The 72,089-nt window shown below is 37.8% G+C and overlaps 1 protein-coding gene and 1 pseudogene across 1 annotated transcript; both read right to left on the bottom strand.

Moving 5' to 3' along the window:
* Positions 1-21,027: 21,027 nt before the first annotated feature.
* Positions 21,028-21,854, bottom strand: LOC122736865 (annotated as a pseudogene).
* Positions 21,855-53,531: 31,677 nt separating this feature from the next.
* ISCA1 (iron-sulfur cluster assembly 1) lies at positions 53,532-70,621 on the bottom strand. The gene is made up of 4 exons (XM_043976526.1): positions 70,441-70,621; positions 61,537-61,590; positions 56,944-57,049; positions 53,532-55,412 (listed from the first exon to the last, which is right to left on the bottom strand). Exons 1-4 carry the CDS (start codon positions 70,519-70,521, stop codon positions 55,264-55,266), a joined length of 390 nt encoding a protein of 129 aa, XP_043832461.1. The 5' UTR covers positions 70,522-70,621; the 3' UTR covers positions 53,532-55,263.
* Between the last annotated feature and the right edge of the window lie 1,468 nt (positions 70,622-72,089).

Below are 72,089 nucleotides of genomic sequence, written 5' to 3'. Positions count from 1 at the left end.
AAGTAAGTCAATAAGCATTGGTAAGCATTTACTGTGTGCTAGGCACTGTCCAATGCATGGGGAGTACAAAGAAAGGTAAAAACTGGGTCCCCGGCTTTAAGGTGCTCACATTCTGAAGAGGGAGTCAATATACAAATAACCATTGACATGCAAGATATATACAGTGGATGACTCTTCTCAGCAATACAATGGTCCAAGAGAGTTCCAAAGGACTCACAATGGAAAATTCTCTCTAGGGGGCAGCTAGGTGGTGCAGTGGATAGAACACTGGCCCTGGATTCAGGAGGACCTGAGTTCAAATTTGGCTTCAGACACTTGACACTAGCTATGTGACCCTGGGCAAATCACCTAACACTCATTGCTCTGCCACCCCCCATAAAGAAAAAAAAATAAAGACTTCTCAAAAAAAGAAAGAAAGAAAAAGAAAAAGGAAATGCTCTCCAAATCCAGAAAAACAGAACTATGGAATCTAGATTCAGATTGAACCATACTATTTCTATTTTTTTCTTTTTTGAGGTTTTTCCTTCTTGCTCTGATTCTTCTTACACAGAATGACTAATTGAAAAATATGTTTAATGTGATTGTACATAGATAACCTATATCAGATTGCTTGCTGTCTTGGGTAGGGAGGAGGGAGGAGAGGGAGGGTCAACAATTTGAAACTAGAAATCATAAAAAAAAATGTTGAAAACTATCTCTACACGTAACTGGAAAATAATAAAATACTATTATGAAAAAAGATATGTACAGTGTAGATGGAAAGTAATCTCAGAGGGAAGCCATTAGCCATTGGGGATTAGGGGATTTGAGCTGAATCTTTTTTTTTTCCATATAAATATTTTATTATTTTCCAGTTACAATTAGAGATAGTTTTCAACATTTGTTTTTATAAGATTTCTAGTTTCAAATTTTTCTCCCTCCATCCCCTCCCTGCCCCCTCCCCAAAACAGCAAGTAATCTGATATAGGTTATATATGTACAATCACATTAAACATATTTCTGCATTAGACATGTTATGAGAGAAGAATCAGAGCTAAAAGGAAAAACCAATTTGAGTTGAATCTTGAGAGAATCCAGGGAAGCCAACTGGTAGAGAGAATGCATTCCAGGCATGTAGGGAAGTCATGGGCACCACTTCTCCCCACCACCTCATCTGAGGAACTCCCTATGAAAGGAATCACCTTTTCCTTCCATTTTCACTATCTTGTCACTGGTTTCACCCTCCATAGCTTTTGTCTTGTCCCAACTTTCTTAGGAGCACAAGTATTATTACTAGTCTTTTTTATATCCTGATATTGTATACCAAGTCTGGTCTAGGAGTTCAGGCTTGGGATCATATTTAAAGAAACACTTGTCTACAGTTCATCACTTAACAAAAAAGTTTACTTAACAATAGCATGGGGGCAGCTAGATGGCACAGTGGATAGAGCACCGGCCCTGGAGTCAGGAGTACCTGAGTTCAAATCCAGCCTCAGACACTTAACACTTACTAGCTATGTGACCCTAGGCAAGTCACTTAACCCCAATTGCCTCACTAAAAAAAAAACCAACAAAAAACAAAAAACAATAGCATGGAGAGAATGTTTAATAAGAGTGCAGCATAAATTCAGATAGAAACAGCTACTCTTCATCTCCATGCAGAAATGTCAGTAGGGTATGTAGGGTTAGATGAGTATGATATCTGTCATGGCAGTGGGATGTCTGCCAATTCTAAGGGGCACTGGGTTCTGGTGGACTGTTTTGTTTTGTTTTGTTATTTGCCCTAGGCAACTGGGAAACAGATCAACCAAATCTCAGGGACAGCTTCCTTGCCATTTAGGAAAACAAATAAACTTCTTGGCTAAAACCCTTCTTGCCTTTAACAAAACTATAACATTGAGCAAAGCCTCAGTTGCCCCTGCTTGGTTACAATTCTGTCATTTAAAAAATTTCACTCAACTATTAAGAAAATATGTTCTTGGTATATTTTGTTTTTATATCAGTCATTTTCAGATATACCTCCCTCTCCCATTCATTATCCCACAAAAGAGTTCTCCTCCCTTAAAAGGCAGGGAGTAGGGGGGCAGCTAGGTAGTGCAGTGGATAAAGCACCAGCCCTGGATTCAGGAGTACCTGAGTTCAAATCCGTCCTCAGACACTTGACACTAGCTGTGTGCCCCACAAAAAAAAAAAAAAAGGCAGAGAGTAAAGCAAATCTAAGTGAGCCTATTGGATATTGTATTCAGCATTGTGCATTCATAGTCCACTTCTCTACCAAAAGGATGTGTTTCCTCATTTCTTCTCCAGGTTCACTGAGTCATTTTTCAGAACTCATATCTAGAAATGGATAGAAACTGATTCTTTACTTGCTGGAATATACTGTTTTTTCTCATATTCCAAATCTCCAAATCATCCTCCACTTCCATTTAGAAGCTCATTTCAGTTATGATTTTCTATTGGCTTTGTGGTTCTAAAAGAACAATAATATGTTTATGAATAAAAATATCCTAGGGAATGAGATAGCCATTATCTTCTCTATTTTTTTCTATCCTATTGATCTTTTCTTTTAAATGAGGAAAAAAGTAGGACAACTGATCAATACATTTACAGAAATCTAAAAATATGTGCAACATACAATACCTTTGGGCTTCTTGCCTCTACAAAGAGGTGGGTTGAGAGTATTCTCGTATCTCTTCTTTTAAGCTATGATTCTTTTAAATACTTTTATTATATATATATATTCACTTTTGATTTGTATATGTGTAGTTGTTTTTCCCCCATTTATATCATTATCATTTGTATTGTGTGTGTGTGTGGTTCTTTGGCTCTGTTTAGTTCATTTGGCATCAGTTCATATAGATCTTTTTATGCTTCCCTGTATTCATCACATTCATCATTTGTTACAGCACAATAATATTTTATTTCATTTATGTACCACAATTTGTTTAGCCATTCCCGAATAGAAGAGCATCTACTTTATTTCCAATTCTTTACTATCACAAAACGTGATGTTCTAAATATTTTAGTGTATATGGAGATATTCTTGGGGCAATGAAATCTGGGTCAAAGGCTATGGAAATTTTAGTCACTTTTTATTTGCATAATACCAAATTACTTTCCAAAATGGTTGTACCAATTCAGAGCTCCACCAAAAGTACATTAATGTATCTATCTCCCCACAACTCCTCCAATATTAACTATTGCTATCTTTGTGAATTTTCAGGATGTGAGGTAAAACCTTAGGGTTGTTTTGATTTTCATTGCTTTGATTATTAGTGATTTGAAAATTTTTTATGTGATTGATAAAACTTTGCAATTCTTTTTTTGAAAACTGTGTGTTTATATACTTTGACCATTTGTCTACTAGGGATTGGTTACTGGTATTAGATATGTATTGGTTAATTGTTCAAATATCTTGGATACCAAACACTAACAGAGAAATTGGAATCAAAGATCTTTTTACCATTCTGTGATTTTCCTTCTTTTCATAAGTCCATTAATAGTCTGTCCAAATTCTTCTCACCAATGCAATGGTACAGAAGAATTCCAGGGAACTCATGATAGAAGAGGATCTCCAAATCCAAGAAAAAAAAAACAACTGTGGAGTATAGATGCTGAATGAACCATACTATTTCTTTTGGTTTTGGTGCTGTTGTTTTTTCTATTTTGAGGTTTTTCATCATTGCTCTGATTTTTCTCTTATAACATGACTAATGCAGAAATAGGATTAATGTTATTATGTGTATATATATATAACCTATATCAGATTACCTGCTGTCTAGGGGAGGGGGGGAGGGAGGGAGAAAAATCTGAAATTGGAAAGCTCGTATAAACAAAAGTTGAGAACTATCTTTACATGTAACAGAAAAAAATAAAAAAATAAGTAAAAATGCAACCCCCCTCAAAAAAACAAACAAAACAACAACAACAAAACACTAAAAAAAATAGTCTGTCCAAAAGCTTTTCAATTTGATGGAATTAAAATGACCTATTTTGACTTTTGCAATTGTCTCTACCTCTTATTTGGTTAAGAAAACATTTTTGGGACAGCTATGTGACACAGTGGATAAAGCACCAGCCCTGGATTCAGGAGGACCTGAGTTCAAATCCAGCCTCAGACACTTGACATTTACTAGCTGTGTGACCCTGGGCAAGTCAACCCTCATTGCCCCGCAAAAAAAAAGAAAAAAAAAAGAAAACATTTCCTAAAGACTTACATGAACTGATGCAAAGTGAAGTGAGTGGAATCAGGAGAACATTGTACACAATTACAGCAAAGTTGTATGATGAACAATTATAAATGACTTAGCTTTCCTTAGCAATACAGTGATCCAAGACAATCCCAAAGGACTCATAATGAAAAAATACAGAGAAGGAACTTATGGTATCTGTATACAAACCAAAGCATACAATCACTTTTCCTTCCTTCCTTCCTTCCTTCCTTCCTTCCTTCCTTCCTTCCTTCCTTCCTTCCTTCCTCTTTTCCTTCCTTCCCTCCTTCCTTCCTTCTGTTTTTGTTCAAGTTTTCTTGTACAAAATGATTAATATGGAAATGATTTACAGGATAGCACATTTATAACCTATATCAGATTTCTTACCGTGTCAGGGATGGAAGAGAGGAGGTAGGGATAGAATTTGGAACTCAAAACTTTAAAAAGAAAGTTTAAAAATTACACATAATTGGGGGCAGCTAGATGGCGCAGTGGTTAAAACACTGGCCCTGGATTCAGGAGTACCTGAGTTCAAATCTGGCCTCAGACACTTGACACTTAATAGCTGTGTGACCCTGGGCAAGTCACTTAACCCCCATTGCCTAAAAAAAAAAATTACACATAATTGAGGAAAATAAAATATTAAATAAAAAATAAAAATAAGAATACATTTCCTACTCATAGCTGTGAGAAGTACATGATCTGCTCCTCTTCTAATTTTTTCCAATCTTAATATTTTATTTTTTCCAGTTACACGTAAAGATAGTTTTCGGCATTTATTTTTATAAGATTTTGAGCTCCAAATTTTTCTTTCCTCCCTTCCCTCCCCCTCCCCAAGACAGAAAGCAATCTGATATAGATTATATATGTACAATCACATTAAACATATTTCTGCATTAGTCAAGTTATAGAAGAGAATCAGAACAAAGGGAAAAACCTCAAAAAGGAAAAAAACCAAAAAAAGAGTAGAAATAGTATGGTTCAATCTGCATTCAGATTGTAATCTTTTTTCTGGATGTGTAGAGCATTTTCCATCTTGAGTCCTTTGGAATTGTCTTTGATCACTATATTCCTGAGAGGAGCTGAGTCTATTACAGCTGATCATCACACAATGTTGCTGTTACTGTGTACAATGTTCTCCTAGTTCTGCTCACTTCACTCAGCATGAGTCTACTTAATTCTTTCCAGGTTTTTCTCAAATCTGCATGCTCATCACTTCTTATAGCACAATAGTATTACATTATATTCTTATGCCACAATTTGTCCAGTCATTCCCCAATGGATGGGCATCTCCTCGATTTCCAATTCTTTGCCACCACAAAGAGAGCTGCTATAAATATTTTGGTACATGTGGGGCCTTTTCCCTTTTTTGTGATGTGTTTGGAATACAGACCTAGTATAATGGTATTACTGGGTCAAAGGGTATGCATAGACCCATAGCCCTTTGGGTATAGTTTCAAATTGCTCTAGAGAATAGCTGGATCAGTTCACAACTCTACCAGCAATGCATTAGTGTTCCAGTTTTTCCACAGCTTCTCCAACATTTATTATTTTCCTTTTTTGTCATATTAGCCAATCTGATAGGATTGAGGGGGTACCTCAGATTTGTTTTCATTTGTATTTCTCTAATCAATAGTGATTTAGAGGAGGCAGCTAGGTGGCACAGTAGATAAAGCACCAACCCTGGATTCAGGAGGATCTGAGTTCAAATCCGGTCTGAGACACTTGATACTTACTAGGTGTGTTACCCTGGGCAAGTCACTTAACACTCATTGCCCCACCAAAAAAAATAGTGATTTAGAGAATTTTTTCATATGGCAATAGATAGCTTTGATTTCTTCATCTGAAAACTGCCACTTCATGTCCTTTGACCATTTCTTAATTGGGGAGTGACTTGTATTCTTATAAATTTGATTTAGTTCCCTATATATTTTAGAAATGAGGCCTTTATCAGAAACACTGTCTATAAAAATTGTTTCCCAGCTTTCTGCTTTCCTTCTAATCTTGGCTACATTACTTCTTTTTGCACAAAACATTTTTAATTTAGTGTAATCAAAAGAATCCATTTTGCATTTCATAATATTCTCTAACTCTTGTTTAGTAATAAATTCTTCCCCTCTCCATAGATCAGAATGGTAAACTATTCCTTTCTCTCTAATTTGACTATGGTATCACCCTTAATGTTTAAATCATGTACCCATTTTGACCTTATTTTGGTATATGGCGTAAGTTGTTAGTCTATGTCTAGTTTCTGTCTTATTATCTTTCTATTTTTTTAATAGTATGGTCTTTAATATTAAAGTCATGTATGTATTTAGAATGTGTTGTGGAATATCATGTGAGATATTGTCTAAGTCAAGTTTCTGCCAGATTGCTTTCCAGTTTTCCAAGCAGCTTTTATCAAATAGGGAGTTCTTTCCTAAGTAATTTCTTTTCTATTTTATAGAACACTGGGTTATTTGTGATAACTTGTTTCTAATTCTCCCTTGTTCAATCCATTCCATGGATCTTCCTCTCTATTTTTTAATCAATATGAGATAGCTTTGATGGCTGCTGCTTAATAATATAATTTCAGGCCTGGAAGTGCTATTCCCTTTTCATTCCTATTTCTTTTCATAATTTCCATTGATATTCTAGATCTTTGTATTCCCACATGAATTTTGTTATTTTATTGAATCCTATAAAGTATTTCTTTGATAATTTGATTGCTATAGCATTAAAAGTGTAAATTAGCTTTGGTAGTCTTGTCATTTTTTTTTTTTGCAGGGCAATGAGGGTTAAGTGACTTGCCCAGGGTCACACAGCTAGTAAGTGTCAAGTGTCTGAGGCCAGATTTGAACTCAGGTCCTCCTGAATCCATGGCTGATGCTTTATCCACTGCACCACCTAGCTGTCTCTTATTATTTTTATCATATTGGCACAGCACAGCCATGAACACTGAATATTCCTTCAGCTAATAAAATTGTTTTTATTTTTTTAGGAAGCACTTTGTCTTGAATTTATATGTCTTTTGTGTGCTTTGGTAAATTGACCCCCAGATTCATTGTTCGCTTTTTATTCATTTGTAATGGGATTTCTCTTCTATCATTGCCTCTGGATTTTGTTATTTTTACATAGAAATGCTGTTTCAAGGTCTATTTTGTAGCCAGACACATCATTGAAATGATTGTCCTGATTAGTATATTCTCTGATTCCTTTGGATTTTCCAAGTATATCATCATATCATTAACAGATAGTGAATTGTTTTATCCCCTCTTTACCTATTTCTATGGCTTTAATTTCTTTCTCATTTTTTTATCGCTATTGCTAGCATTTCAAGAGCTATATAAAATAATAATGGGTATCCTTGCTTTACTCCCATATTTATTGGAAATGACTAGTGCATTCCCATTGTATATTATACTTGCTTTTAATTTTTAACAGATACTTGTTATGATATTAAAGAAGGTTCCTCTATGCTTATACTTTATAGTTTTTTTAAATAAAGTATTTTATTTATTTTTTCCCGTTACATGTAAAGATAGTTCTCAACTTTTGTTCATACAAGCTTTCCAATTTCAGATTTTTCTCCCTCCCTCCCCTCCCTCCCCCCTCCCCTAGACAGCAGGTAATCTGATATAGGTTTTATATACATATATATGTATATATATATATATAACATTAAATATATTTCTGCATTAGTCATGTTATAAGAGAAAAATCAGAGCAATGAGGAAAAACCTCAAAATAGAAAAAACAACAACAACAGCACCCAAAACAAAAGAAATAGTATGGTTCATTCAGCATCTATACTCCACAGTTTTTTTTTTCTGGATTTGAAGGTCCTCTTCCATCACGCGTTCCCTGGTATAGTTTTTTTAATAGCATAATTAAGTATTGTTCCTTGTTACAGAATTTTCCTGCATATATTGATATAATCACATGGCTTTGGGTATTTTTATTTTTAATGTGATTAACTATACTGATGATTTCCCTAGTGGTGAATCATCATTGCATCCATATTATATTATAAATCCAACTTGGTCATAATGAATGATTTCCTGGGTAATTTGCTGTAGTCTCTGTAATAGGATTTTATTTTTTAAATTCTTAAATATTTTATTTTTTCCAATTATATGTAAATTTTTAAACAGTCTTAAAAAAATGTTTGAGTTCCAAATTCCTTTCCTCCTTCCCACCTTGCTCCCCTCCTTAAGAAGGCAAGCAATTTGATATAGATTATACATGTGCAGTCATGCAAAACATCTTTCCATATTACTTATGTTGTGAAAGATAGTACAGATAAAAAGAAAGAAAAATTTCAAAAGATTATGCTTCAATCTGCATTTAGACTCCATCAGTTCTTTCTCAGGAGATAGATAGCATTTTTTTTTTTTGCAGGCAATGGGGGTTAAGTGACTTGCCCAGGGTCACACAGCTAGTAAGTGTCAGGTGTCTGAGGCCGGATTTGAACTCAGGTACTCCTGAATTCAGGGCCGGTGCTTTAACCACTGCGCCATCTAGCTTCCCCATAGATAGCATTTTTCACGATGAGTCCTTTGCAACTGGCTTAGATCATTATATTACTGAGAATAGCTAATTCATTTACAGTTGATCATACATTATTGTTTTTACTGTGTATGATATTCTCTTGGTTCTTTTCACTTCACTTTGCATCAGTTCATATAAGTTTTTCCAGGTTTTTCTAAAAGCATCCTGCTCATCATGTCTTACAGCCCAATAGTATTCCATCACAATTATATACCACAACTTATTCAGCTGTTTCCTAATTAATGGACTTCCTCTCTCAATTTCCAATTCTTTGCCACCACAAAATAAATATGTACAAAATAAACATTTTTGTACATATAGGTCTTTTTTCATGAAAAAAAATCTCTTTGGAATAGAGACCTAGTAGTGTGTTATTGCTATGTCACTGGGATGCATGATTTCATAGCCCTTTGACTATAGTTTTAAATTGCTCTCCAGAATGGTTGGATCAATGCACAACTCCACCAATAGAACATTAATGTTCCAAATTTCTCACATCCCTTCCAACATTTGTCATCTTCCTTTTATGTCATATTAGCGAATCTGAAAGGTGTGTGGTACCACCTCAGAGTCATTTTAATTTGCGTATCTCTAATCATTAGTGACTTAGGACATTTTTTTTTCATGGCTATTGACATCTTCTGAAAACTACTTGTTCATATCCTGTGACCATTTATCAATTGGGGCTTCACTCTTATTATTATAAAATTTGTTTGAATCTCTGCGTATTTGAGAAATAAGGCCTTTATCAGAGATGCTTGCTGTAAATTTTTTTTTCAGTTTTCTGCTTTCCTTCTAATCTTGGCTGAATTGGTTTTGTTTGTATAAAACCCTTTAAACTTATTATATTCAATATTATTTACTTTACATCTTGTAATACTCTCTATCTCTTGTTTGGTCACAGATTCTTCCCTTATCCCTAGATGTGACAGGTAAACTATTCCATGCTCCCCTCATTTGCCCATAATATCACCCATTATGTCTAAATCTTGTGCCCATTTTGAGTTTATCTTGGCATATGTTGTGAGATGGTGGTCTATATCTTGTTTCTGCCAAACTGATTTCCAGGTTTCCCATCAATTTTTGTCAAATAGTGAATTCTTGTTTCAAAAGCTTGTATCTTTGTGTTTATCAAACACTAGATTACTATGGTCATTTAATATTGTGTATTGTGTACCTAATCTATGACATTGATCTACCACTCTATTTCTTAGCCAGGACCAGATTGTTTTGATGATTACTGCTTTTTAATATGGTTTGAGATCTGGTATGAGTTTGATAGGATTTTATTTAAGATTTTTAAATAGATATTTATTAATGATATTGATCTATAGTTTTCCTTCATTGTTTAATCCTTATTTAGCTTTAATATTACAACTACATTTGTCTCATAAAAGGATTTTGATTGGGACTTTATCAATTTTTGAAAATAATTTGTATATTACGGTTACTAATGGTTCCTTAAAATTTTTATAGAATTCTCCTTTGAATTAGTACCAGTTTTTTTTCCTCAGCAGTTCCTTTTGTTTAAAAGCTGATCTCCTGTTCCCTTGCTGAGTTTTTATTTCTCAATAGGATTTTTTCAATTTAACCACTATATGTCTTGTAATTTTCAGTCTTGGTTTTCTTTTTTCTAGAGGCAATCTATGGATTCTTTAGATTGGTGCTTTCATTTTTTCTATGTTCAGAAGTTCTCAGTAGTTTTCTTGCATTTTTCTGCATTATGGTGGTCTTGTTTTTTTTAATCTGTTGTATTCTTCTATGAGACCTATAATGTTTAGATAGTCTCTACACATCGCATCTTCCAAATTATTATGTTTTGCTTGTATGGAGAGCATGCTTTCTTTTAATGTTCATGCTTTTTTGGTTCTCTTCTTCCATGTCATCCTTCACTTCTGTGTTTTTGCATTCCCAATCAGTTATTGTCTAGATTCAAGTTTCTCTACTCTACACATTATTTCTGCTTTGTAGGCCATAAATCATGCTTTCACAATTCTTATTTCTCTTTTAAAACATTCAGAGACATTTTCCTCTGTTTGTGAAATTCCTCTCTCCTGCCCTCCCTTCCCCATTCATTGAGAAGACAAGAAAAACCCACAACCATTACAAATATATATAGTTAAGAAACAAACTACTGCATTAGATATGGAAGGAAGTAAAGAACCAAGGACAAGAAGGAAGGAAAGAAGGAAAAATTTGTTTTAATCTGTTCTCTATCTGGAGGTTGATACCATGATTCATTACAAGTCCTTTGGGGGGCAGCTAGGTGGCACAGTGGATAAAGCACCAACCCTGGATTCAGGAGGGCCTGAGTTCAAATCTGGCCTCAGACACTTGACACTTACTAGCTGTGTGACCCTGGGCAAGCCACTTAACCCTCAATGCCCCACAAAAAACAAAAACAAAAAATAAGTCTTTTGGAATTGTGGTTAGTCAGAGTTTCTAAGTTTTTCAAAGTTGTTTATCTTTACAACATTGCTGTATGGTTTTGCAATATGGTTTTTAGTTATGGTTTTTCTGAAACCATCCCCTTTAAATCTTTTTTTTTAAATCTTTTTTTTTCAGCATAATTCTCCTCCTATTTTTAATATCTCCTTTTTGTGTTTTTTAAAGACTTATTTGTTGGCTTTCTGCTTTTAAAATATTTTTTTTTGCGGGGCAATGGGGGTTAAGTGACTTGCCCAGGGTCACACAGCTAGTAAGTGTTAAGTGTCTGAGGCTGGATTTGAACTCAGGTACTCCTGAATCCAGGGCCAGCACTTTAACCACTGCGCCATCCAGCTGCCCCCTTTCTAAATATTTTAAAAGTTCATTAATTATTTCTTTTCCTATTTTGTTAATGTAACATAATGTAAAAATATAATTTTCCCCCTGAGGATTGCTTTAGATATATCCTGAAATCTTGGGTAATTTCATATTTTTCCCCTTATTTTCTCTTATTGTTCATTTTTTGACTCCCTCCCCTCTGATGGTAGTTTTTTTGGGGGGCTGTGTTTCAAAGCATCTCAGCCTCTTCCAAAGATGAAAAATTCACCAGCTTAGATATGTGCCCCCAGTGACTTCTGTGGGGGACAGAACTGGCCTCAACTGAATTTAGGACTTCTTCCCTTGGGGATAGTAGAATTTCACACAAATAAACACATGTATCTTGCCTTGGTTCTCTCTGTTCCTCAATTCTCTTACTGATCTTTGTTGTAGCACAAAGCACTACCACGCTGTCATCCTAAAGCAAGCTTCTTCTGTCTTAGTTTTCTTCAGCACTGGGAAGAGAGAAGAATAGAATTAAGTTCTTTTGAAAGCCTGTGGGTCAGCTTGTGCTACCCTGCTATTGTAGCAGGGTAGATGATTTGGGAGGGGCTGTTGTATGAATCTGCTCAGGGTTAGGGATCATTAGCTTTTTCTGCTCTTAATTCATTGGATTTTTATCTTGCTTAGAGTTTTACTATCCTATAGAAACAGCTTGGAATCTTAGTATCCTATGGTGACAGCTGAAATTACTTTATCTTATGTGCATAATTTCTATTTTGGAGAGGTTTGATAAGTTGTGAGAATCAGAGAAAATGTCTACTCCTGCGTCTTGATGCTGACATGATTTAGAAGGCCAATACTTTTGATAATATGTTTGCTGTACTTTCTATAACCCTTTCTTATTCTGTGCTTAAGTATAGAGTTTTGCTTCTTAGAATTTTGAAATAGCAAATGCTATTTTTCCTCACTCTAAAGAAGGTATATTAATTACTACCTCTTATGGAATATGCATATACCCACACATACACACATACATTTCTACATAGCCATGTTAACAGAGAAGGATTCTTCTTTTTATTAGGATTGTTGTCTATGGGATGTTTATTCATCTTCTCCTATGGAAACTGTTAGCATATCACATGTAGAATCCCAAGGAAAAAACCAGACCTTTGATTCCTCACTTGAGAGAATCTCAAGGCCATTTTATTGGTATTTGTCAGATAATTCACATGTATCCTCTGAATGGAAATTGTGCCTTGCTTTTTGCTTTCATCTCTAAAAGCAAATAAATGGTCTTTTTCTCTTTTTTCAGTAACTTGCTAGATGATTATTTAACTTGAACCAGATATCCTTCTAGCTTTTGGGATCATAGATACGAACTTTCACCCCTAACTTTGTTACTTCACCTTGAGTAAATCAAAGAACATTCAAATTTTATACATTCATCCCCTTCAACCAAATGCTTTGCTAAAGGAGACCAAAGCATTGATCTGGAAGCAGAGGAAAAAGGAAGGCATCTTGCTCCATCAATTACCATACTCGAATCCTCCCAAAGTAAGGAGGATTTTGAACACATATTAGACATTAGATTTTTTTCCATAATTAGATCTTTCTACATAATCAGACTTTAGATATTTCCATAAAGAGGGGAAAAATATTAATTTATCTTTGGAACTAGCATAACACCACTCCAATTTGAATGTGGTTTTAGAGGAGTAAAGATTCCCCTTTTTTGCCCTAAAGACATCCCAGTTGTTTGTACAGAATATCCCTATCCCTTAATAAATATTTTTTCTTTTTGAATGTGAAATGCTTATGCCTGAGTTTCCTCTTTCTCTTCCTGGTGAGGACCCAGAGTTGCTACATAATGTATTTGTAGAGACATTTGAATTTTCAAATTCATTGAACTAAGGGATCCCTAATTCCAGTTGCTGCAGTGGGTGGTCCAAATTTAGATACTTCATAGAGAAGTCCATTTTCCTCACAGTCCAGTAAATCTCTAAAAGGGCACCAGAAAGATAATTAATCAAGAAGACCATAGAGAAACAGCAGTAATTTCCTCTATGAAAGTCTAGAATTGCAAAAAACACATCTTTAGAAATCTGTGGATACTTGGAGAGGGGTTAGGACAAGGTAGGCCAAAGATAAAGTGAGATCTAGCAAAAGTCCTAATGTCTATACGCACTCTGAGATTTTCCAGGGGGAGTTTGAACTCAATAACACAGAACATGGGGGCAGCTAGGTGGCACAGTGTTTTGATAAAGCACCAGCCCTGGATTCAGGAGGACCTGAGTTCAAATCTGCCCTCAGACACTTGACACTAGCTGTGTGATCCTGGGCAAGTCACTTAACCCTCAATGCCCCGCAAGAAAACAAAAATAAAATCACAGAACATGAATTATAATCATAAATAGGAATTAGCCAAGGGAAAATAAAGCCAAGATCAAAACTCTAGGGAGAAGGGGGTAAGGAAATACCAGTCCCTATAGGTCACTGCCTAGGAGACTGGTTGGTACAACACACACCTGAAAGCACTTAGAACCACAGAAAGAGACATGGCCAACTCAAATGTGTGTTCTCACTGCAGGGTCATTGGGGGAAGCTGAGACCAAGTACAATCTCAAACACCCAATGCTGAGGCTATATTAGGGGATCCAACCAACTCCTGGTTAGGGATACAAAGAAGGGCTAAAGTTAACACCTATATTAATCCAGCAAGTGAGAATGCAGAAGGCAGGAATATAGGTAAGGGCATGGCCTGATTCCTGCCATTCCAATCAGAACTTCAGTAATAGTGGCAACCAGGCTATGACGAAGACAGGACCTTACCATACCATCCAAGAGTGAAGAAGGATGGAGTGTGGCCCTAGCTCAAAGTCCCAAATCAAGAGTTGAAGCTGAAGATAAAAGAAAACAAAAGAAAGAATAAATACAATGACCAAATCATTTGGTTTAAGAGAAGCCCAAGAGAATAAAGCAGAAGAAAAGAGTAACTCCATAACAATTACAAGTAGAATTTCAGAGAAAAAAAATGGAGTGGCTAAAAGGACTCCAAGAGTGGCTAGGAGAAATGAAGAAAGATAAAATATGAAATTAATGAAATAAGAATTCTGATGGAAATAATATTAAGAGGAATAATTAATGCAGAAGAAAAATTTAAAAAACTTTAAGCAAGTAGCAGTCTCCTTGAAAATTAAAATTGAACAGAGTTCAATTATTATAGGAGACAAGAAGAAATATTAGAAGAAAACCAAAAGATTGAAGAGAAATGTAAGTTATAACTCCTATCAAAAACAACTGACCTGGAAAATAGGTTGAGAAGTAATTGAAGGATCATTGAACTCCCTGAAAACCATGATCAAACAAAGAACCTGGATACTATGTTTCAAGAAATAATTTTTAAAAGCAGTCAAAATTTATTAGAACAAGAAGGAATAATGAAAATAGAAAGAATCCACTGGTCCTTCACCCCCTGAATGAAATCTCAAATTGAAAACACCTAGATATTATAACCCAAATCTTGGAATATGCTATTTCAAAAGGAAAAAGATAAATTCTTTCAACCAAGAATAACTTACCTTGCAAGACAATTTAATCCTACAAGATGTACTAAAGAATATACCAAGACTTGATCAAAAATAGACTACTGGGGCAGCTAGGTGGCGCAGTGGATAGAGCACCGGCCCTGGAATCAGGAGTACCTGAGTTCAAATCCGGCTTCAGACACTTAACACTTACTAGTTGTGTGACCCTGGGCAAGTCACTTAACCCCAATTGCCTCACTAAAAAAAAAAATAGACTACTACTCACTTCTGATGATTCAAATGGGCATAAATGATACTGCAAGGAATCAAAAGTATTACCAGAGATTATGAAGGCTTAGACAAATAACTGATGGCCTTAGAGAGTCTGTTTTTTTCACTGCTTCTCACTCAAGGCAGAGAGTATGCATTGTTTGTATTTCTATCACAGCCAAGTGACTGCTATGTATGGTCCCACTGGATACTGATCTCACCATGCTATGGGCAACAAAGCCGCAATAGCCGAACTAACCCACAAATACGTGTATATATGTATTGAGAAGAATATATTTATTTCTCAGCATCACATGTAACTTTTACAAAAATCGATCATGTATTTGGGTATGGAGATGTTGCAAACAAATGTTTAAAAACAGAAATAGATTTTTTAATAAATAGAAATAGTAAATATTTACAGATCATAACACAATGAAAATAATCATTGGTTCAGAAAGACTTGAGAAGTTTCATTTATGCAATGAACAGCTATAATTTGATAGGATTACTGATGAAACATGCTACCCACTTCTTGACAGAGAAGTGACAGACTCAAGATGAAGAACAAAATGCACATTTTCAGGCATACCCAATTTGGGACTTTGTTATGCTTGACTATAGATATTTGTTTCAAGGGCTTTTGTTTTCTTTTCATTTTCTAATGGTGGAGGTGGAAAGGAAAGAGAGGAAAGTAATAGGGCAGCAAAAAAGAAAAAAGAAAAGAAAGAAAAGAGGACAGTTGAGTGCACTTTCTAAAAAGTGCTTGTGCATATACACACATATACATATGTATACATACATAAACTTTAAAACCAAGCTATATGGGGCAGCTAGGTGGCACAGTGGATAAAGCACTGGCCCTGGATTCAGGAGTACCTGAGTTCAAATCCGGCCTCAGACACTTGACACTTACTAGCTGTGTGACCCTGGGCAAGTCACTTAACTCCAATTGCCTTTCCAAAAAAAAAAAACAACCAACAACAAAACAAAACAAAAACCAAGCTATACATAAGAGTCATACTTCATATAAAATCCTCTTTTTTGTTGATATTTGTCAAGTTCATAATAAAATCAATTGAAAAGAAAGGAAGTTGGATTGTCAAAATATTAAGAGGTAATAATAGACTATAAAATATTTTAAAAGGTTTCTGAGAAATGAAGTAAAAACACACCCAAGCTTTTCAAAACAACAAGGCTGAAAATTTCAATCACTATGGAGAACAAGAGGAATTTTGTAGTAATTTTTATTGAGTGTGCATTGTTTGTATTTCTATCACAACCAAGTGACTGCTATCTATGTTACCATTGTAGGGTGGTTTCACTCTTAAGTGGGAAGGTGAAAAGAATGGAGAGATTTGACTTCCTATTCCAGGTTATGGGGGACAAAGAAGTGTTTCTTTTAAATAAGTTCATGGGAAACAAATCCAAGGAAAGATTCAACATCACCTACAGCCTCAAATGTCCATCCACAAACGCCTGCAATTTAAGGCAACAAACAGGAGGAACTAGGTTTTAACACAAGGAAACATGGCGTGTGTGCATGCGTGCGTGTGCGTGTGCGTGCGTGTGCGTGTGTGTGTGTGTGTGTGTGTGTGTGTGTGTGTTTAAAAGATCTGAAATGGAGGAGAGGAAATTTGACCCTCAATAGGAGATTGGAGTATGGAAGAATGTCACGCAGAAGCAGGAAAGGAAAAGGACAAGTGTACACTTAGAGCTATAAAAAGCCCAAAGACAAATCTGAAGTTCTTCCTGAATAGGAGTAAGCTGAATGCTCTGAGGGGCCAACAGCTGCTTGTCCTCTAAGCAATCATTCAATAAAGCCAAAGAAGCTGATGGCAGATGAGAGCTCTTTTAGTAAGGGTCAGAGGAAGCAAAAAGAACAGTGATGGCTGTTGATTCACTGCTCACAAGTACTAGGGTACCTGTATTGGTTGCCCTTAATACAACAATAGAGAAGTCTGTTATTTTCTCAGGGAATATATCCAAGACACACTAAAGAATATACCAAGATTTTATCAAAAAAAAAAATTCCACTTCTGGTGATTCATATCAGCATACATGATACTGGTAGAAGGAACATCAAAAGCATTGCCAAAGATTATGAAGATTTAGGCAAATAACCAATGACCTTAGAGGGACAGGCTACGTTTTTCTCACTGCTTCTCACTCAAGGCAGGGAATATAGAAGAGAAAATTTGATTTAGGAAAAGAACGTCTGGCTAAGAAGGCAATGTGTAAGAATGGTATTTGAATTTCCGCACTATAGATTAAAACAAAGGAATGAGAGACTCTTGGCCAGGGATAGAATAAATTTAACAGTGTTTGGTTAAGAGCATATTTACTGAGTATCTTGCAAATCTAAACAAAAGGGATTTAAATTAAAAAAGAAAGTGGAGGGGGCAGCTAGATGGTGCAGTGGATAGGGCACCGGCCCTGGACCTGAGTTCAGGTGCAGTCTCAGACACTTGACACTTAACTAAATGTGTGGCCCTGGGCAAGTCATTTAACCCTCATTGCCCCACCAAAAAAAAAGATAGTGGAATGAGAAACCTACCTGTGCAGGTTTCTAAATATACAAAGATGACTGGATTACTTGTAGCATTGTCAGATATCTGATCTGGGGTCTGGCCCACCCCTCTCCAAGGAAGACTGAGATTTCTGCCTTTGAGGTGAACAGGAAAGAGGATTGTGGGCTAAGCGCTTGCTCCTTTCCTTCTTCTTGCCAAGCTTGGGGGGCAGGGGTGGGGTGGTAATTGGGTTAGAATTATATTGATCTATCATATCTCAAACATCTATAATTCTTTTTTTTTTTTTGTGAGGCAATTGGGGTTAAGTGACTTGCCCAGGGTCACACAGCTAATAAGTGTCAAGTGTCTGAGGCCAGATTTGAACTCATGTCCTCCTGAATCCAGGGCCAGTACTCTATCCACTGCGCCACCTGGCTGCCCAACATCTATAATTCTAAGGAAATAATTCTTTTTTTTTTTTTTTTTGGTGGTGGCAGGGGAACAAGGATACACACCACTTTCCCTGATCTCTTTCAAGAAGAGAGAGATACCATGAAACTGGCTAATATGACAGATGAGGGAAATAACAAATGCTGAAGGGGATATGAAAAAATAGCTACACTATTTCACTGTTGTTGTTTAGCCATTCTGGAAAACAAATTGGAGCTATGTCTAAAGGGCTGTAAAACTGTGCATGCCCTTTGACTCAAAAATACTGCTACTGTACCCCAAAGAGAGTAAAGGAAGAGGATCTATATGTGTAAAAATATTTATAGCAGCATCAGCCCTGGATTCAGGAATACCTGAGTTTAAATCCGGCCTCAGACACTTGACACTTACTAGCTGTGTGACCCTGGGCAAGTCACTTAACCCCCATTGCCCTGCAAAAACAAAAATAAAAACAAAACAAAAACCAAAAATACTTACAGCAGCTCTTTTTGTGGCTGCAAAGAATTGGAAACTGAGGGGATGTCCATCAATTGAGGATGGCTGAATAAGTTATGGTATATAATTGTGATGGAATACTATCATGTGGGGATAGTTTCAGAAAAACCTGGGAAGAATTATTTGAGCTGATGCAAAGTGAAGTGAGCAGAACTTAGAGAACATTGTATATAGTAACAGCAACATTGTAAAGATAATCAACTGTGAAAGACTTAGCTACTCTCATCAATAAAATGATCCACAACAGTTCCAAAGGACTTGTGATAAAAAATGCTATCCACTTTCCAGAGAGAGAGAACTGACGAACTCTTAGTGAAGATCAAAACATATTTTTTTCACTTTATTTTTCCTGTTTTTACCCCAACATGGTGATTGTGGAAATATGCTTTATATGACTTCATGTGAATGATGGAAATGTCATTTTTTTCTTTTCTTTTCTTTTCTTTTGTGGGAAAAATTAGGGTTATATATCTTGCCCGGGGTCACACAGCTAGTAAGTGTCAAGTGTCAAGCAGAATTTGAACTCAGGTCCTCCTGAATCCAGGGCCGGTGCTTTATCCACTATGCCAACTACCTGCCCTTGTATTTTTCCCTTTTCAATGGGTGAGGGAGAGGGTGGAGAGAGGGGGAAAAACTGAAACTGAAAATAATGTTTTTTAAAAAGAAGAGCTAGAGATTTACTCCTACTTAGTTGCTTCCCATCAAATGCTGATGTAGCCCTAGTCCAAAGCCCATTAGTAGGAACTCTTTCCTCACTGGTGAAGATTAATGTCCTGCTCCAACATGAGGGGTGGAGTGGAATTGGCAAGAGGGGGAGAAAGGAGAACTCTTCAGTCATTTTCAAGTTCTCTTCAAGCTTTGAGTTGATCCAGGCATATTTGGCTTCTTGCTTTGAGAGAGAGGATGGACAATGCCAAACCCACTTCAGAATGCCAAAGGAAAAGATTCTGGGAAGACGTGAGAGAAACTGGCAACCTCCATCATGTCACTATGCCCAGCTTGTTGCTCTAGAGACTTCAAGGAACTTTCCCTTGTGTGAAATCTGGGATTCTCTTTCTCTTGGTTGAGCTGTTACCTTTCTCCCAAATGGAAGAGCTCCTTCATTCTTTATTATCTCATATATACTCTGCTGTGCATATTTTCTCTGATTTCTGTTTTGTTATCAAATTGGATAAGTGGGTTTCTTGGCTAATTGTTATGTATATTCGACGTGGAACTGGTATTTGGTGGGTATTTGGGTCAAACCTTGGCTATAGAGCTTGGAGTCCTGCTTCCCCCTAATAATGAAACAACCTGGGCTTTTAATCTCTTGAGCAATCATGTCTTGAGACCTAATTTTCATGGGGGTAGGGGTTAGGATATTATTACTAGCACAATATACCCTTTGATGAAAAGGTCCTTAGGGCATTCTAGAAGACCTTCCACCTAATTTAAATGGCTTTAGATGATCTATAGTTCTGTTACTGGTCAGTTCTGACCTTGGGGATTCAAGAAATCGTGATATAGGCAGTACCACAGTTGGAAAAGAAAACTAAAATTGAAACATAGTGAAAACAAAGCAAACAATGTAACAGCTCCCTGAAGGAGTGACTGAACATGAGAACTAAGACCATAAATCTCATGTTTTTGTTTCCCTCACCCCTCAACACACACACACCCCTTTGGAAGGGACAAGTCCTACATCTAAAGCATCATAGCCATATGGTGGGTTTGCAGTTCACTGTAAATCTCTTGTTGTAAAGAATCAACTATAAGCAGGAGCAGCTCTAGGAACATCAAGGCTACAGCAAAGATGATGACTCTTCCTGTACAACCACCAATTCTTATCTACTTATTTATTTGGTTTTTTGGTGAGGCAATTGGGGTTAAGTGACTTGCCCAGGGTCACACAGCTAGTAAGTGTCAAGTGTCCCAAATTTGAACTCGGATACCCCTGAATCCAGGGCCGGTGCTCCACCCACTGCGCCATCTAGCTGCCCCATCCAGCAATCCTTATCATGGGACAGGGAGAAATACTGTGTGTGTGTGTGTGTGTGTGTGTGTGTGTGTGTGTGTGTGTGTGTGTGTGTGTGTGAACAACCAAGGTCTCCGACCTTTTATTTCTGCCCCACAGCTCCAGGTGCGATGTCTGTAGGGCAGACTCTTGAGTACAATGCTGAGACCCACGCACACTCACGCCAACAGGACAAAGGGGAGCGGGGACTTACCTTCCGGGTACGACAGCCCCAAGCAGAGGAGCAGGGGGAGGGCCACCCTGGAAGGAAGGAAGAGAGGAAAGAGGGGAGCAGAGGGGAAGCAGCAGGGGCAGGGCTATTTCTTGGCGAAAGAGACTTTCATGGTGTTGTTCTGGGTGATCTTGAAGTCCTGCCCGGCAGCCCCGGCTTGCACCTCATTGTCAAACTCCACAAAAGCAATGTCATGGCGCCCGGGCACCAGACGCACCTCTTTGAAGCCAGGGAACTGATTGAAGAGCATAGATAGTATGAGCTCATTGGTCTCCTCCGGCAGGTTGGTGAGGAACAGGATATGGTTGGGGGGGGGGGGTTTCAGACACCGACTGAGCAGGCGGCATCTGTCCAGGCATCATCTGCTGCGGGGACATGGCACCAGGTAGGATCTGTCCAGGGGCCAGGCCAGGTGAGGAGGACCATCCCTAGGAGGGGCATATACGGTGGCTCCCCTGGAAGATGGTGCATGATGTGGGGGGCCTGGGTCATGGGCGGTATTCCCGGCACCGTCTGCACAGCGGCCACAACTGGGGCCGCTGCCCCGCCCAGAACAGGCTTCTTGACCGCTGGTGTTTCTTGGCCCTTGGGTTTTCTCTTCTCCCTCTTCCGGTCACGCTCCACATAGGTGTCCTTCATCTTGGCAATGATGTTCGAGTCTGACTTGGCATACTGGATTCTCATGGGCTTGTCGTAAAAGGGAAAGCCCTGCATGGATCGCAGAGCGTTGGTGGCGCTGCTGGTCTCCTTGAAGATGACAAAAGCCTGGCCCCTCATCTCTAGGCTCCTCGACACCAGGATGTCCAGGATCTAGCCGAACTGGGAGAAGATGGCGTAGAGGGACTTCTTCATCTTCTCACTGAGGTTATTGATGTAAATGGTGTGGTTGGGGCATGACTCCGGCAGTGCCATGGTGGAAAACTCTTGAGTTTGGCTAATGGCGTGCGTCAGCGAGTTCTGCTGGCGGCTCTCCTCAATTACTTCATTACACTTGTGTTTTAATGTTTCAAACAGTGGAAAGCTTGTCCCAGAGGGGAGATGTCAAGGAACAGATCCTGAGTACAAGGTCATGAGCCACTGAGGCCAGCACTTAGGTCCCAGCACTCCAGGCTTCCCTAGGAGACCTCTTGGGACAGGTGGGGTGGGGGTGGGGCGGGGCAGGGTGGGGACACACAATTTACATGGGATACAGCCTCTGGGTCAGATTAAGACACAGTATTCGTTTCTTGGTGGGGTAGTTTCTGGTTGGCAGCTGGAGAGGTTTTTCTGTTCTGGTCATTATCGTTTGGGGCCCCAAGGGAGAGTCCTCGGGGCTACCTGAGCCCCAAAGCTTGGGAAATCTTCAGAGCCTTCTCGCTGCTGCAGGCGGCCCAGGGGGCGTCCGTCACCACAAAGCCCTTGGACGACGCCTTGGCCTCTTCATGTGCAGGGGGCTTCATGTATGCCTGCAGAGCCTCAATGTGGGAGAAATACTCTTTACCACAATCTCCCAAGTAGACTCTCTTCTCTTTTCTCTCCTATGGATAAAAGTATCATTTATGCAGATGATTCTCAGACCTCTTTATCTAGCCCTTATCTTTCTTCTCACTTCCAGTCTTGTATCTCTGTCTTACTGGACATCTAGAACTGGATGTGCTTTTTTTTTTAATTTAAATTTTTTTTTAAATGAGGCAATTGGGGTTAAGTGACTTGCCCAGGGTCACACAGCTAGTAAGTGTTAAGTGTCTGAGGCCGGATTTGAACCCAGGTACTCCTGACTCCAGGGCCGGTGCTCTATCCACTGTGCCACCTAGCTGCCCCCTGGATGTGCTTTTGACATATTAAATTCAACACATCCAAAATCAAACTCTTTACCTCCTCTTCCCAAACATTGCCCTGTTCTGAAATTCCCTATTACTGTCAGTCAGTGAACAAGCATTTAAGGAGTGTCTACTATGCGCCCACACTGTGTCAAGTGCTGGGAAGGCACATACAAGCAGAAAGAAAGCCTTTCTCTGCTTTCAAGAAGTTTAAATTGTACATTACATAAAAGGTGGCCAAAAAAGTGAAAGTAGCTAGCACAAGGGCATGGCAGAGAAAGCCTAGAGTATATCCTAAGAGAAATGAAGACATGTCTCTCCTGAGCACTCTCCACAGATGGATGTTCTTGGAGAAACTATCCACAGTGGTGGAAGGCATTTCCAATGTGTGAATTCTAGGGTGGGGGTGAGCTTCTAGGATGAAGGGGTTTCTGAGGCTTGGTAGAGACATTCCAGAGTGGAGCCTAGAAAGGAAAGTGAAAGGCACCACCATCTTCCCCATCATTTGGTCTTGAAACCTTGCATTCTCACTCACTCCCTGTATCCAACCTAATGTCAAATCTTATTGCCCCCTTAATAGTTAGCTTACCATTATATAGCTTTAAAGTTTACAAAGTACTTTACAAATATTACCTAATTTTATCCTCACAGGGAGGTGCTATTGTTATCTCCACTTTATAGAAGAGGAAAATGAAGCAAACAGGTTAAGTTACTTGTGCAGGGTCAGATAGCTAGTAAGTGTCTGAGGCTGGACTTGAAATCATGTCTTCCTGATTTCATGTTTAATGCTCTATCCCTTTCTCTCTTCTGATATTGCCACCATGCTGGTAAATGCCCTCATTATCTCATACCTGGACTACTGAAATAGCCTTTGGGTTGGTTTCCTTGCCTCAAGTCTCTCCCGACTTCAGTTCATTTTCCACTCAGCTATCAAACTATTTTGTTTAAAGCATAGGTCCAATGTTAGTCACTACTCCACTACCCCACCTCCAAAACAGCTCAATAAAGTTCAATGACTCCCTATTACTTCTAGGACATGTCAAGAGCTCCAGGGGGCAGCTAGGTGGTGCAGTGGATAGAGCACAGACCCTGGAGTCAGGAGGACCTGAGTTCAAATCTGACCTTGAACACTTGACACTTACTAGCTGTGTGACTCTGGGCAAGTCACTTAACCCTAATTGCCTCACCCCCCCCCCTCAAAAAAAAAGAGCTCCTATACAACTTCCAAACTCAAGCTATTCACCAATTTTAGCCTCCTTAATGGCAAGGATTACAACATGTGCCACTGTACCCAGCTTATTATTACTTATTGTGTAATAATATACTCATAATTCCATAAACCATGAGTAGTTATTGATAAGGAGTTTGACTGAAAGAGAGCTACTCTTTCTCTCTGACCTCTCTCCTTTATGTGGGTAAAGTCATTCTTTCTCAGCTCCTTTCTACTGTCAACTCCATGACTTTTTCCTTAGTAAATCCCCTCTACTCTGTTTCTCAGGGAGGAAAAATAGGCCCTTTTGACCTACTTCTTTTTTTTTTTTTGTGGGGCAGTTGGGGTTAAGTGACTTGCCCAGGTTCACACAGCTAGTAAGTGTTAAGTGTCTGAAGTCGGATTTGAACTCAGGTCCTCCTGAATCCAGGGTCAGTGCTCTATCCAGTGTACCACCTAGCTGCCCCTTGACCTACTTCTAAAGAGAACAATAGGATGGGAAGTTGCCTGAGACTACTGTTTCTAAGGGAAGTAAGTCAGCTCCCTATTTACCAAGTCTTCTCCTCCCAGACTACTGCTGATTCAGTTGTGTCTAGGACTTTCCAGATTCATCTAATCTTTTCCCTGATTTGGGGAGCTTTAAAAATAAGTATCATTGAAAATTTCTGGTTTATCTTAAGCCCCAAGCTAATGAAAATTTTTAGCAAATTAGGAAACAAAATATCCCCTCTCCCCCTCCTTTACCTCTCCTCTCTTCTCCTTTCCTCTCCTCTCCTCTTTTCTCTTTTCTTCTCCTCTCCTCTCTTCTCCCCTATCTCTTTCTTCTCTCCTTCCTCTCCCTTTCTCCTCCTCTCCTTTGAGTCAGAAAGACCTGGGTTAAAATCCTGCCTCAGGTACTTACTAGTTGTGAACCCTAAGTAAGTCATACTCCATACCTCAGTTTCCTCATCTGTAAAATGAGGGGGTTGTAAAGGATGACATCATAAGCAAATTGAGAGCATAGAACAGTTTATCTGTCAAAAATATGGACAGGGGAAGAATTTAGAACCAAAGATGATATAGAGAGCATTACAATATGTAAAACAGATCATTTTGATTATATAGAATTAAAAAGCATTTGCACAAACAAAATCAATGCAATCAAAATTATAGGAAAGCAGAAAACGTGGAAAGAATTTTTGCAACAAGTATTTCTGATAAAGGCCTTGTTTCTTAAACATAAAGAGAACTGAGTCAAATTTATAAAAATGTTATTCTCTAATTGATAAATTGTTAAAGGATATGAATAGGCAGTTTTTAGACAAAGAAATCAAAGCCATCTGTAGTCACATAAAAATGCTCTAAATCACTATTGATCAGAGAAATATGAATTAAAACAACTCTGAGGTACCACCTCACACCCATCAGAGTGGTTAATATGACAAAAAAGGAACTTGATAAATGTTGGAAGGGATATGGGATAACTGGGACACCAATGCACTGCTGGTTGAGTTGTAAACTGTTCCAACCCTTCTGGAGAGCATCTTGGAACTATGAGCAAAGGTCCATAAAACTGTGCATACCCTTTGATCCAGCAATACCACTGCTAGATTTATATCCCAAGGATATTCAAAAAAGGGGGAAAGGACATATTTGTACAAAAACATTTATAGCAGTTCTTTTTGTGGTAGCTAAGAATTGGAAATCAAAGGAATGCCCATCAATTGGGGAATGGTTAGACAATCTGTGGTATATGATTGTAATGGGATATTATTGTGCTATAAGAAATGACAGGCAGGATGATTTCAGAAAAGTCTAGAAAGACTTACATGAATTGATAAAAGTAAAGTGAACAGAACCAGGGGAACATTGTACACAGTAACAGCAGTATTGTATGATGAAGAACTGTGAATGACTTAGCTGTTTTCAGCAATACAATGATCCAAGACAATCCCAAAGGACTAATGATGAAACATACTATCCATCTCCAGAGAAAAAACTAATATTGATTGAATACAGACTGAAACATGCTATTTTTTACTTTCTTTCTTTCATTTTTCTTCTATTTGAGTCTTCTTATACAAATGACTAATATTGAAATATTTTACATAATTGCACATGTATAACCCATGTCTGATTGCTTACCATCTCAGAGAGGGGGAGGAGAGGAATAGAATTTGGAACTCAAAACTTTAAATAAAATTGTTTATTTCTTCAAATGAGGGGGTTGGACTTGATTATCAGTAAGATCCCTTCTAGCTCTAAATCTATGATTCTATGAAATAAAACACATACAGATCAGTATTGATCATTGGGTTAACCAGTTTTGTCTTAATATACACTTTTAGAGACTATGTGGACAGAAATGAAACATAGACTTTAAAGAAATAGAAATAAGCTTTGGAAGTGATCAAAGTTCTCTTAGGAGGTAGAAGGAAGAAAGGAGAAAAGGAGTGTCACTTTTGTCATCCTCAGCAAATCAGGGCAGAAACAACAGCAATAACAATAGCTTTGCCCCTTTTCTATTCTCTCTTCCTTATGTGCCACGGAGAAATTTTCCATCCTTCAGAAGTTAAAGCTAATTGATCTGCAGGCCATTTCAGCATGGTTGAAACCTTTTGGGCAAGGAAGCAGTTGCAGAGGCCAGTGCAAGCTCTCATGCCCTCACATACCATCTGATCTTTTTCCTTCAGCCTCTGAAACCTTGACCATCCCCAAGTGTCTGTATACCTCTCACCTTTTATGAGATTTCAACTCTTCCCTTACTTAAGTTCAAAGGGAGAGGGGAACTGTCTTTTTCTGGAGAAGTCATTGCCCCTAGTAGTCTTTGGATTAGAATACACCAGTAATTTCTCTTTCATCCTATGAGTATCCGCCTCAGCCCTACTTTCATTCCTTATATAAAATGGGCCAGAGCCCAAGATGTTAACCTATTCCCCTATCAATGAGTATATAGTTTGCTCCCAGGTTATTTTTGTGGTTATGATTAAGTTTATTTTAAAAATCATTTGTGTATGCCAAAGTCCTTTTTACTCAGTTTAGAAATGTAAACTCCTACTGGGGAGGACACAAACAGAGCAATTCATTGACTGGAGATAACCGTGACTTTAGGTTATCTTTACTAGTGAGCTGAACCTTTACTTTTAGTTTTTGATGTCTAATCAAGCCTTTGATTTAATGAGACATTTTCTACATCTCTATAGTGGAATCATCATTAATAACCCACATGGAGCTATTATTAATTAAATAAGGATCCTTTGATCTCTAAATGTCAAAGAGATAAAAGAAGACTGTACTGAAGTATGATGCTCTGATCACATATTGTCATTTTAAAAATGATTATCGGGAGCAGCTAGATGGTGCAGTGGTAAAGCACAGGCCCTGGATTCAGGAGGACCTGAGTTCAAATCCGGCCTCAGACACTTGACACTAGCTGTGTGACCCTGGGCAAGTCATTTAACCCTCATTGCCCTGCAAAAACAAAAACAAAAACAAAATGATTATCTCCTTACTTTAAAAAAAGTTAACAGCTAAAAGGAAATAAAAATAGGGAAAGTAATGCTGAATGAGCCCTGTGATACTCAAAAGTAGTTGCTTACACAAATATAGATAAAATGTTGATATGCCTAGGTACACATGAGCTCAGACAAAAAAAAAATCAGAGTTGAGCTACAGCAGCAGAAAAGGAGAACCCACAGAGACATTCCAACAGACTACAGAAACAAAGAGTGAAGTCAAAACCCCATCTACTACTTTTTGTGAGGGGGGGGTGCAATAAGTTAAGTGACTTGCCCAAGGTCACACAGCTAGTAAGTGTCAAGTGTCTAAGGTCGGATTTGAACTCAGGTCCTCTTGAATCCAGGGCTGGTGCTTTATCCACTGCACCACCTAGCTGCCCCTCACCCCCCCCCCCCACTACTTTTAATCCTAGACTAGATCATTTGCCTGTTTCCTGGTGATCTCCCATATCCTTGGAACGAAAAGAATTATCTCTTTTCCCAAGCTCTCACTAATTCCGTTTCTCACACAGGCATGTAACTTTTTTCCACTAGTGAAGAGAGTCTTATACAAATGAACGAAATCAGAACTTTAGGCTATAACTGAATAAGAATATAAAGGAACATATAAATATACATTCACACACATATTTCTCTACTGAGTATGAAACTTTACAAAAATTAACCCTATGTTAGGGTATAAAAATTCAGAAAAGCAAAAATATTAAAAACATTTTTATTGACCAAAGAACAACAAAATTTAAAATCAATAATGAGCCTTTGAGAAAAGAATTCAAACTCAAATAGAGATTTAATAATTTAATACTAAAGAATATGTGGGTCAGAGAAAATAATCATAGGAACAAGAAGTAATTTCAACACAGAAAATGATAACAATGAGACAATGTATCAAAATTTTGGGGAGTCAGCTAGAACATTTCTTAGGGTAAAATTTATATCTATAAACACTTTCATTGCAAAAGAAGAATTCAAAAACAGATCAGTGAAGTGGACATGCAACTAAAAAAATGTAGGAAAACATCAGGTAAAAGAATTCCAGTGAAACACAATAATACAAATTCTGAAAAATCAAAGAAGAGATAAGAAAAACTGAAAGCAAAAAAAACCTCATTGAATTGATAAATAAAATTAGGAGGCATTTTAAAAAGGCAAACAGAATAGGCAAACTATTAGTTAATCTAATGAAAAGAGATAAACCAAATAGCCAACATTAGAAATATACAAGGAAATTTAAAAATAAATTAAGAGAAAATAAAATTATAACTGAAAAATATTTACAAAATTATAAAATATTCAGATTACCAGAATAAGAAATAGAAAATATGTGTAACCCAGTCTCTGAAAAGGAAATTGAATGATCCATAAAGGAACTAACTCTCAAAGAAAAAAATCCCAGGACCAAATGGATTTACACGTGGATTTTAATAAATATTCAAAGAGCAATTAATTATAATATTACACAATTTGTAAAAATAGGCAAAGAAGTGAACCTACAAAATTTATTCTAAAAGACAAATATCCTCCTAATAACTATAAAAATGTTTAATAGAATATTAGCAAAAAAGTTACAATAACATATTTAAAAGATTATATATTACTACCAACTTGAATTTAAACCATCAATGCAAGGTTGAGTCAATATTAAGAAAACTATAAACATAATAGGCTGGGTTAATAACAAAACAATAAAAATCATGATTATATTAATAGATCCAGAAAAAGGCTTTTGGTAAAAAAAAAAAAGCACTCCTTTTTGTTAAAAACCATTAAAAATCATAGATACAAATGCGCCTCTCCTCAATATGATAAATAAATATCATTTATCTAAAACAAAAAGCTAGCATTATCTCCACTGGAAAAATGATAGAGGCTTTTCAAAAAGGATCAGGGGTCAAGCAAAGATGTGCATTTGTGACCTTTATCATTTTATATAGTTCTAGGATCAATTTTGTTATTGTTTAGTTGTTTGGAATCTTCTTGGTAAAGATACTAGAGTGATTTGCCATTTCCTTATGTGACTCATTTTGCAGATGAGGAAAGTGAAGCAAACAGGGTTAAGTGACTTGTCTGAGGCAGGATTTGAAATCGAGTCTTCCTGACTCAGGACAGGTAGGTGACAAAATAGATAGTAGCCGAATCAGGAGTCAGGAAGACTCATCTGAGTTCAAATCTGGCCTCAGACATTTACTAGCTATGTGATCTTGGCAAATCACTTGACCCTCTTTGTTTCATTTTCTTCATCTGTAAAATGAGCCAGAAAAGGAAATGGTAAAAAACTCTAATATCTTTGCCAGGAAAACCCCCAAAAGGCATGACTAAAATGACTGAAAGCAACAACAGCAACAACTTCCTAACTTCAGGCCTGATACTCTATCCATGGTGCCACCTAGCTGCCCTAGTAATAAGAAATTAATTTGAGAAAATAAGCATTGACAAAAAGGAAACAAAATTATCACTTTTTATAGATGATAGATCTTTCTGGAACTCTAGTTAATTTAATTTCACTTAAATAATTAATAATTTTAGTAATTTTGTAGAACATAAAATTAATTCACAAACAACCATCAGCTTTTCTGTATTTTACTGACAAAACCCAGCAGGAAGATAAAGAAAAAAGAATTCCTTTCAAAATATCTATGTATAAAATATCTGGGAGTACATCTATGAAGATTCTCATAGGAATATAGATATGCAAGTACAGAACACCCTTTACAGAAAGACAAACTTTAAAAATTGGAGAGATTAAATGCTTATGGTTTGGCTCTGCCAATATAATAAAATTGACAATATCACTTAATTTTTTTCAGATTTAGTGTTATACTAATCATACTGCCAAAGGACTATTTTATGGGAAGAAACAAAATTATAATGAAATGTATCTAGAGGAACTAAAGGTCAAGAATCTCAAGGGAAATAATGTTAAAAAGTGGAAAGGAAAGGGACATAGCATTACGAGATCATAAATAATATTACAAAGCGGTAATCTTTAAAATGATTTGATACTGGTCAAAAAATGAAAAAGTCAAGCCACTAATAGTAACAGATTATGTACCAAGACCCAGAAACAATTCAGTATAGTACCATAAGTGTTAGAATAAACCAGAGGTCTCCATCTACTAGGGTAAGAATTTATTATTCAACAAAATGTTAGGGTAAATTGAAAAGAAATCTGTCAGCAATTATATTTAGATCAACATTTCACACCCTATACTATAATTAATTCCAAATAGATTTATGGCGTAGAAATAATAGCTCTCATTACATAAACAAATTTAAGAAACAGGAAAGATATATTTATTTTTTGAAAGATATATTTCTCATAAATATAGACAGGGACAGAGTTCTTAACCAAAAAAAAAGGGATAGAAAAGATTATAGGAGATAAAATGCATAATTTTGACTGCATAAAATTTTAAAGTTTTTTTCCCCCACAAACAAAAGCAATGCAGTTAGAATTACAGGAGAAAAAAATCTTTGCAGCAAATTTCTCTCATAAAGTCCTGATATCCAAGATATATTGGGAATTAAGACAAATATGTGAAAACAAGAGCCATTCCCCAATAGACAAGTCATCAAATGTTATGAACAACCAGTTCTCAAGAAAAGAAAAATTCTCAATAACCAAATGAAAAAAATTCTCCAAATAATAATAAACAAAATGCAAATTAAACAAATCTGAGGTTCTTCCTCATACAAAGCCAATGGTAAAAGATGAACAAAGGAAAATGACAGAATGTTGGAGATAGTAAAGGATAGGAAGATTGGCAAAATAATATTCTGCTTCTGGAGCTACAAATTGATCTGTGATAACGCTAACTCTCTAAGAGTTACCTTTCTTTAATGGAATTTGGTTTTAAAGTTTTAAAAAAATTATTATTCCATACCAAAGAAATAACAATCAACACAAGCATTTCCTTGTATAAAAACAAAAACATAGGTCTATTTCCCAAGTTGATCAGGGGAAAAGGAAAAGAACCTGTATTTTCTAAAATATTTATAGCAGTTCTCTTTGTGGTGGCAAAGAACTGGAAATTGAGGGGATGCCCATCAATTGGGGAATGGTTAATAGTACTGTGCTGTAAGAAACAATGAGCATGTTGATTTTAGAAAAAACATGGAAAGACTTGCATGAAATAATGAAGAGTGAAATAAACATAACCAAGTATACAGTAACAGGAATATTGATCAAAGAATAACTGTGAACTACTAAACTATTCTGAGTATTATAAAAATATTCAAATCAATTGCAAAGATCCTATGAAGGAAGAGGCTATCCACCTTCAGAGAAAAAACAGATAAATAGAAGTATGCAGAGTATAATTTTACACACACACACACACACACACACACACACATGAAATACATATGTGCATGTGAAATGGTGGTCTTCTATAGTATGGGAAGGAGAGGGAGACAGTTCAAAACTTAAAATGTAACCAAAAAATTTAATTAAAATTTTAAAATAGGAAAAGTTGATTACATAGAATTTTCAAATCTATTCTACATGTGATAGTGTGTAATAAAGGAAACATCTTAGTTTCAAAGCTGTCTTGTTTGTTTGTGTTCATCTTTGAATATCTCCTCTTTTTTTTTGCTTTACCACTTATTAGTTGCTCCTTTCTACCAATTCCTCAAAAACTATCCTACTAAAATAAAAAAAAATAATCCACCCCAATAAAATCCTCCCTTGTGTCAAGTAAACCCTATAATACACACAAAAGCCCACTTGTCAGCTAAAAATGTTTATCTTATTCTGCATCTCACATCTATCATCTCTGTCAGATATCGAGTAGCCCATCTCATTGCTGATCCTTTGTAATCAGTGATTGATCATTAAATTGATCAGATTTCTTTAGTCTTTCAAACTTGTTTTCTTTATAATATTGCTCTCACTAAATAAATTGTTCTAGCTCTGTTCATTTCACTCTGCATTATCAGCTCATACAAATATTCCAAATTTTTCTGAACCCTTTCTATGAAGTAATTATATCCATATGCCATAATTTGTTCATCCATTATCCAATTGAGAGGTACTACACCTTTTATTTCCTATTATTTTCTACCTCAAAAAGTAACACTATAGGGGAAACTAGGTGGTGCAGTGGATAGAGCACTGGCCCTGGAGTCAGGACTAATTGAGTTCAAATCTGGCCTCAGACACTTGACACTTACTAGCTGTGTGACCCTGGGCAAGTAACTTAACCCCAATTGCCTCACCAAAAGAACAAACAAAACAAAACAAAAGTAACACTATAAATATTTTTGGACAAATGAGATTTTATTCTTTGTCTTTTATTTCTCTGGGGTATAAACCTAGTAGTGGTACCACTGGGTCAAAGGGTATATGTGTTATAGTGAGTTTAGGGACATAATTCCAAATTGCTTTGCAGAATGGTTAGACCATTACACAGTGTGTTAGTATGTCTATCCTCCCCAGTATTTCAGATATTGTCATTTTTCCTTTTTTTTCTTCTTCATATTTGCCAATCTGATGAATATGAGGTAGAAGCCCAGAGTTGTTTCAATTTGCATTTATAATATTATTAATGATTTAGAACAATTTTCACATGGTTATTGATAGCTTGGAGTTCTTCCTTTGAGAATTTCTTATTAATTTTCTTTGATCATTATTTATTGGGGTATGATTCTTATTCTTAAATATTTTAATCAATTTCCTCTATATCTTGAATATGAGACTTCTTTTTTTGTTGTTTTGTTTTTGTTTTTGTTTTTTTGTTTTTGCGAGGCAATGAGGGTTAAGTGACTTGCCCAAGGTCACACAGCTAGTAAGTGGCAAGTGTCTGGGGCCAAATTTGAACTCAGGTCCTCCTGAATCCAGGGCCAGTGCTTTATCCACTACACCATCTAGCTGCCCCCGAATATGAGACTTCTATAAAGTAATTTGGAACTATGTTAAAAAGGGGTCACTAAGTTTTGTTTACTCTTTGACCCAAAGGTAATAGGCATATACCACAATGAAATATGTGGAAAAAGACCCCATACAAAAAAAAATACTTATAGCATCACTTTTTGTTACGGCAAAAAAAACCCCAAAACCCTATAAAGAAGGTGAGTGGCCATTATTATTTTGGGGGGGGTTGGGGCAATGAGGGTTATGTGACTTGCCCAGGGTCACACAGCTAGTAAGTGTCAAGTGTCTGAGGCCGGATTTGAACTCAGGTCCTCCTGAATCCAGGGCTGGGGCTTTATCCACCGCACCAACTAGCTGCCCCCTTGAGTGGCCATTATTGATGAATGGCAGAACAATTAGGGAATGGTATATGAATGAATGGAGTGGAAAATTATTGTACTGTTAAAAATGACAAAAAAGGGGCAGCTAGGTAGTGCAGTGGATAAAGCACCGGCCCTGGATTCAGGAGGACCTGAGTTCAAAAATGGCCTCAGACACTTAACACTTACTAGCTGTGTGACCCTGGGCAAGTCACTTAACCCCAATTGCCTCACCAAAAAAAAAAAAAATGACAAAAAGGACAGATTCAAAGAAACTTGAAAGGATTTACTTGAATCAGTGCAAAGTGAAGTCTGTAGAACCAGGAGAAAAATTTATACAATGACTATGCCATTGTAAATGAAAACAATTGTATAGTGATAGGGACTAGCTAGACTGTGATTTCACTGGTATTTAGAACCTCCTGGGTGAGGATAAACTCCTTCCACCAAGACAAGTGAGCACTTTCTCTGAAATTTATTGTCTTAGAGAGTTACCAATAATTATGAAAGCTTAAGTGTGACTTGGGATCACACAACCAGTACATTTTATTGTTTTTTGGGTTTTTTTTTTGCGGGGCAATGGGGGTTAAGTGACTTGCCCAGGGTCACACAGCTAGTAAGTGTCAAGTGTCTGAGGCCGGATTTGAACTCAGGTACTCCTGAATCCAGGGCCAGTGCTTAATCCACTGTGCCACCTAGCCGCCCCCACCAGTACATTTTAAAGGCAGTACTTGAAGCCAAGGCTTCCTCATTCTAAGTATGGCTCTCTCATTTATTGTGCTGTCTTTCTAAAACTTGTGAAAGACTTAAAAATTAATGAATGAAATGACCAATCAGTACTCCAGAGCCCTGATTTTCACTTCTTGTCAGAGAGGTCATGGTTATGACCAGTCATGACTGTCCTAGTGCATTGGCCTACCATGTGATTGTGAATGGCCTTTTTCCATTGGCTGGATAGCCAGTCTTTATCTTTAATACTTCCTGACTGCACACTATAGAGATTTTTCATGCATTCCCATATGAGGGGGAAGTAGTCCTTCACCCAGACCATGAGGTAAAAAGGTGGTAGCTTTAAGGCCACCTTCTTCTCCTCCTACCCCTCCCAATGAAGCTCCAAGAAATGGGATTGGTGTTTTGACCTTTTCCTTCATCTCTTTCCATTTTAGGTGTAGGTAGTGGAGATTCTGATCTGGGAGCTCAATTCACAGAGATTCAGGAGTCTAGGAAGGTAGGTCAATGTCACAGCCAGCCCAGGATCAAAGTCTCAAGGAAGGGAGTGTTGAGGGATGCTAGTTCATCATGGCTTTGGATTTTAATTTGGCGGAACCAATGCTATGCAGGACTTAAGCTAAACTGCAAACACAATCCCCTTACCCTCCCCTGAGATTTATGTGGTATGGGGGGATTATACCCCTGAAGTGTTGAGAGAAAATGTTTGCACAATTATTCTTTCTATATCTTTGAAGCAGATTACTGTTTGTAAGAACTAATCTGATGATAAGTGGTTAAACAATACTGGGGTACTAGTCACTAGGCCCTTAAAATGAGAGAAAATCCCTTATAATTGGTTGGGGTTCAAGAGAAAAGAGTACATGCAGGGAGGGTAAAATGTAACAGGTTTGACTCTGAAAGAGTGGTGCTAGAGAAACTATATTTACATAAGGAGATATTTCAAATTCATAATAATAAAAAATTAAAGAAAATATATATAGTGCTACTCCATGCGTTTGCCTATCTTATTGCTTTTGAATATGGCATATCCATGCAGAGTTATATTTCAGTCATAGGATTCATTGTACCACTTTTTAGTGATTTATATCTATGAGGTCAAATATAACATTCTTTTGTTGCTAAAAAAAAAAGGGAAGAATAAGCACAATCAATGAAGAGGCAAAATTATCTCTGCAGATAATGTGTTGTCTCACTTAGAGAACCTCAGTGATACTATGAAAAAATGGATCAAAACAACAATCAGTAAAATAGCAGGATAGAAAATGAGCCCACAAAATCATTAGCCTTTCTATGTCACTAACAAAACACAAAGGGAAGAGAATTCCATTAAAAATAACTTGAATTCCATTCAAAATGCATAAATAGCTGGGAGTTAAGCAATTGCATTCAGGATTTATATAAATGCAACTGCAATTTGGTTCGGTAGTTGTGCCTTGTGACCTTTTTGTATACTTATATCTGTACATATTATCTCCCTGATAGAAGTAGTCTCCTTGAGGGTAGGACTCTTTCACTCTTGTCTTTATATGTACAATTTATCATAGAGAATAGAACATAGTAGAGACTTAGTAAAATACTGATTTATTATAGATTGAAATCACTCAATGCTTTTTCAAAAAAGCATCTATTTCTTAACCCCAATTGCCTCACCAAAAAAAAAAAGTATCTATTTTCTCTCCCTCCTAATTCTCTCCACTCTCAGGAAAAAATAAGAAAAACAAAACCTTTGTAACAAACATGCACTAATTCCCAAGCAAAACAAATTCCCATATTGGTCATGTCAAAAAATATGTGTTTGTTCTGTATAATTTAATCCATTATCTCTGTCAGGAGGTAGGCAACATTTTTTTCTCATTGGTTCTCTGGGTTTATCCTTGATCATCAGGTATATCAGAGTTCTTAGGTAACTCACAATTATGCATTTTACAGTATTATTAACATATAAAATGTTCTGGTTCTACTCATTTCACTCTGAATCAGTTCATCTAAGTAGTCACAGGTTTCTCTGAAACAGTTCCTGTTATTATCTTTTACAGTGTAATCTTATTTCCTATAACATTCAAATACCATACTTTATTTAGCCATTTGTTTAATGATAGACATCTTGTTAGTTTCAAATTCTTTATTTTTTGCAGGGCAATGAGGGTTATGTGATTTGCCCAGGGTCACACAGCTAGTAAGTGTCAAGAGTCTGAGGCTGGATTTGAACTCAGGTCCTCCTGAATCCAGGGTTGGTGCTTTATCCACTGTGCCACCTAGCTGCCCCCTCAAATTCTTTACCACTGCAAAAAGAGCTACTATAGGGGCAGCTAGATGGTGCAGTGGTTAAAGCACCGGCCCTGGATTCAGGAGTACCTGAGTTCAAATCCGACTTCAGACACTTGACACTTACTAGCTGTGTGACTGTGGGCAAGTCACTTAACCCCCATTGCCTAAAAAAAAATAAAATAAAATAAAAAATAAAAAATTTACTATTTAAAAAAAAAGAGCTACTATAAATATTTTTGTACATATTGGACCTTTTCCTTCCTCTTTGATCTCTTTGGCATATAGGCCTATTAATGGTTCAAAAGGTGTGTACAGTTTATTAATTTTTTTTAGTTTATTCATTTTTGAAGCATAATTCCAAAATGTTTTTTTAGAATGGCTGGACCAACAAAACACTCTCAGAGAAATAAGGGAAGACAAATAATTGGAGAACTATTCATTGTTTATACCTATGCTATATGAATATAGTCAAATGACAATCTTGCTTAAAGTAATTTAAAGGTTTGATATCATTTCAATAAAATGGACAAAGTCCTACTTTGTAGAACCAGACAAAATAATGGTAAAACTTATTTGGAGAAATAAGAAGTCAAGAAGTTTAAGGGAAATGATGAAAAAATGCAAGAATATAAGAGGCCTAGTATGACCTGATAACAAATTATACTTTAAAGTAGCAGTCAACATAATTTGGTATAGTTTAACACTGCCCCCCCCCCCAAAAAAAAAGGTAGACCAGTAGAACAGAATAGAAAAGTGAGATTTTGAAGCAAACCAATGCAGTAACCTAGTGGTCAATAAGCCCAAGAATAGAAATTACTCAGGGAAGGTGTCCCTACTTGACAAGAAGTACTAAAAAACCTGGAGAGCAATTTAATAGAAAATAGATTCAGATCTTCAGGTTATATCACAATTTGCTCCAAATGGGTATATGAACTAAATAGATAAGATCACAGGAAGACAACAATGGAGTAGAATGAAAAGAAGTACCTTTTACAACTATGGCTAGGGAGAGAATTTTAACCAAATAAGGAATTGAGGAAATCATAAAAGATAAAATAACCAATTCTGAAGATATAAAATTAAAGGTTTTTACATTATTGTGTGATGTTTAAAATCTAAGTGTGTGGTCACACTGCTTCAAGCTGATTGGTTAGTGTCATCCAAAACCATTGGTTTACTGGATTTGAAGGTGGTCTCTTGTTGAGTTCAAAGTCCTTAGCTTCTGAGAACAATACCTTCTTAAGGGCCAGCCAGGTGTGGTTACAATCTAATTAACTTTAAGTTGGCTAATCAGCAAAGTCAATCACTCTCATTTAATTCAATCAGTTTAGATTAATCTCCAGGTGGGCCTTTGAGTATCTGCCAGATCCCACTATTTTCTCACAATTGAAATAAAGGCAATTAAAGCAAGAAGAAAAATAGTGAAGGGGGAAATCTTTTATTAATAATTGCTTGCTTGCTGGATAAATGAATGAATGAATGAATTCATTGATTCTTCATTTGCCAAATATTTCTTAAAGACCTACAGTGCTTTTAGCCCTGAATTAAAGTCTATTTGGAATATAGGAGGTGAGATGGGGGGAATTTCCTTTCATCATTAAATTTCTAGTATATAAGACATTCATGAAACAATTTGAATTTGTCATTATGTGCCAAATTAGTGGTATAGAATAAATGGCATAGGAGAACAGAGGGGCATCACTGTGCCCTGGGGTGGTCTGAGAAAGGGAGGAGTTGGGATTTGGGATGGACCTTGAAGAACTGGTAAGCTGTGGATAAACATAGGGCAGGTGAGATGGCAGTCTAAGCAGGAGGAACAATGAGAGAAATGGCACTGAAAACATGAATGACTATGGCGTGTTTGGGGTATTTGTGAATAGCTTAGTCTGGGAACACTGAAGCATATATGTGATATACTGGGGAGTAATGATGTTCATTCTTCCTTTTTTGGCAGTTTTTTATTTTATTTCCAATTACATGAAAAGATAGTTTTCAACATTCACTTCTCTAAAATTTTGAGTTCCCAATTTTTCTCCCCCCTCCTTTTTTCTCCCCTCCCCAAGATAGCAAGCAATCAGATATACATCCTTCCTTTTCAAAGAGGACCAATGTGAGTGAGATTTTCCCCATCCCTTAGTTATAAGAGATTTACCATAGTTATAAGTGATTTGATTAAGATAATAATCAATATATTAACTAAAAAATTGTGATTTATTCTATTTAATATAGATTGCATAAGGTCAAAAGGTTAAGTCTTTTCTCATATTTCCTAATTTTCTGATGTCAAGCATTAAGTAATATCACAAGATCTAGTAGTCAGCAATGCTATATTTTAATAATCACGAGTGACATACTTTTCTACAAAGAGTTCACGCCACTGACCAGTGGCCTGACAATGACCCCCCCTATTGTCATCATAATGCTGACATTTATAGTCATTTAGGTAGTTCCTCATATTTCCTAAGAATATGTTTTCATTTTAGAAGTACAACTAATGATATAATGCTGTACAAGTATAACTTTGGAAGGCTATATAAACCCATGTATTTTGTAATTCTGGGTCTTTCAGGCTCAATGCCTGGAAGACCGGATTTATTGGGAGACTAAAACTCTCTCAATAAACCTATTGGCTTTGTTGGGGCACTAATCCTCTCTCAAGAAACCTATTTGCTTCAGCCTGGAAACCTTGTTGTTTCTGTTCTTCCGTCGGACTTAAAAATTTTCCCGACACCAATGACATCAAGGGGGTGATGTCTCGACTTTGTGCATGAACTGGATTTAAGTGAGGGAAAGTTGTGCAAAGTCATCAGCCTCACTGTCTCTTCCAGAGTCATCAAAGTCCAGTGGCAAGACAACATTACTGGTGATGACCCAGGATTCAGTGGATGACTTTGGTGTCTTCAATGTCTGAACAAGTCGCATGCTCTCCACAGTGTCTGCTTTAGCTGTCTTCTCAACCAGCAAGCTATTACAATAATCCAGGCATGAAGTAAAGAGGATTTATGCCAGAGTGGTGGCACTATCAGAGAAGAGAAGGAGATGACTGCAAGAGATGTTACAAAGGGAAAACTGAGCATGAGAGAAAGTAAGGAATGAAGGTTGACACCTGGATCACAAACCTAGGAGGATGGTGGTGTCACCAATAGTAATTGGAAAGTTTGGAAGTTGGGGAAGCATTTTTTGGGAAAAGATTCATTCAGTTTTGGACATGTTGAGTTTAAGATGTCTATAGGATGTCCAGTAGAAATAGAAATGTGAGGTTGGAGGTCAGCAGCAAGATTAGTGTTGAATAGATTTGAGAGTAATCAGTAAATAAATAATTAGTTAATCCATGAGATCTGAAAAGATAACCAAGTAAAATAATATAAAGGAAGAAGAGTAAAGCATCCAAGACAGAGCTGTGAGGGACACACATGATTTTTAAAAAATAATTTCTTTTTTTTTCTTTTTCTTTTTTTTTGCTGGGCAATGAGGGTTAAGTGACTTGCCCAGGGTCACACAGCTAGTAAGTGTCAAGTGTCTGAGGCTGGATTTGAACTCAGGTCCTCCTGAATCCAGGGCCAATGCTTTATCCACTGTGCCACCTAGCTGCCCCTGACACACATGATTAATAGGCATTACTTGGATGAAAATCGATCAAGGAGTAGTCGAATAGGTAGGTGGAGGACCTAGAGAGAAGAGAGTATCAAGGAGAAGAAGCTGTTTGATAGTGCCGAAGTCTTCAGAGAAGTAAAAAAGGATAAGGATTGAAAAAAGGTATTAGATTTAGTAATTAAGAGATCATTAGTAACTTTGGAGAGAGAAGTTTTGGTTAAATGATGAACTTAGAAGCAGACTGTGGAAAGTTAAGAAAGTAAAAGAAAAGGAAGTGGAGGCATCATTTATAGATGACCTTTTCATAGAGGTCAGCCACAAAAGACAGGAGAGAAATGGGATAATATTTAGGAGGGATGAATAGATCAAGTGAGAGCTTTTTGAGGATGGGAGAGAAACATGGGCATGTTTTTTGATGGTATGGAAACAGTCAGTAGAAATAAGAGAGTGGAATGATAGAAGAGACAATCTGCTGGAGAAGATGGGAAGGAATGAGAAAATATAATACATAAAAGGAAACTGAGAATGGAGTAGGGGGAAGAGGCAAAGGTACTATGCAAAGTTCCTACCTCCTAGGGTGGTTGTGAAGACAAAATGAGATAATAATTGTAAAGCACTTAGGGGAGTACCTTAGGGCACATAGTAAGCTCTACATAAATTTTTACTATAATGATAACAACTACTACTACTACAACTACTACATAAGCTTTTTGAAGTGATGGACAAACTTTTTTTTTTTTTTTTAGTGAGGCAATTGGGGTTAAGTGACTTGCCCAGGGTCACACAGCTAGCAAGTGTTAAGTGTCTGAGGCTGGATTTGAACTCGGGTACTCCTGAATTCAGGGCCAGTGCTTTATCCACTGTGCCACCTAGCTGCCCTCAAACTTTTTTTTTAAGTATTTTATTATTTCCCAGTTACATAATAAGGATAGTTTTCAACATTTGTTTTCACAGGATTTTTCGTTGCAAATTTTTCTCCCATCCTCCCTTCTCTCCTCCACAAGACAGAAAGGAGTTTGATATAGGTTATATATGTACAATCACATTAAACATATTTCTACATTAGTCATCTTGTGAAAGAAGAATCAGAGCACAAGGGAAAAACCTCAAAAAAGAAGGAAGAAAAAACAGTGATGAACAAACTTTGATTTGTTTTTGTATCTGTTCACTTGAGCATCTAGCACAATGTCTCATACACAGCAAACATTTAGTAAATATTTATTGAACGTCGAATGAATAACTTAGGCTTTTTCCAGATTGTCAAAGCTTTTAAATTTGAAGCTGAGTATAGAATTTATTCTCTATGTGACAGGGGGTGGGGGTCACCAAAAACTTTTAAGTTGAGGAATGACAAGATGAAAGCTGTTTTAGGACTAAATGTTGGGCAGCAGAATGAAATGGAGATCTGGGATCAGAACACTTGGCTTCAAATCTCTGCTCTGCTATTTACTTCCTTTATGAATTTATGCAAATTACTCTCTAAGCCTGAAGTTTCCTCATTTGTAAAATGAGAAACTTGGATTAGAATGAATGAATGATTTTATTAAGCACTTACTGTGTGCAAAGTTTTGTGCTAAGCATTGAAGATATAAATAGAGTAAGACAGTTCCTGCTCTCAAGGAACTCACATTCTAATGAATACAACACATATGGAAGATTTCAGCTACAAGTCAGATGAAAAGGTTCTATGATCTTTAGGATGCAGAAGCAAAGCAGATGTTAATGCCTCTTCTTTAATGTCATTTCCACTGATAAAAATCATATCAGTTGCTTATTTTAGAACCATCCGAAAGTGTCAAGGAATTTGGTAGCAAGTATTTTCTTTTTCCTGTCTTCAATGGCTATGGTGGTAGCCCCTGCAGGAAAAGTTGCTGTGCTGCATCTTCACAGATGCAGCTTCTCTGGATGATGGATGAGGACAATGGGCTGGAAGCACTGCTATTTCCAAGGGTCTTAGATTCAAGGTCCTGGGCTATCTCCATCAGGATCCAAGGTGGTGGTAGTGGTTTGACTAGCCTGACACATGCAGATGTGCCTTAGATGATATCTGAAGTCTTTTCCAAATCTTGATTCTATTTTGCCTTAAGTAAAACAAGGTAGTTTCTGTAGGAAAAAAGTTGGATTCTCTCCCAGCCCAAGTGATGATGATAACACTGTAATTTGCTAATGACATAAACACAATCTAGTGACATACATAAGAATGTGGGTTTGAATCACAACTCTTATCATTGACTTTGCTGCTTGAACTTGGATGATTCACTAACTGTGGCCCAGCCCAGGCTTGTATATTTTCCCCATCTTGTTCCTTCATGGGATAGCATAGAATCGACTCACTAAAGAATGATGACAATGCTTGGCATCTAATGCAATGACTCATTTAAATATAGTAGTTGACCAGTAAGTATTTGTTGACTCAATGCAGGGCGCTTAAAACTCTTCTGTAATGAGTATTATTACACAGGATTCTGGATAACAAGGCAATCTTCAAGTTCCTGTGTATAGCCCATAAAAATATACTGTGCATTTGTGACACAGAATTATCTATGGCAAATAATACTTTATTTAGTTAAGCATATATGGTCCTAGCTTATGTACTAGTCAGGCTCTATAACAAAAGTGCGGTATTTGATTCTGTTCTATTCCCACTGTAGGGAGGGAAAAATAAAAAGAGAATGGGGTTAACATAATACAGCTCTTCACAGCTCTTCTGTCATCATGAAGCAATTAATCTTTAACCTCTCATCTAAAAACCCCAACTATTTAAAAATGTTTTATTTAAAGCTCCTTTTTAGAACATTGTCATTTCCCAATGACTCTTCTCCCTTCCAATAGAAACATTTTTTTAGCAAGAAAAAATAGTGAAGCAAAATAACCTACATATTGGTTACCTCTGACAAATATGTGTCATTCTATACCTATAGTTCACTGCCTCACTGCATCTGGGAGAGGAGTGGGTCATGTTATATACCATCAGCCTTTTGAAGTCAAGATTGGGCATTGCATTAATCAAAGTTCTAATGTCTTTCAGGGCTGTTTTTTTTCTCTTTTTTCTTTTCTTTCTTTCTTTCTTTCTTTCTTTCTTTCTTTCTTTCTTTCTTTTTTTTTTTTGCAGGGCAATGAGGGTTAAGTGACTTGCCCAGGGTCACACAGCTAGTAAGTGTCAAGTGTCTGAGGCTGGATTTGAACTCAGGTACTCCTGAATCCAGGGCTTGTGCTTTATCCACTGCTCCACCTAGCTGCCCCAAGGGATGTTTTTCTTTATATTATTGTGGTCATTTCTTAAATTGTTCTCTTGATTCTGAGTTCTTTGTTCTGCATCAGTTCAAACAAATTTCAAGTTCCACTGAATTTTTTATATCTTATATACCACCATTTATTCAGCTGTTCTCAAAATAATGAATACCTAATGTTTCCATTTTTGTCACCAAAAACAATGCTGCTAGAAATATTTTTTGTTTATATGGGACCTTTCCTCTGGTACTGTTGGGTCAAAGTGTATGGTTTAGTGACTTTTTCTTTAGTATAGTTTCAAATTATTTTCCAAAATGGTTAACTATTTGACAGTTCTACCAATAATTTATTTTCCTACAAACTTTCAAACATTTACCATATTTGTCTTTTGACATTTTTGCCAATCTGACTGGTGTGAAGTGATACCTTAAGGTTGTTTTAAATTGCACTTATTATTAATAATTTTCAGAATTCTTCCATATACTTGTTGATAGTTTGAATATTTTTTGATAACTGCCTGATAATATCCTTTTGGCTATTTGTGTATTGCAGCAATGGCTCTTGTTCTTATATATGTTTATCAATTCCCCATAGAAATATTTGCTGTGAAGATTTTCCCCTAATCAACAGCTTCTCTTCTAATTACTGCCACATTGATTTTGTTCATGCAGTCTTAAAATTTTTCTTCTTTTATTTTTTAAAATAACCTCTCATCCCTTGCTTGTTGAGAAATTTTCCCTAGTTATACTTTTGAAAAGTACCTCCTTTTATTCTTTTAAAAAAAGACTATGTGAGGGGCAGCTAGGTGGTGCAGTGGATAGAACACTGGCCCTGAATTCAGGAGGACCTGAGTTCAAATCCGGCCTCAGACCCTTGACACTTACTAGCTGTGTGACCCTGGGCAAGTCGCTTAACCCAAATTGCCTCACCAAAAAAAAAAAAAAAAGACTATGTGACTATGTTGAGCATCCATTGGGAAGATGTTATGGTAAATGTTATAAGATTTTGGTCTAAAATAAATTCCTGCCAAGTTACTTTTCAGATTTCCCTGAAATTCTTGTCAAATTAGGAGACCTTCCTTCAGTAGTTTGCATAAAAGGGTTTATGGAACACTAGGCTGTGGTCAGTACCTTCTGGGTTTTCTGGACATAGCGTCTCACTAATCAACATCTATTTTTTTTCACCAGTACCAAACAGTTTTAATGATAACTTTTTTTGGGGGGGGGGCAGGGCAATGAGGGTTAAATGATTTGACCAGTGTCACACAGCTAGTAACTGTCAAGTGTCTGAGTGAGGTCAGATTTGAACTCAGGTCCTCCTGAATCCAGGGCCAGTGCTCTATGCACTGTGCCACCTAGCTGCCCCAGATAATTTCTTTTTGTGTTTGTTTGTTTGTTTTTGGTGAGGCAATTGGGGTTAAGTGACTTGCCCAGGGTCACACAGCTAGTAAGTGTTAAGTGTCTGAGGCTGGATTTGAACTCAGGTCCTCCGAAATCCAGGGCCAGTGCTCTATCCACTGCACCACCTAGCTGCCCCTGATCATTTCTTTTTAATATATACTTTGAGTTCTGGTAACACTAGAACTCTTTGATTTCTACATTTTTCATTATTGCCCTTGAGATTCCTCTGTTTTTATTCTACCTCTTTATTCTATTCTATTCTATCTGTTTATTTATTTATTTATTGGTGAGGCAATTGGGGTTAAGTGACTTGCCCAGAGTCACACAACTAGTAAGTGTCAAGTGTCTGAGTGAGGTCACATTTGAACTCAGGTCCTCCTGAATCCAGGGCCAGTGCTCTATGCACTGTACCACCTAGTTGCCCTATTCTATTATTTTTATTCTATTATTCTATTCTTCCCTTTTTATTCCATTATTTTGTCTAGTTCTAGAAAGTAAATTATTGATAGTTTATTTGGGATAGTACTTCCTTTCATCTTACACCTCTTTCTCACTCCTTCCATTTTCTAGCCCACGCTGAGAGAGTACTCTTTTCCAACTACACTGATTTCCTCACTACTCTTTCCAGTACTAGCTACACATTCTCTTGTACCCCTCAATCAATGGTCATGGTGGGAGAGTTAGAAGACACTTTTGCTTTCCATTGCCACTTTGAGACTCTTCCTCAAACACTTTCACTAAACAGCCTACTTTCCTTTGAGATTCATAATAGCCAAATTCAAATCCAGGTCATCTATTGCACTCTGGGGACCTTTTTCTTATTTCCTCAATGAAATCAGTGCTTGGCTTTCCCTCCTGTCTTCTGCTCTCATACTAGGCAATTTCTTTCATTCTTTCTTTCTTTCTTTTTCTTTCTTTCTTCCTTTCTTCCTTTCTTCCTTCCTTTCTTTCTTTCTTTCTTTCTTTCTTTCTTTCTTTCTTTCTTTCTTTCTTTCTTTCTTTCTTTCTTTCTTTCTTTCTTTCTTTCTTTCTTTCTTTCTTTCCTTTTTTCAATCTTAATAGTATTTCCCCCAGTTACATGTAAAGATAGTTTTCAACACTTATTTTATAAGATTTTGAATTCAAATTTTTTTCTCCCTCTCCCTTCCCTCCCCCTTCCCAAGACAGAAAGCAATCTGATATAGTTTTATACATACAATCACATTAAAGATATTTCCGCATTAGTCATGTTGTGAAAGAAGAACCAGAACAAAAGGGAAAACCCTCAAAAAAACAAAAACAAAAACAACCCAACCAACTCAACAAAAAAAAAAGTAGAAATCTCCATTCAGATGCCACAGTTCTTTTTTCTGGATGTGGAGATAGGCAATTTCAATATACATATTGATATCCTTTCAAGTAGCCTAACTTCCCAGTTCCCTAATCTACTAAATTCTCAGGACTTACTCCTCTACTCTATCTTAACTACACACAGAGATGGTCAAACCCGATCACCTACAATTCATGAATTCTAAAGTTCCTTTATCTAATCAAAATCTTTTACCATTCCATTTCTCCCTACGCCTTGTTAATCCTAACATTGCCCTTAGTCTTCATCATGTCCTCTATACTCCTCATCCTTCAGTTCTTTCCCAGGCCACATCCCTGAACTGGCTACATTTCCTTCCTTCTCTATTTCAATCTCTTGGTAAACCAACTCAATTTTCTATTGTCATCCACCCTTGATTCCAATTGCTGATCATGCTTTGCCAAGCCCCAACCCTAAAATACACCCAACCACCTGCCTGCTTCACTTCTATTCACGTGCTGCTAAACAGAGATGGAAGAAAACAGAAGACCATACTGACTGGACACACTACAAATGTATATTATCTAGTCACATTTGGGCTCATTAAGCTAGACAATTGTTCTGTTCCTTCCTAATTGACAAATTTTCTCACTACCCATAGTGGCTATTCTAAACCTTCTGATCTCTTCTCAAGCCTCCCATGGTAAACCTATCTTCCCAGTTCTCTCAGATGAGGACTTCATTTCATACCCACCCCCCAAAAAGAGATCATTTAGTGAAAGCTTCCTCTTCTTTACTCTTCTTTAACTCAACATTACTTAAACATTTTCCTCCATTATGTCCTTAACCATTGGTCTCAGGAGAAAAAAAAATGGCCTTCATCCTTGCTACAGTAAACCCCTTTATATGCACTCTTCATCCCATCACTTCCTAATTTCTCCAGCAGATTGACCCTTCCATTATTCTGACTCTAACCTTCAATTTCATTCTATCCATTGGCTCCTTTCTTGCTGTGTACAAACATGCCCCTATCTCTTCCCTCCTTAAAAACAAAACAAAACGGGGCAGCTAGGTGGCGCAGTGGATAAAGCACCGGCCATGGATTCAGGAGGACCCGAGTTCAAAGCTGGCCTCAGACACTTAACACTTACTAACTGTGTGACTCTGGGCAAGTCACTTAACCCCCACTGCCCTGCCAAAAAACCAAAACAAACAAACAAAAAACCAAAACAAAACAAACCCTTCACTTGGTCCAACTATCCATGGTAGATCTTGTCCTATATCTCTCCCCCCTTTTCAGGATCAAACCTCTTGAGAAAGCACCTCCTCTTCCTAAACCCTCTGCAAACTGACTTCCAATCTCATCATTCAACTGAAACTACCCTCTCCGAAACTGCCGGTGCTTTCTTTAATTATAAAATTGAATAGTCTTTTCTCAATTCTGATTCTTCTTGACCTCTCTGTAGCTTTCGGCACTGTCAATCACATTCTGCATACTTGCTCCTCTCTGTTTTATGCTGCTGTTCTTTCCTGGGTCTCCTTTCTGCCTCATCATGCCTTAGTCTCCTTTGCTAGTTCTTCACCTGGGTTAAGCCATCTGAGTATCCATCCCACAGTGTTTTGTCCTGGACTCTCTGCTCTCTTTAGACTATTTCTCTTAGTGATCTCATCAGCTCCCATGGGCTCAGTTATTCACTCTATGCAGATGACTCCCGGATCTATCTCTCTAGCCCTGACCTCTGTTGTTCTATAGTTGTGCATCTTCAAACGCTCCTTGGAAATCTGGATCTCCAGTGGGCATCTCAAACTTGGCATGTGTAAAACAAAACTCATTTTTCTCCCTCCTCCCCAAATCTCCTCATTTCTGAACTTTCCTGTCATGGTTGAGAGTACCACCATCTTCCCAGTTATACAGGCCCACAACCTCATTGCCATCTTCGACTCACTCATTCACCCCACATATCCACATCATTGCAATTTTGGGGGGCAGGGACAGGCAATTGGGGTTAAGTGACTTGCCCAGGGTCACACAGCTAGTAAGTGGCAAATGTCTGAGGCCGGATTTGAACTCAGGTCCTCCTGACTTCAGGGCTGGAGTTTTATCTATTGCACCACCTAGCTGCTCCTCCATTGCAAAATTTGTAATTTCTACCTTTACAACATTTCTTGTAAACATCCTTTTCTCTGCACCCATATGGCCATAATCCTAGTTCAGGCCTTCATCACCTTTCACCTTCTACTTGGTCTCCCTGCCTCAAGTCTCTCCCACTCTAATCCATTCTACACACATTGCCAAGATGATTTCTTTTTCTAAAGTGTCAGTCTGATCTTATTATCTCACTCCTCAATAAATTCTAATGACTCCCTGTCGCCTCTAAGATCAAATACAGGGGCAGCTAGATGGCGCAGTGGATAGAGCACTGGCCCTGGAGTCAGGACTACCTGAGTTCAAATCTGGCCTCAGACACTTAACACTTACTAGCTGTGTGACCCTGGGCAAGTAACTTAACCCCAATTGCCTCACTTTAAAAAAAAAAAAAGATCAAATACAAAATCTCATTTGGCATTCAGTCTTTCATAATTTACCCCACCCCCACCTTTCCATCTTCTGACACCTTATTTTCTGCCAGGTACTTTTCCATCGGGGACACTGACCTTCCTTGGGGTCCTCCTTGATGCTTCATGAACAAGATACTCCCATCTTTGGGCTCCAGGAATTTTCTCTGGCTATCCTCCACGCCTGGAACATCCTCTCCCCACATCATCACTTCTTGGCTTCTTTCAAGTCCCAGGAAGCCTTTTCTAATTCCTCTTAATTCTAGTGACTTCCCTGTTACTTATTTCTTCTTTGTCTTATGTGTAGCTTGTTTGTATACATTTATTGGCTTGTTGTCTCTCCCTATTAAGTTATGAGCTGCTTGAGGTCAGGGACTGTCCTTTGACTCTCTTTGTATCCCTAGTATTTAATCTTTTTTTTTTTTTAAGTGAGGCAATTGGGGTTAAGTGACTTGCCCAGGGTCACACAGCTAGTAAGTGTTAAGTGTCTGAGGCCAGATTTGAACTCAGGTACTCCTGACTCCAGGGTCAGTGCTCTATCCACTTCACCACCTAGCTGCCCAATATCCCTAGTATTTAGCACAGTGACTGGCACATAGTAGGCACTTAATGTTTCTGACTGAAAAAGATTGTGATCAGAAAAGGGAATTTCAGAGTTCATGAACATGGAGATGGTAAATATGTGCTTACTTGCTGTTCCCTAGGCATTTAGGTGATGTAGTAGATATAGCGGCTAGGCCTGGAGTCAGGAAGTCCTAAGTTTAAATACAACCTTAGACACTTTTTGGCTATGTGACCTCAGGCAAGTCACTTAACCTGTTTGCCTCAATTTATCCTCTGTAAAACGAGGAAAACAGCAGCACCTACTGTGAAGGTTGTTTGTGAAGATCTAATGAGACATTTAATGCTTGGCACAGTGTCTGGTACATAGTGCTATATAAATATCTTTCTCCTTCCCCCTGCCCCCCCCACAACCCCCCAACCTTCTGTTCTCTTCTGGTATCAAATTCAAATAGAAAGGGGCAGCTAGGTGGTGCAGTGGATAGAGCACTGGCCCTGGAGTCAGGAGTACCTGAGTTCCAATCCTGTCTCAGACACTTAACACTTACTAGCTGTGTGACCCTGGGCAAATCACTTAACCCCAATTGCCTCACTTAAAAAAAAAAATCAAATAGAAAGAGGTCCACTAACCCATAGTTAAAGATCCCTTCCAGCCCGTATATTGTGACTTAGTTTAAAATGTAAGGTTATCTATGTTTTGCTGTTTCTGTTGTTAAATATTTCCCAATTACTTTTTTTTTTGGTGGGGCAATGAGGGTTAAGTGACTTGCCCAGTGTCACACAGCTACTAAGTGTCAAGTGTCTGAGGCCACATTTTAACTCAGGTCCTCCTGAATCCAGGGCCAGTGCTTTATCTACTGTGCCACCTAGCTGACCCCCCCAATTACATTTTAATCTGACTCAGGGAATACAGGGGAGGTGTTGTTGGCAGCCAAGCCTATTGGACACCTCTGTTGGCCACAACATTCCATTCCTCAAACCTGGAATGCACTCCGTCCTAGAAGCAAAAGGATCAGTCTTTTTAGAAGTGTCTCAAATTATTTTGCATTAACTTATTTGTGTATGTTGCATCTCTCTGGTAGAATTTAAGCCCCTGGAGGTCTGTGTGGGTGGGTGGAGTTTTCATTTTTCCCCACTTTGTATTCCCTACAGAGCAAGTGCTTAAGAAATCCTAGTTAAACTAAATAAAAAAAAAAAGGTAGATGAGGTGTGTGTGTGTGTGTGTTTTGAGTGTGGAATAGTGAAAAGGATATTTGAGTCAAAGCTGGATCTGAATCCTACTTCTGGAATCTACTAGCTATTTGACTTTGGGCATATAGCCTCTTCTAGCCTCAGGGATTTTTGCCCTTAAAATATAGATAATATGCCTCATAGGGTTTCTGTGAGATCAACTGAATCATGTGCATGAAAGTGCTCTGTAAATTGTAAATATTTATTGTTATTTTAATGGTATGACATCCTTTTCTATTCCTATTTCCTCTTAGTTTCATCAAAATAACATGCCTGATACAATGATCCAAGATAATTCCAAAGGATTTGTGAAGGAAAATGTTCTTCACATCCAGAAAAAAGAACTGTAGAATCTGGATGCAGACTGAACCATACTGTTTCTACTTTTTTTGGTTTTTGAGGGTTTTCCCTTTTGTTCTGATTCTTCTTTCACAAGATGACTAATGCAGAAATATGTTTAATGTGATTGTACATATATAACCTATATCAGATTGCTTGCTGTCTTGGTGAAGAGAGAGGGAAGGGGGGAAGGGAGGGAGGGAGAAAAATTTGGAACTAGAAATCTTATAAAGACAAATGTTGAAAACTATCTCTACATGTAACTGGAAAATAACAAAATACTTTAATGATCCAAAAAATAAGATGCCTGGAAATGGTCTTCTTTTGATATTTATGTTCAGAATAAAAATAGAAGGGGCAGCTAGGTGGCACAGCGGATAAAGCACCAACCCTGGATTTAGGAGGACCTGAGTTCAAATCTGGCCTCAGACACTTGACACTTACTAGCTGTGTGACCCTGGACAAGTCACTTAACCCTCATTGCCCTGAAAAAAAATGTATGTGCTTGTCAGAATAAAAATAGAATGTCTTTTCAAATTTTGATGTAGTAACTAACATTATTGAGTTTACAGCTTTTGTTTTGGTTTGTGGGGCAATGAGGGTTGTGACTTGCCCAGGTTCCACACAGCTAGTGTCAAGTGTCTAAGGCTGGATTTGAACTCAGGTCCTCCTGAATCCAGGGCCACTGCTCTATCCACTGTGCCACCTAGCTGCCCCCATCCTTCCAGACTTTTAAAGGATGACCATTGTCTTTTTTTTTTTTTTTGCAGGGCAATGAGGGTTAAGTGACTTGCCCAGGGTCACATAGCTAGTGTCAAGTGTCTTTGGCCGGATTTGAACTCAGGTGCTCCTGAATCCAGGGCCAGTGCTTTATTCACTTCGCCACCTAGCTGCCCCAATGACCATTGTCTTAATCAGATCAGATCAAAGTTCATTTAAGGTCCATTTATCAATATTTCCCAAAGAGCATTATTCTTTTTTGTTGGGTGGTAGAAATGTAATCACTTTGAACCAAATTAGAAATAAGACAATTGGTTCAGTACTAGGAAGAGTCATGTGAGACTTCAAACTAAATCCAGGTATCAATTCAGCTCTGCTTTAGGCAGCTTAGTGTTTTCACAGGTTTCTGCATTTCCTGGTTTCTCAGGTCTCAACCCAAAAGAAAGGCTGCCTCCCTCTGGACAGGAAATACTGGAAATCTCCCAGGATTGATGTGAAAACTCAAACAAGATGAAACAAAACAAAACAAAAACACCTTTCACCATCTGCTATGATGAAATTACTGTGAGATACCATGTCAATGACTAAGCACAGAAGGCTTCTTTTGTCTTCTGAGACTCTACATCCTTAGCATACACCAGGTGCCTTCAAAAATATTTGTTAAATTGAATAAAGTCTATTTATTACAGCCTAATTGAACCAATTAGGTTAATGCTTAGTGATTAGCAAGTTTTGATGCATCACCCAATGCAGCAATTAAGAGCATTCAGATAACTCCACGTGATTTGTATAACACATCAAAGAATCAGTGTAGCAAAGCATTAGATGTCCCCCTCAAGGCTGAGTTGCTCAGGTTTGGAATGGGATGCTAATAAAGTAAGGAGAAGTGTTAGGGATTTGGGACTAATTGATGAGATTCCTCTGGTTAAGGTTCAAATCACCAACATTTTTATTGTTCCAGGGAATATAACAAAAAGAATGAAGATTAGTCAGTCAAAAATTTCCAACTGCCTATTATATACTTCATAATATGAGGTATAACCAAGAAATGAAGACAATTCTGGGCACAGCAACAAGTTCAAATGAATACATTATTCATTGTATGTGTTGAGCCTTAAGTGTACACAGGGACCCAGAGTGATTTTAGGTAGGAAAAGTCAAAAGGAGCCTTTTTGGAACTAGATTTTCAAGCTGAGTCTAGAATTGTAAATCTTAGAAATGCATTCAGACCCACCCCCCCACACACACACAAAAAAAAGAAATGCATTCAGAAATCATGTAATCTGGTCCAACTGCCTGACCTTCAGTCATGTGATCAAACCGCCGTCACCTGCACTCTGGCAGTTCTTCAAATTCTGCCTCTGATACTTGCTTGCTCTTGAGCTGTTTCATGCTTGGAAGATGAAGAGGATGCCTGTAGCACTTACTTCATTGGGATATTGTGAAGTTCAATAGAAGCTATAGATATAAAGCATTCTACAAACTTTAAAATGCTCTTTAATGTCAGCTACAAGAAGCACTTATTATTGTTGTTGGGCAGGAAGAATGGCACACTCAAAAAATAGGGAGAGGTTAAGTTGTATGGAAGATACAAGATCAGCTTGGCTGAGTGGATGGCCTGAATAAGGAAGTGACAGGAAATGAGGCTTTGAAGGAGAGGTCGTGTTTCAATTGTGACTGCTAGAATCTTGAGCAAGGGAGTGAGTGACATGATGAAAACCGTGTTTGAGGAATGTTGAATTAGCAGCTATTTGCAAGATGGAATGGGGGGGGGTGGAGAGGAAATCCTGGAGGCATGGAGTCCAACTGGGAAACAATGGCAGGAGTCCAGACATGAGGGAGGAAACCAGGAGGACTGTCCTTGTATGAGTGATAATAGCTACTAGCCTATAATTCCTTTTATGTTCTCCTTCAAAAAAGAAACTCATGCTTATACAGAGGATACAATTTTATTGGCAACAAAGACTTCTACATACAGTATTGCACAAATTATAAATGGATCAACAAAATAAAGTTAACTATACAAGTTGTTACTACCACTTACATAACATTACTTTTTAAAGTTTTGTGCGTGTTGTGCGTCAGGTTCCTATGAACAGGATGCAAGTGAGCAGGATATGAACATGACAATCATATTTAAAGGAACTCAAAACAACTTCAGCTCTGACAGTTAACTTTCAAACACAAAGCACAGATACTACCACACAAAACGAAGCATTCAATGTGTCAAACCCTGCAGAATCAACAACGAGGATATAAAATGGACACTGTCAGAGAAAACTGTGGGAAAGAGTATTAGTTTCTGTCCATTTTTTAAAAGGCTATTCCTTTCATCTTCCATCAACAGAAGTTAGGATTCAGAAAACATGAAATTTGAAACTTTAGAAAAGGCAACCATATTCTACTGAAGGGGAGCACAACAGCTATAGTAGTTATGCCAATTTAAAAAAAAAGGATTTTCAGGTTGCTCCATTTACCCTCCTTGACTTTTTGAATTGTGGTTATAGAGATGTAAAGAAAGAATGCAATTAAAACAACTTTCTCTCCAAATTCTGTCAATTAAAGAAAACATAGTACACGCCACTGAACTTTAGGAATAAGGAATTATCCAGTTAACATGTCAACCAGCTAAAAAGGCCACTTTGTTCTTTGCACAGTCAAGACAAATATAGCTCCTTTACTTCCCTCGACTGCCTAAGAGCATACACATAGACAACGTGCATCACTTAGAAGGAGATAGGAGACATGGGTCTTTAAAGAGGCATTGTGGCCCAGTGGAAAACCTGTCAGCGGGTTAAGACTTTGGTCTGGTCCTGGCTTCACCATTAGCTAGTTCCATGATGTCAAGGATGTGACTCTGAGGAGGCTTCCCCACCTTATCAGGCCTTTGGGGGCTGGACTAGATGACCTATAAGATACCATCCAGCTCCAAAATTCTAAGTGAGCTTGGGATTTGTGCTTTAGGAATACAACTAGGGTGGAAGAAACAAGGAGTTAAAAAATTAGGGACCTAGGATGTATATTCTTAGAAAGTGTCATCACCTAGAAATTCTTTGCAGTGTTCCTAAAAACTCTTATCTACATACAGTGACCACGACTGTTACAAGTTAAGGCCTCCTGATAAAGAAAGCTTTGATAAATATTTTAAAAGGCAAATTTGGCTAGGTGAAAGATCTTCAAATCCTTTGCCAACAGGAGTCAGACTTTTTGTCTCTGAATTTTGAGAGCCAAAAATCAAGGATTAAAATGCAAAAAAAGATGAAAACACTCCACAATTATACCTGCTTATCAGATATCCACTATATGCACAACTATGTGAAATGCAAGACTGAATCTAATCAATAATACAAGGACAATGAAAATTTGTTCTAAGAGAAATAACAAATGGAGATATAAACTCAGAATAAAGGTTGTTTTTTTTCTTTACAGAATAGTAACAGTGTTCCTCAGAGCACTCAATCTGTCACCTAAAACATGGTACAAAGACCACTTTTTCTAGAATTTAACACAATGGTTTTATTTTCGAAATGCATTAACTTTATTTTCCTTATAAGGCAGCCATACATTGCAAGGCCCAGAACCTGAAAGAAACATGATTTCTTTAGAAAGCCACATGGTTGAACACGAGCATTCTTGGTACTTAATGCCAAAGTAGTCCTGAGTTTTCAAATGTTAAAGCTTTCTCCACAGCCACAAGTTCCTTTGATGTTTGGGTTATTGAAAACAAATTCACTGGACAATTTGTCTTCTACATAGTCCATTTCTGTTCCTAAAAGTGTTAGCTGTGCTTTCTTTTCGATGAACACTCTAATTCCTTAAGGAAAACAAAACACATGTTACACAGTGCCTGAACATCCTTGTAGAGCTTGCCAAACCAAAGCACAAGTGAACTTCAAACAGAAGCCACAAAGCTAAACAGGAAGCTTTTGTATATGTTTTAGTAATTCTGTCAAAGTGGTCAGTCTCCTATTTTTTTTCCTTGTGCCAATATTATGACTCATATATATATAAAAACAATGACAGTAGGGTAGCTGGACTTTTGCATACAAGTAAATCAATGATGTTTCCATGTAAAACACTGAAATTACCTTTCATTGCATTCAACTGACTTTAAAAATACATAGAATCTAAGTAATAATAAGTAATAAAGATGGAAGGTTTTAACAAAAGCACCAAAATTATGCCCGGGAATCAAGTATCATATTCTTTTTTTTCTTTTAAACAGACCTGGCTATTCTATTGTCTGATTTTGAGCGATGCACAATGACTGTTAACTAACACTGCTATTTTAATAATACTGGTTATTATCACAGAAACTGTAATGAGCCAACTGCACAGATAAAATACAAAGTCTGGCCTAACTTGACACCAATACTTGGTAGAAAATTTGGACCAAATAAAGCCACAAAAGTACAGTTGCCTTTCTTTTTATAAAAGATTAAATATTATTTAAGCATAAATCTTATTTCTGAGATCTCTTCCTTTTGTTTCAAGAAGTTCTTTTTTAAAAGCAAGAAAATTAAATTTTAGAAGTCACTTTTAAAAACTGGTTTCATTAAAGGTACTCCCAGAACTTTACTCATTACAGCCAAAAGAAAGAAAAAACCTGTGAGAAGGGTATATGACAAGAGATTAGCATCCTTCAGATACAGGAAACAATCAAAGGAGCCAAATTTCAGCACCTAAGGTATGTAACCATGTTAAATCCAGGGCACTTCATACATGTTTCATGCTTGAATTAAGACGTTTTCCAGAAGGTGAAGAATTATTCATTTGTCTTTCAAAGGAACTTTTTTGTGAGTTGCTGGCCAGCTAGCTGGGGGATAAATATTGTAGGCAAAACACCACATTTCTTTTTTTTTTCTTTTTTTTTTTTAGTGAGGCAATTGGGGTTAAGTGACTTGCCCAGGGTCACACAGCTAGTAATTGTTAAGTGTCTGAGGCCGGATTTGAACTCAGGTACTCCTGACTCCAGGGCCGGTGCTCTATCCACTGCGCCATCTAGCTGCCCCCACCACATTTCTTAGTAGTAAAAGCATAGAGGTGAGGCCAGGAAAGAAGACAACAATTTCCCCATAGCACAGGCTGGCATTACTCATTTGAATAGTGGTGGGTCTGCTGCTTTGACCAAAAAAACCAGGTTGTTAGGGGGCACAAGGAGAAGCATCAGCTTCCTGTAAACTGTCTAAGAAAAGCAGACAAATACAGATGAGTGAAATGACTTTTTATTATTTAAAAAGCTTAACAAAGCCGGCTCATTAGGTGAAATAATGTATGTTTCATGCAGTGAAGGGTAGGATTTAGGGGAACATCAAATTGCGAAGCATTTTTAAGAAAAGACTTACCATCCTGAACAACTTCTTCATCAGACTCTCCTTTTGTCTTAGTATATTCTAAAGTGTAAGAAAGTCCATTACAACCTCTGGTTCGGACCCCAACTTTCAGACCTACCTGAAAGAGAATTCCAAGTGCTTTATTTTAGACATAAGCTTTGTTTTTATGTACTAAGACACAGACAATAACAAACTCAAAACTTAGCTACCAATCTCTATTCATCCATCAGTGAACTAGAAAATATGGACAAGCTTTACTTCTCTGGCTAAAATAGTCTTGTGCAAAGACTAAGAAGGAATATGCTGCTTTTCATTATAAGGGTTAATAATAATATTCTGTTCTCTAAGGAATACTTAAAAAAATTAATAGTACTTTACAGGGGCAGCTAGGTGGCTCAGTGGATAGAGCGCTGGCCCTGGAGTCAGGAGGACCGGATTTCAAATTTAGCCTCAGACACTTAACATTTACTAGCTGTGTGACCCTGGGCCAAGTCACTTAACCCCAATTGCCTCACCAAAAAAACAGAAAAACAACAACAAAAAAATAGTACTTTACCCCTAATTACATGTAAAGATAGTTTTCAACATTCGTTTTTGTACGGTCTTGAGTTTCAAATTTTTCTTCCTCCCTCCCCCCTCCCCAAGACAGCAAGAAATTTGATATAGGTTAGATATGTACAATCATGTTAAACACATTTTCACACAAGTCATGTTGTGAAAGAAGAATCAGCAAAAGGGGAAAACCGCAAGAAAACAACAATAACAACAAAAGTGAAAATCGTATGTTTTGACCTGCATTCAGACTACACAGTTATTTTCCTGGATGTAGAGAACATTTTCCATCTTTGGAATTTTCTTAGATCATTGTGCCGCTAAGAGCTAAGTCTATCACAGCTGATCATTGGGAAAGCACTTACAATAGAATACTTCTCTATATTACAAAAAACTTCACAAGCCCCCAAATATTTAAAGATGTTTCTTTTATAACTTGCTAAAATTTCCTTTATGTTAAGTGTAACACCTCTACAGAGGCTACAGAAATTGTTACTTGTATCTTCAAGATACAGAGAAGCTTGGAGTAATCATTTCACCCTATGAGGTTTAATTCTCTCTATGGAGAGACTGAAAAGACAGTTAATAGTGAAGCTTTGAGCAAAACTGGAGAAAACAGAAGACGGAATTTTTTTGGAGGGGGGGAGGAGGGCAGAACTGCTTAACTTTTATATAGTGAAGAAACATTATAAAGAGAATTCTGTGAGGATCATCTGTGAAGAGACAGAATAAGGTACAGAGAAATAGGATGAAGAAGATTCTTGAGAAGAGGCTTGTTATCTGGAGGTAACTAAATGATGGAACCAATGGTATAGTCACTTAATCCTCATCGCCCCACCAAAAAAAAAAAAAAAGAAAGAAAGAAAGACAAGAAAACCAATGGTATAAATGAGGAGCCAAGCTGTAGTGATGGTCAAAGGCAACTTCATGATCTTTACACAATAATTTATATCTTTATAAACAATAATTTATGTCTTTGTGCTATTATTAACTTATTAATACATTGTTTAGCCGGCAACTTTAATATTTATTTAAACTGAAGAAATTAAGAGTTTAGATATATAGATATGAACACCTGTTTATGGGGAAAGAGGTTTCTCTAGCTTATTAAATGAGCAATATTTAATAGACTGGGATATGATGAAGTCTACAAGCTAGCTAAATGGGAGATGTACAATTTTTGCAATTTATGAGGAAATATCCAAACATATGCCCTGTATGATTTTAGAACTCAGGACCATGAGAACGAATATTAATGGGTCAAGTAGCAGGTTAAAGGGTTGCCATCACATATAGGCTACAAATGAATGTGGGAGGCCCCAGACGTCTAATACATTAATATCTGGTCTAAGCTCTCATTGACTAACAAACAACAAAAATCCTGAGGCACAGAAAGGTGAAGAAATGTGTCCCAATTCACACACATGGTTAGTGACAGAATCAGTGGTTAGACCCTCTTGATGACTGCTCCAGTGGTCTCCATATTAAAATAGTCTCCTGGGGGCAGCTAGATGGCGCAGTGGTTAAAGCACCGGCCCAGGATTCAGGAGTACCTGAGTTCAAATCCGGCCTCAGACACTTGACACTTACTAGCTGTGTGACCATGGGCAAGTCACTTAACCCCCATTGCCTAAAAAAAAAAAAAATAGTCTCCTAATGAACTTGAGGTCAGAAGTCCTAAAAGATCCACCAGGGCACCTCTTATCAGTTTCTATTACTCCACCTTGACAGAATAGAGTTCTGTGTTTAAAATGAGAGCCTCGGGCACTAGGAAACCTATGGCAACCCCAGAACCTGACAGTCTGCATGATCCTGGGTGGGTCTACTCCAAAGGGCCACCCTTTTTAAGTTAAAAAACAAACCAACAACCCTGACTTTGATAAAACTAAGAAAGAATACATTTATTAGTTTACAATTACAAATGAATTTTTCAATATAATGCACATCCACAAGTTTATCAGTTGTTGGCTCTTTATCTTCTATATTTGTGTACACAGTTTTCTTTTTGTAAAGTCCCAAGAAAAATGCATACTGTTCTGCTTTTGCTTTCTTCAGTTACCATTTTAAAAATGTTTTTCCCCCAAAAGTCTGATATTCCTCTTAATTTTTCCATTTCATAACCCTTCACATAACTCAAAATTAAGATCCCTGTCTGAACGGTCCTGCCTTTCCCCAAGAGAAAAGCAGTTGTTAAGTCTTATCACTACATCTTCCACCTAGCCCCTTTTCTTCATCACCACCCTAGTTCAGGACCCTGTTATTTCTTTTTTTTTTCTCATTTAAATATTTTATTATTTTCCAGTTACATGTAGAGATAGTTTTCAACACTTGTTTTTATAAGATTTCTTGTTTCAAATTTTTCTCCCTCTCCCCCTCCCCAAGATAGCAAGTAATCTGATATAGGTTATACATGTACAATCACATTAAACATATTTCTGCATTAGTCATGTGACCCTGTTATTTCTTAGTTGGATTTACTTTAACAGGCTTATAAACTGTTCACCCTGCAGTCCTCCCTCCCTCCATCAATCCTATATTCACACCTTTGATCATTTCACCCTACTACTTAAAAGCTGTTCATTTACATCTTCTGCTTAGGCAGAATACCATTTTTTTGGAAATCAAGATTTTGTCCCAAACTATTTCTCCAGCCTCCTGTTCTACTCCTCTGAATTCATATGCCCACATTCCAGCCAGACTAGACCCCTGCCTGTTTCCCAAGCACATCAGATAAGGTTCTGAAGCCAAAGTCTGCATCACACAAGACACAACCAAACAGGAAAAATAATTGTTAGGAGTCGATGTTGACATTTAAAATTAAATGTCATACAGCAAATTGCTGCAGAACATAATTTTATATGAAAACATCTGACTACGTGTGTATATATTTATTTTCTGAGACTAGGTCTTCCCTATTTTATCCAGGCTATGAATGTAGTAGCCATGCGTGGGCTAGATCCTAAAACTAAATGGCATGGAATCTTAAACCTGTTCTATTTTTTACCTGGACTGTCTTACCCATTCTTATGCAGACTAGTAGCCCTCCAAGCCTAGGTGCTTGCCATTCTAGTGCCAGGCTTAATGCAGACACCTGATTGGCTTTAGCCCTGCTGGAGTTCAGAGCTCCCAAACTCAAGAGATCCGCCAACCTCAGTCTCCCTTGGCAGCAGGGATTACAAGTGTACACCAGCCTGATGGTACTAGATATATTTTTTTAGAAAGCAAACTATCCTAAAGTAAAATTTTAGGTAAAAGAGCATATTACAAACTCCAACATTTCCTATTGCTAGGATAAAATGACTCACTGAGGGCAATAGCTAGTTAGTGGCAGAACCAGAATTAGAATACGGGTCTCCTGACTCCCAGGCATATGTTCTATTATCCAACACTGGCTGCCTCTCATTGTATAGAGTGTGTAATGGTTCTGAATTAAATGAACTAGACCAAGGTCACTTAAAAAGTTGGGTACAAAAGAAAGGTCTGATTTTTACCTTCTCCAGGGCTGCATTATTCTATAGTAGTTAATTAATAAACTCATTCATTATCTTTTGCTCTCTAATCTTTTGAAAACCTAACTGATTTTAACAAAAACCAAACTCAAATGTGGTTGGAAATCATCTCTAACAACCAGTTTTTTTCTCCCTCTGGTCAATCAACAAATATTTATCCAGTGTCTACTAAGTCTCAGGCACTGTCCTAAGTTCTGGAGATGCCATAAAAATAACTCTAACCCTCAAGGAACTTACATTCTAATGTGGAAGAAAACATGGAAACAATTATATACATACAAAATATAGTCAGAGTATATGTAAGAAACCAACCTGGCATTATATTACTTGTTCTAGATAAATAAATTAGATTTCAATGTGAAGGAACCTTTGATTGTATAGTCTAACCACCTCAATTTTATAGATGAGGAAAGTGGGGCCAGAGAGACTCCTCTACCATAAAATCTAGCATTCTTTCTACTATATATTGTTATACCTGACCTAAGTATAAAATAATTTCCCAACACAATCTGTATTTCATGGTTATGCAGTATTTCCTACTTACATTTTCAGGTTTATCTTTAAGAAGCTGTTTTATCTTATTCACAGCTGCTGGTGTCTGAAAAACAAAAGAAAATTAAATTTTGACTTTGATATCTACTCCATCTTCTCTATAGATTTTAGTGTCTTTCTCCAAAAGACTCATAATAATAGCTCATGTTAATATTTGAATTTACAATTTGTAACATAACTTTCTTCCTTAAGTGAAACAACTTGCCCAAAGGCAAACAGAGCTACTAAGTTCCAGAACAAAGAACAATCACTTACCTGGGTGTTTCTAGTTTGCTGGGCACCACATAAAAAACTTAGTTACATTCTAGTTTTCATGTTTTGTGGTTTAATATTTTAAAGTATCATACCCAACACTCAAATCTATTTTATTTTTTTGAAGTCTACTAGCAACAATGTACCACCTACTAATTCAGTATTCACAAATGAAAATTATCCAAGTCCATCCTACTTCCTCCCCACTCCTAGCCACTAGTGGCAGAAAGTTCAGGTCTTTTAAGCATCTTTTTTTTGGTGGGGCAATGAGGGTTAAGTGACTTGCCCAGGGTCACACAGCTAGTAAGTGTCAAGTGTCTGAGGCCAGATTTGAACTCAGGTCCTCCTGAATTCAGAGCCGGTGCTTTATCCACTGTGCCACCTAGCTGCCCATTAAGCATCTTTAAAAAAAAAAAAAGGACTTAAAAATTATGAACTTTATCAATTCTTTGTTTTAATAAACAAAAAATAAAAGAAAGATGTATATGAAACTGTTATAAAGTTGTTACATAGTTTTTTTTAATATGTAAACTAAATTTAACAAAGCGTTGATAAAACTGCCCTGCTGTGTCCCCTTTTGAATTGAAGCATCTTTTTTGGAGGGGCTCTGAGATAACGATGTTATAATACATATTATCTAACAGTGATAGGTTTATAGCTCATCAGTGGCAAATCCAAGCTTCAGGCTTACTGGTGGTTATTGCTACGCTGATAGTTTTACTGCTGAGCTGTAAATCCTTGGTTCAAACAGTACAAATGCTTGGGTCCACAAAGTACTAACAATAGAAGGATGTGTGGACAGAGACACATCATACTATGTTCATGGCTTTGTCACTCTCTTCCCCCAACATTTTTATAGAAGTGAAATCTGATTAAAATAGTTAATACCAAATATGGAAGAATACATTTCTAAATCTCAGGAAGAGAAATACATTTAGAAATTTAGATCTGGACGATGCCTTTCTAAAATTTTTGTATTTTGGAAAGGCATTGTCCAAATCTAAATTCTGCAATTCTATTAAAAGAAGCAGTGAGTGGGGCAGCTAGGTGACATAGTAGATAAAGCACTGGCCCTGGATTCAGGAGGACCTGAGTTCAAATCTGGCTTCAGATACTGGACACTAGCTGTGTTACCCTGGGCAAGTCACTTAACCCTCATTCTCGCCCCCCCCCCCAAATGCAGTGAGAAGGTATGTATTAAGGGGCATTAATATCTTAGAGGAGTTATAAGGGGAACAAGAAAAAAGGAAAAAGAGATTGCAGGCAGAAAGAACAAGTTAAGGAAGAAGTTTAAGGGGGGGGGGGTGGAAAGGAAGCTATTTGGGAAACTAGATGGACCTGGGAACAAAGCAGAGAAAGATGTGGCAACAGAAGAGGAACTAGGTGGGGTCAGTTTGGGAGATTTTTAAGGGTACATGAAAGTATGGAATGGGCAAGAAACAAAGTCGTATGACAGTGAAGGAAGAGGTTGAGTAGTTAGAGAAGGGATATTAACAGCTGCCTTCTAGAGGCAAGAAAAAGGACTGTATTTTTGGTGAACAGAGGAAAGGGAACCTTTTAGAGGAAGTAGACACAGGGGACTGCGTGACCTCTAAGGTAGCCTCCAGCCTAAGATTCTATGTCCCTAATGATGATAACAAGCCCAACTGCTGAGTGGAATGAGGAAGGAGACTGTCTGGGTCAAATACAAATAACTTTATCTGCAGAATCGTAGGTCTTAATAACAGCTAGTGGCATTTAATCAATATTTATTAAGGCTGCACTGTATGAATTGTTGGTAGTGGAGAAATAAAACAAAATAAGACGAGGAGTTTTACGGTCTATTGGGGAATGTGATATATGGATTGACAGCAAGGAATAACTGCAGTCAGCTTGCTTCACTGGCATCCTTGATGTCCAGAAGTAAGGGAGTGTCACCAACATATTGGGAGATTACCCCACGCCCCTCTTTAGGTAAGGACCTGGACAAGAGTTACATAGGATAAACAGGCATAAATGGGTTATGATCAGTGTCACTGGGATACCCACATCAATGGGATCACAGATACACTGAAGTAGGGACTTTCTCAATAAAGCCTTCCCCTATCACCAGATCCTCATTTATAATTCCTTGGGCAGGAATTATTATTCAACATTTTTAAAACTACTTGAACAACAGCATAATTGGCCTATTATCAAATATGCAGATGACACATAGTTGAGAGGAATGACTATGGATGTCAGTTAGGATCTGAAAAGCTTTCAACAGGCTAGAGCAACAGAATTAATCTAAGATGAAATCCTATAGGGATATAAAGTCCTATACTTAGATTCAAAAACTCAATTTCTCCCCAAATGGGAGAGTGTTCAGATGATAGTTCTTGGGCAAAAATGTGCTGTCAGATATTTTGTTAGCTGCTATTTTTGCTTGACTATATTTCTTTTTTACAAGGAAAGATTCAATGAGAGTATATTGGGAAAATACTTTTATTTTTTAAAAATGTCATCAGTAAAGTCTTCGTTCCTAATGAGCTCTGGATCTATCATCCTATAATTAAAAAAAAAAAAGTATGGACATGAGAATGGAATCATGAAACAATAAATAGATCAGTCTAACTGGAGTAAAGAGGTTTGTATTAAAAAGCTAGGTGGCGCAGTGGATAGAGCACTGGCCCTGGAGTCAGGAGTACCTGAGTTCAAATCCAGCCTCAGACACTTAACACTTACTAGCTGTGTGACCTTGGGCAAGTCACTTAACCCCAATTGCCTCCTTATGGGAAGCTCTTTCCCTGTCACCGCTGAATTGAGCGGGAGGCGGAGGCTCCCGGGTGTTTTCAAGATCTAGCTTCACCCATGAACCACTGCCATGGCCGAGGAAGGCATTGCTGCTGGAGGTGTAATGGATGTTTGTTAACACCGCTCTACAAGAAGTGCTGAAGACCACACTCATCCACGATGGCCTAGCTCTGGAATTCGTGAAGCCACCAAAGCCTTGGACAAACACCAAGCCCATCTTTGTGTTCTTGCTTCCAACTGTGATGAACCTATGTATGTAAAATTGGTTGAAGCCCTATGTGCTGAGCACCAAATTAACTTGATTAAGGTTGATGACAAGAAGAAGCTGAATGGGTAGGCCTCTGTAAAACTGACAGAGAGGGGAAGCCCCGCAAAGTGGTTGACTGCAGTTGCATTGTTGTTAAAGACTATGGCAAGGAATCTCAGGCCAAAGATGTCATCGAAGAATATTTTAAATGCAAGAAATGAGTAAATAAAAGCCTTGGTATGATTTAGTTAAAAAAAAAAAGTTATGGGAAGGGGCAGCTAGGTGGTGCAGTGGATGGAGCACCGGCCCTGGAGTCAGGAGGACCTGAATTCAAAGCCAGCCTCAGACACTTAACACTCACTAGCTGTGTAACCCTGGGCAAGTCACTTAACCCCAATTGCCTCACCAAAAAAAAAAAAAAGTTATGGGAAAACAGGACGGCTAAATTGTAAGGAATTGAGAGTAAGGGAATTATTTAAAAAAATTTTAAAGCCAGGTAGAAGAGCTAAACCAAGCAGCCAGGGACCATATGGACTTTTGTGCTGGGAATATGATGAAATCAGTATTTTAGATAATCTAGGTTGCTATCAGCATTTAGAATGAATGGGAGGAGATCAAGAGAGACAAATTGTAAAGTTTATGTAGGAATACAAGTGTGAAGTGATGAGGGTCTGGATAAAGGTGGTATCACTGGACGTGAAGAAAAGAGGGTAACAGATAAACTGAAGTGAAAAATAACAGGATTTTGTGACAGATTAGATGTAGGAAGTAAAAGGGAGGTTAAAAAAAATATATCTTCCTCACCCTTTCAGGTTCTCATATAATCTACACTTTGGAGTCCTCCATCTACAACATTCTGCCTTTGCTAGAGAATCTGAAATTTTGAAATAAAACTAAAGCATCAGAAACAATGCAGAGATGACATCAAGGTAGTTTTTTTTTTCAACACTATTTATCCATCCCCTATCTCCCCTTTCTTTCACATACCCTAGTTATGGAATTTCATAATTTAGAATGAGCTTCAGTTGACTAGCCTAATTTATTAATTGTATTTTAAAATTTTTAAATTAAATTTTAAAAAATGAAGCTCTGTCTTCTTTCCCTCTTAAATCCTCTCCCCCTCACTGAACAACCAAGAAAAAAAGCAAAATCCCTGTTACAAACATGTATAGTCAAACAAATCCCCAAATTGCCCACATCAAAAAAGAGTCTCAATCTCTTTCAGGTGGGTAGCCTGTTTCATCATGAGTCCTCTTAGATTGTTGTTGGTCATTGTGATGATCAGTTAACTTATTGATTTTACAATGAGTAACCATGATCACTAGAGGCAAAATAATTTACCCATGATCACATAGCTTATTAGCAGCACAGTTAAGAATCCAGGTCATTTGATTCCCTGTTCAATGACCTTCTACTTTGCCACACTACTTTTTTAGGGTTTGCTGACAAAGAGACTGAATCATTAGCAAATCACATGTACTAGGTGGCCAACAATTATTTTCATAAGAGATCTGAAGTTGGATGGGAAGTTGAGAGGCTACCTAGTCGGGGCAGCTAGGTGGCGCAGTGGATAAAGCACTGGTCTTGGATTCAGGAGGACCTGAGTTCAAATCCAGCTTCAGACACTTGGCCCTGGGCAAGTCACTTAACCCTCATTGCCCTGAAAGAAAAAGAAAAAAAAAAAGAGGCTATCTAGTCTAACCTCTTCATCTTACTGAGGTGGAAACTGAGTGCCACAGAGGTTAAGTGACTTGCCCATGATCATAAAGTCAGTAAGTGGCAGAACTGTGAAAGCCTATATGAAATGGGTTATCCTTCTTAGGTATCAAAATTTCTATCAATTATCAGATTCCTTTCTGTGCCCAACCCAAACCTAACATTTAGTGCAGCAAATGAGTAGGGATTCAATATGGAGTCATTTGTAAGAAGCAGGAAGACTGCTGGAGCTGTGAAGTGGTCTAGCTGCTCTGGAAAGTAATTTTGAATGATGTTCCCAAAGTCACTAAATTGTGCAAACTCTGTGATCCAGCAATACCATTACCAAGCTTTTATGCCAAAGATTTCAAAGAGAGAGGGGACTTATCTGTACAAAAAAAGCACAGTAGCGCTTTTTGTTGTAATAAAGAATTGGAAATAAAGTGGGGGAAGGGAGGGGTTGTTAATTGGGAAATGGCTGAAATTAATGGTATCTGATTGTAATGGAATATTATTGCTAAAAATTATTTTTTTAAAGGGTAGATTCAGAAAACTTAGGAAAATATGTATTAACTGAGGCAGAGTGAAATGAGTATAACTAGAATGGTGTATACAATGACCATCATGTTGTGAAGGCAGGCCAAGAAGTAAATAACCATCTATTAAACACCACTATGCAACAGGCAATGTGTTAAGCACTGGAGATACAAACAAAGGCAAAATCAATTTCTGTCCTCAAGGAGTTTATAATCTGATGGAGGGAGACAATAGGAAAACAACTGTGTACAAGAAAGGATATAAAGATGAATTAGAGATAATCTCAAAGGGAAGATACTAGTATTAAAGGGGACCAGGAAAAGTTTCTTGTAGAAGTTGAGATGTTAGCTGAGACTTGAAGGAAGTTAGGAGGAAGGAGATCATTTCGGGAATGTTGAAATGAATTCCAGGTCAGTGAAAATGCCTGGAAGTGGGAGATGAAGTGTCTTGTGGGAAGAACATTAAGTAGGTCAGTGTCACTGGATCATGAAGTAGATGGAGGAGAGTAATGTGTAAAAATACTTGAAATATACAAGTAGGCTAGGTGATGAAGGGCTTTAAAAAGAAAACGTGGTTTTACACTTCATCTAGAAATAATAGGGAACCACTGGAGGTTACTGCATAGAGGAGTGACATGGTCAGACCTGTGCAGGACAGGAAAATAGTTGTGAAAAACTTATCTCATTTGATCCTCACAACAACCTTATGAATGTTATTATTATCTTCATTTTACACATGAAGAAAGTGGAGCCGAGAGAGGTTATGTAACTTGTTTAGTGTCACATAGCTAGTAAGTATCCAAGGAAGGATTTGAACTCGGGTCTTCCTGACTACAAACTCCCCTTCTCTATCCTATATTACATATAGGTGCCCCTATGGTGTGTGTGTGGGGGGGGGGCAATTGAGGTTAAGTGACTTGCCCAGGGTCACACAGCTAGTCAGTGTCAAGTGTCTGAGGCCGCATTTGAACTCAGGTCCTCCTGAATCCAGGGCCAGCGCTCTATCCACTGCGCCACCTAGCTGCCCCCACCCCTATGATTTTTAAGGTCAATTATCTATGGAATGGCCAATCATATCTCCAGAAGACTGATAATGACTCATGTGCTTTTACCTCTTAGCAGAGATGTTGAATAAGAAATATATTTTTAGACATCTGTGGATTTGTTTTTCATGATTATACTTGTTTGTTAAAAGGCAAATTTTTATATGGGCAGGAAAGGTGTGTGGGATGGAAGAATGGGAAGGAGTACAGGATAGTAATAGTGATATATTATAAAAAGAAAGAAAATGTCAATGAATAATTTTAAAATATCAACAATAGAGAGCATAAGGAAGTTCAGAAAGGGACAGACACAAGCAGCACATTGTTGTGTAACTACCACATTAAATCTGAAATATAAGCCAAAAAACCCCTCAAGCAGTATACAATGGAAAGTCATGGCTTAATCCAATCTTTTTCTGTTCATGTTTGTTATTATTCCTCATGTTCATGATAATAAAAAGGGAAATTGACAAAAAACTAAATTTAAGAGCAGGCTGAGGGGGGCAGCTAGGTGGCACAGTGGATAGAGCACCGGCCCTGGAGTCAGGAGGACCTGAGTTCAAATCCAGCCTCAGACACTTAACACTTACTAGCTGTGTGACCCTGGGCAAGTCACTTAACCCCAATTGCCTCACTTTGGGGGAAAAAAAAAAAAGAGCAGGCTGAGTCTCAGTAGAAGGATAGCAGAGCATAAATGTAAAATGAGGCATACATTTTTGGATGAGCTACTATATTGATTTGTTTTGCTAGCATATACTTATTTATTAAATCTTTAAGATGTATTAATTATGGGGGGGGAGTAAAGAATCAATAATACATTTAAAAAAAAAGAAAAAGAAAATCAGGACTGAATTCTGAATTCAGAGAGAACACTGGACTAGGAGTCAAGAGACACAAGTTCTTGTCTTGAGTCAGATGGGGGCAAGTACCTTACCTTGTTGTCTATGATGATCTCGAAGGTCCTTTCCAGCTCTAAATTTATGGTACTATGATGGGAGGGAGCTGGGAAGGAAATTAGTATTTACACATTGCCCAGTATGTGCCAGGCCCTGTGTTAGGTTTTTTTTTTTTTTACAAATATTATCTCATTTGTTCTTCAAAGTTATTTTCAATTCTAACATTTATACAAATTCAGTTCTTTATTTATCCTTCTTTAGAGTAATTTATTTCCAGAGTTAGTGTTGGTGCCAAAAGAACAGAGTCTACAAGAAGCTCTTTCTTAATCTAAGGGGAAAATGTCAGAAAAGAATGCTTAAAAATAGTAATGTGCTTCCTTAGTGAAATCACCATCTCCCAAAGTCACAGATATTGGATGTTTGAGATACCCATGCTTAGGCATATTTGATGTTTACTTGTTTCTGCTGTGTGTCTCTCTTTACTCATTTTTCACCTGTTTTTCAAGGCACCAATAAAACAGAAGTTTCTTTCCTGAGGGAGCTTACAATCCAATCCTCCTTTGTTAAGTCAAGTCTAGGGAGTGGATCCACTCCCTCGGAGTGGGTAGGAGGCAGCAGCTAGCTCTAACTGAATTAATGACTGATGGTTTTGAAGTCAGAAGTCTGGATTGAATCCTGGCTCTCCTACTTTCTATCTGTGGGGCTGCATGACCCCTTCACCTCCGAGACCTCATTTTTCTTTTCTGTAAGGATCTGGCGCTGGACTAGAAGATGATCTCTAAAGTCCCTTACAATTCGTGTGCTCTGTAAGATGTGGACCCTTCAGGAGCCGCATTGGGGAGGGATGGGTCGGGAATGGACCCATCTGATAACACCTGATCTTTTCTTTGTGCCTTTAACGAGTCTGTATTCCTGTTTAATACTTTTTTTAGACAGGTCAAAGAAATTTGTTTTAATTGACTATACTTATTATTATTATTAAACAAAGAAGTATTCCGTGGGAGTGGGTGACAACTGATGTTTTAAAAAAGCATCAATAAAATATTAAAAACAACAACAAAAACCCTGCCCCAAGCACTCCTCCCATCTCCGCTCTCTATCACCCACACAGCCTCGAGGCCCCGCCCCCTGCCCGCCTTGGCCCAGGGTTCTGAGGGAGCGCGGGTTGTTGGGAAATGTAGTTCGTCCTCAGAGCCACTTTAACCCTTTAGATTCACGACCCAACACTTGTTTACCTAGCTCGTTGCGAGGTCCAAAAAATTCGAATTGCTCCGCGTGGGAAGTTTTCCCCCTCCCCAGCCTAAGGCACCCGACTGGCTCCGGAACTGCTTTCCTGTGCTCCCCTCATCACTGTGACCTCTACTATCCCTCGGAGGAATGGAGGTGAAATGAATGTCAAGGGCCATTAGAAGCCCGGATGGGACCTGGCCACCGCGCACACACGCAACTCACCAGGGTCAGGGCTGCCCGGGTAGGCTGCAGCTTCCTCTTGCTCACCGCCCGGACCGTGGCTCGCACCAATGAAGCGGACATCTTTCCCTCCTCCGCCTCCTCCCCCCCTCCCTTTCCCTTCCCAGGGAGGTCCAGCTGCAGCTCAGCGGCTCTCCATGGACACGACCGTCGGACGCGCTGACGCCACAAGCTGCCGCACGAGGCACGACGTGTCCCCCGCCCCTCCTCTCCTCCCTACTCCTATTGGACAAAAGTCAGTAACTGACAGGAAAGGAAGGGCCTGTAGGGATGCGAGGGAGTGTCCAGAGACCAGGGCAGGCACTAGGTGTTTCCTGTGTGTGTGATGTAGGGCGTGACCGCGTAACGAAGTTAACGTACTCTTGCGTCAGGACGTCAGTTAGACGTCAGAGCAAAACTCGGGGGCGGAATGTTGTATTGGGCTCCTGGCGCTGTAAGGGGTGTGGTGTGCTCGATTCATGAAGCTTAATCGAGGAACATATATTTCCATTTCTTTGGAGCCAGCTGGGCAGAATCAGATAGTGTTACAAACAAATAAGGCAAAAAAAAAAAATTCCGAATTTAGCAATATGTATCAGAGGTATGCTGGTAAATGTTTAACAACCGGCTTCCTGAAGGGGAAAAGTGTGTGCAGGACACACCTTTTTAAGTTTAATCTGCATTATTTACATTTCTTTCCATCACTTTCTTAAGTCTAGATTCTCCACAAAACGATCAAGCTCTGACGGATATCCAGTGGCGTAAATAGAAATGTTCATGCTGAAAATTTTAAAATCTAGTAGGTTCAGCTGGCTCCAGCAGACCCCCTTATTACTCTGGGGCCTTACGGCTAATAAAGTGCACTTTTCACCACAATCCTTTATAGGTCGTACAAATATTATTATGCTCATTTTAAAGATCTAGAAGCTGAGGGGGATGGGGAAAGTGGGTAGTTGCCCCTGGTCACATGGTAGTAAGTAGTATGGCCTTGCAATGAATGGAAGTCTCTCACCTAATCCAGAGTTTTTTCTGTCGTGCTGTAGGCCACACAATCGGGACCCCCCTAAAGTGCTGTCTGGACAAATTGAATTATATAATCACAATAGCTCACATTTATGTAGGGCTTACTGGCCAAAATGTTGCACCAAAGCAATTAGGTTTTGCTGTTGAATTAATGAAATGTTGTTCAGTTGTTCCTGACTCTTCTTCCCGTTTGGAGTTTTCTTGACAAAGATACTGGAATGGTTTGCCATTTTCTTCTCCAGCTCATTTTACAGATGAAGGCATACAGGATTTGAGTGACTTGTTCTGGATCAAAAAGCTAGTAAGTGTCTGAAATCAGATTTGAACTCATGAAGATGAGTTTTCCTGACTCCAGGTCCAACCCTATCCACTGTGTCATTTAGCTGCCCCAGAATGTTTCTTATTCACGTAACAATGTGTAGAGCATCATGCTAAGGGCTAAAGATACAAATGGAAAAGTGAGATTGTCACTACTCTCAAAAAGCTCAGATTCTAATGGGAAAGAACATACAAAGGAAATGTCCCAGAGTCCTTAGGGTCTAGCAGAAAAGCAAATATTAATGCCTCTCTTCTTTTAATGTCATTTCCACTGATAACATCCTATCAGTTCTGATTTTGAACCATTTGAC

This window comes from Dromiciops gliroides, chromosome 1 (assembly GCF_019393635.1).
Source record: "Dromiciops gliroides isolate mDroGli1 chromosome 1, mDroGli1.pri, whole genome shotgun sequence".
NCBI lineage: Eukaryota > Metazoa > Chordata > Mammalia > Microbiotheria > Microbiotheriidae > Dromiciops > Dromiciops gliroides.
The sequence above is the reverse complement of the archived record's forward strand: the minus strand, read 5'-3'. Positions and strand labels throughout refer to the sequence as shown.

Coding starts and splice junctions, on each gene's coding strand:
- ISCA1 (XM_043976526.1), bottom strand. CDS start 70,521: ATGTCCGCTTCATTGGTGCGAGCCACGGTCCGGGCGGTGAGCAAGAGG. Junction 61,591..70,440: donor CCCGGGCAGCCCTGACCCTG/GTGAGTTGCGTG, acceptor TTTGTTTTTCAG/ACACCAGCAGCTGTGAATAA. Junction 55,413..56,943: donor TGAAGAAGTTGTTCAGGATG/GTAAGTCTTTTC, acceptor GTTTTCCTTAAG/GAATTAGAGTGTTCATCGAA.